General features: G+C 45.9%; 3 protein-coding genes across 3 annotated transcripts; all 3 read right to left on the bottom strand.

The window, feature by feature from the left end:
- Positions 1–19641: 19641 nt before the first annotated feature.
- smx5 lies at positions 19642–43600 on the bottom strand. Its single transcript, XM_070862188.1, has 5 exons — positions 43507–43600; positions 42161–42228; positions 34503–34533; positions 33838–33897; positions 19642–20842 (listed from the first exon to the last, which is right to left on the bottom strand). The coding sequence occupies exons 1-5, from the start codon at positions 43507–43509 to the stop codon at positions 20717–20719; spliced, it is 288 nt and encodes a 95-aa protein (XP_070718289.1). The 5' UTR covers positions 43510–43600; the 3' UTR covers positions 19642–20716.
- Positions 43601–52587: 8987 nt separating this feature from the next.
- On the bottom strand, positions 52588–56664 carry LOC139229728 (heat shock 70 kDa protein 1). The gene has a single exon (XM_070861275.1). The coding sequence runs from the start codon at positions 56563–56565 to the stop codon at positions 54646–54648; it is 1920 nt and encodes a 639-aa protein (XP_070717376.1). The 5' UTR covers positions 56566–56664; the 3' UTR covers positions 52588–54645.
- Positions 56665–62970: 6306 nt separating this feature from the next.
- LOC139229727 (heat shock 70 kDa protein 1-like) lies at positions 62971–65266 on the bottom strand. Its single transcript, XM_070861274.1, has one exon. It carries the CDS (start codon positions 65184–65186, stop codon positions 63264–63266), a length of 1923 nt encoding a protein of 640 aa, XP_070717375.1. The 5' UTR covers positions 65187–65266; the 3' UTR covers positions 62971–63263.
- Positions 65267–67058: the final 1792 nt, after the last annotated feature.

Below are 67058 nucleotides of genomic sequence, written 5' to 3'. Positions count from 1 at the left end.
ACCGCAGAGAGTTGTTGATACCAGCTCGTTGGCTATATTCATGAGGGAGTTGGATATGGCCCTTACAGCTCAAGGGATCAAGGGGTATAGAGAGAAAGCAAGAAAGGGGTACTGAGGTGAATGATCAGCCATGATCTTATTGAATGCTGGTGCAAGCTCGAAGGCCGAATGGCCTACTCCTGCACCTATTTTCTATGTTTCTATGTTTGCCAGAACTGGAGAATTTTAGATGAGAGGAGGCTGAGGGGAGACTTCATTGATGTGTATAAAATTATGAGGGTCCTAGACAGGAAGGACCTATTTCCCTTAGCAGAGAGGTCAATAACCAGGTGACATAGAATTAAAATAATTGATGGAAGGATTAGAGGGGAATTGAGGAGAACTTTTTTCTCCCACAAGGTGATGGGGATCTGGAACTCACTGCCTGAAAGGGTGGTAGAGGCAGAAACCCTCACCACATTTAGAAAGTACTTGGATATGCACTTTGGGATGAGGTTGGGTTGCTCTTTTTCAACCGGCTCAGACACAATGGGCCAAATGGCCTCCTTTAGTGCCGTAAATTTCTATGATTTAATCCTTGTATAATGCGACTACCAGGATGATAGAAGACGAAAAAGATTGATTTATTCTTTTCATCTAGCAATTCCTACGTTCTAAAAAAAACATGTCCAAAGAAGCTTCACAAGAGGATGTTTTTATTTTACGGGGGAGTTAGGAGGTGACCAGAAGCTTGAGATAAAGGGTTCTGATGAAAGATCATCAACCTGAAACGTTAACTCTATTTCTCTCTCCACAGATGTTGCCTGACCTGTTCAGCATTTCCATTTCGTATCTTTTTTTTTTAGATATCCAGCATCCGCAGTATTTTACTTTTGAAAGTTGGGTTATCTTCGCTCCAAAGCTTGGATATAGAATCATAGGGGCCAAAATTGGTGAAGGCCAAGGCCCGCCCAAGTGCTGCCCAAAGGACCGCTGATGGCCGCCAAGAGACCGGGCGGTACTTTGTCAGGAGGTTTCCTGTAAAGGAGGTGGCAGTACCGCCCAGCGGCAAGATAACGGCTTATGTCGTCAATCTGGGCGGCACCGGGCGGGAACTTTCAAATTCGGCGGCAAATGAGCTTGCCGCCCACATGCCGCCAAGGTTGGAGTCAGGCCCAGGGAGGGTGAAAGAGCTGTAAGTAAAAATCATTACAAAAAAAACCCACACGGAACACCTTCAGGGGACCCCATCCAGGTAAGTCGCTGTTAAATAAAAAAAAGTTTCAGATGTTCACTAACCTTTTTTTGAAGGTCTTCTAACTTACCGTCGGGGTTAGACCAGTCTCCACGGAGGGGTCCTTCCCCCTGCTGGCGCGGACACCCGCCGACTCGGTTTTAAATTGGCTCCCTCGTATTTTGAGGCTGTGGCCCCTAGTTCTAGTCTCCCCGACCAGTGGAAACAACCTCTCTGCCTCTATCTTGTCTATCCCTTTCATTATTTTAAATGTTTCTATAAGATCACCCCCTCATCCTTCTGAACTCCAACGAGTAAAGACCCAGTCTACTCAATCTATCATCATAAGGTAACCCTCTCATCTCCCCTCTCATCTCTCCTCCAGATCTTTTGGACTCTCAACTGCCCTCTGAAATGGCCCTAGCAAGCCACTCAATTGTACAAGGCAGCTTCTCCTCCTTCCTATGATAGTAGCAAAGCAAAGCAAATGTTAATATCTAAGTCAGATATCCAGGCCACAGCTTCCGGTGTAACAGCGTGGATATCCTGCGACTTTCCCTCTGAGGGCAATGCTTAATAATGTGCCCCAGGGTCTGATTAGGAGCTCCACAGTCGCATGATGGGGCTGCTTTAATCTTCCATCTGTGAAGAAGGTCGCTGCATCTACCATGGCCAGTTCTGAGGTGGTTGAAGGTTGTCCATTGTTTGTGAGAAAGGTTTGGTCCTTCAGGTTGTACTGTGGGGTCCTCTATAAGGAATCCATTCCGTATGTCACAGTTCCATTCCAAACATAAGGCAGCTCACCACCATTCTCTCAAAGGCAATTCGGGAGGGGCAATAAATGCTGGCCTTGCCAGAGATGCCACATCTCAGGTGTGTTTTGATATTAGGCATTTTCAGATGAGATGGGCCCAAGTCTTGAGTTGGAGAAGACCTTTGGCTCTGCAGCGTCCGGCTCACCTGGTTAAATAGCAGGGACTGATGGAAACTCTTCATTCCCTTCCCAACACACACACACAGCCAGTGAAAGAGAGAGAAAAGGTCCCAGCCCCAGCCATGGCTGACACTCACCCTGCCAGGAGAACCAGGAGAAAGACCAGGGCCCCGTTGCCGCTGGCCAAGAGACCCGGCGAACCAGGCGAGGGAGAAGCCCAAGAGGGTGCCCACCACTGTCGCCATGGAGAGGAGGAGGAGGCAACATGAAACTAGAAAACCCATCAAGAAGGAGGCTAAGAGTGCCGCCACCGCCCGTAAGCCCAGGAGGAGGAAGTAAGCTAGGACTGGAGGGAAAGGGAAACACCAGCGTGCGAAGCCGAGAAAGTTGGCCAAACACCCGGATGAAGAAACCCCTCGCTCAGGAGGAGAACTCCCTCTATGAGAAAGAAAGCCATGTTTGCTCGGAGCAACAGGACAGCTCCTGAGTGCAAGCGCCTTACCCCGAGTGATTTATTATTAAAGATTGGGGGGAGGGGAGGCGGGGGGTGGGGGCGGGGGCGGGAGAGACAAAAACTCTTTTCAAAGCCACAGAATAATTAATCAAAGAGTCAAACTAGTTTTTAAAAAGATTTAGATTAGAATTTGTCATCATAAAAAGCCTGAAGGGGAGGAGATGGGTCAATATTTTTGTGGAGGTCCTTCAGAAATATCTTTAATATACTGCCCTAATCATGAGCATTTCCAGGACTTTATAATTCTAAAAGCTTGCTAGCTGGTGTTTGCAACAGTGGATATTTACACTTTATAGGAGAAGCTATGTGGCAGAAAAAAATCAAAGAGCAGGTTATTATTTAAATGGAGAAAGATTGCAAAGTGCTGCAGTCCAGCGGGACCTGGGGGTACTTGTGCATGAAACACAAAAGTTAGTATGCAGATACAGCAAGTGATCAGGAAGACCAATGGAATCTTGACCTTTATTGCAAAGGGGATGGAGTATAAAAGCAGGGAAGTCTTGCTACAGTTACACAGGGTATTGGTAAGACCCCCAGCTGGAATACTGCGTACAGTTTTGGTTTCCATATTTACGAAAGGATATACTTGCTTTGGAGGCAGTTCAGTGAAGGTTCACTAGGTTGATTCTGGAGATGAGGGGGCTGACATGAGGAAAGGTTGAATAGGTTGGGCCTCTAATCATTGGAATTCAGAAGAATGAGAGGTGATCTTATCAATACGTATAAGGTTATGAGGGGACTTGACAAGGTGGATGCAGAAAGAATGTTTCCACTGATTGGGGAAACTAGAACTGGGGGGCATAATCTTAGAATAAGGGGCCACCCATTTAAAACTGAGATGAGGAGAAATTTATTTTCTCAGAGGGTTTTAAATCTGTGGAATTCACTGCCTCAGAAAGCTGTGGAAGCTGGGACATTGAATAAATTTAAGACAGAGATAGACAATTTCTTAACCAATAACGGAATAAGGGATTATGGGGAGCAGGCAGGGAAGTGGACCTGAGTCCATGATCGGATCAGCCATGATCGTATTAAATGGCGGAGCAGGCTCGAGGGGCCGTATGGCCTATTCCTGCTCCTATTTCTTATGTCCTTATGTTCTAAGCTCATTAATTAAGAACATTACAAATTTTTAAAATGTATTTTATTTTATTGCTTTTTTAATAAGATTGTGCAAAAAGTTTTTAAAACAAAGGCCACATAGATGAGGCATCTTGCCCAAGAAACATCAAACGGTTCCTATAGAGAATCCTTGGCTACACTTCAAGAAGCAAAGCATTTAATAAGCTCCACAATGTATTAACAATAATTATCATATCCCTATTATCACCAAACCATATTCCATTCCTGATGAATGATTTACTCCTGCATTATCACATTGTAGTTACTTACAAATGCCACTCAACTTTTTTTTTAAATCTGAAGTGTGTGAATTTATTTCTGGTGAATTTTGATAAGAGTCACATTTAGCTTTGAAAATGGGCATGACTTTATGTATGAGACTGGCTCTGATTTAGTGCGTTGGTGAATCCGTGTCCGTGCTCAGCCAGTCTACAAGACGAAAATAAGTCTAAATAGCCCTTCATTGTAATGTATTTCTTTCTCATCAAAATAAAGAACATTTCTCTTTTCAAAATTGAACTAGTTGCAATAAAGCTTGTCAAGCTGCTCTATAATCACAGAGCACAGAAAGTGGCAATTCAGCTCATCGTGTTATGCTGACTCTTTGAAAGAGCTTTCAGTGTCTGCAGTGTGTACCATCTACAAGACACACTGCAGCAACTCTCCAATGCTGTTTCAACAGCAGCTCCCAAACCCACCTCTACCACCTCGAAAGTCAGAGGCAGCAGGCGCATGGGAACACCACCAGCTCCAATTTCCCCTCCAAGCCACACACCATCCTGGCTCAGGAATATATCACCATTGCTTCATCATCTCTGGGTCAAAATCCCTCCCTAACAGCATTGTGGGCGCACTTTCACCACAAGGACTGCAGCGGTTCAAGAAGGTGCTCACCACCACCTTCTCCAGGGCAATTAGGGATGGGTAATAAATGCTGGCCTTGCCAGCGATGCTCTCATCCTATGAATGAATTTTAAAAATCCAAGTTAGACACGCTCTTTCCTCAAATCCCTGTATTTTTCCCCCTTTTCAAGTATATGTCCAATTCTCTTTTGAATTTGAAGAACCAGAGTGTGACGAAATGCTTACAATTTTGGATTGTGTAGATTACCTGGGAGATCAAAGAGAAATTCTTGTTAGTCATCATCATCATCATAGGCGGTCCCTTGAACGAGGAAGACTTGCTTCCACGAGTTCACAGGTGTTTGAATGAAGGACCCAATGTTCCAGTCCTGAACTCCAGTTGAGGGGGTGGAAGATGCCTCTGTGTGGATTTTTTTAACGTGTGGTGACCGTTGCACACCAGCCACCACACGGGCTCGACAGAGCTCGGCCTTTATCCAGCGGCAAGGGTTAACCAGGACGACTGGAGACCTGCTCTGCTGCACAGACCTAGCACGCGCACACATATCGCAGTGGAGGCTGGCCCGGGCTGCCCCAGGGCCCTCGGCTCTTCTGGGACCCGTACCCTCATCTGTCGCACCTTCGCCACGATCTCTCGCCGCTCCTTGTTAACTCTTGTTCGTGTAAACTCGCTGAATTGATTAAAAAAAGAGCCCTCTCAAAATAAAAACGGAAAATGCTGGCAGCATCTGCGGAGAGAGAAAAGGAGATAACGTTTCAGGTTGTTGCCATTGACCTGAAATATTAACTCTCTTTCTCCGCAGCTGTTACATGACCAGCTGAGTTTTTCCAGCATTGTCTGTTTTTATTTCAGATTTCAGATTTCCAGCATTCGCAGTATTTTTTTACCCTCTCTTGTTCACTTAATCTTTGAGCAGTGGAATAATCAACACCAATTGGTTATAAACTATATTCAGGTTTATTGAAAGTAAACATTAAACAGCAGCATGAAGTTAATACAGCAGATTTCACTTGTTCACAACAGGTTGAGCTTACATGCCCTTGGATACACAAAAGCTGTGGCTCAGTGTGGAACACACTCGTCTCTGAGTCAGAAGATTATGGGCAGGGACTCGAGGACAAAAATCTAGGCTGACACTCCCAGTGCAATGCTGAGGGAGTGCTGCACAGTTGGAGGTGCCGTCTTTTGAATGAGACGTTAAACCGAGGCCTCGTCTGCTCTCTCGGGTGGACGTAAAAGATCCCATGGCACTATTTCGAAGAAGAGCAGGGGAGTTTTCCCCAGTGTCCTGGGGGCCAATATTTATCCCTCAACATAACAAAATACAGATTATCTAGTCATTATCACATTGCTGTGTGTGGGAGCTTGCTGAGCGCAAGTGGGGCTGCTGCGTTTCCCACATTACAACACTGACTACACTCCAAAAGTGATTAATTGGCTGTAAAGCGCTTTGAGACATTCGACGGCCGTGAAAGGCCCTATTTAAATGCAAGTTTTTCTTTCTCGAACCCTTTTAGTGTTACCAATCCTGGAAACAACTGAAACATCAACCCTATCTCTGAAGTTCTTTCTAATAGCCAGGGAGCCTGTGAATACGCCGATCAGCTAAACTAAAGATACAGCAACAATTGGCCAGCTTCTGTGCCCAGACACCAGCAATGGCGTTTGATGCTCCCAGACCTTTGACAATTTGGAAAAAATCTAAACACGATCCAATAATCAGAACAATTAGGGTGATTCCTTATAGAAACATAGAAACATAGAAAATAGGTGCAGGAGTAGGCCATTCAGCCCTTTGAGCCTGCACCGCCATTCAATGAGTTCATGGCTGAACATGCAGCTTCAGTAACCCATTCCTGCCTTCTCACCGTACCCTTTGATTCCCCTAGTAGTAAGGACTACATCTAACTCCTTTTTGAATATATTTAGTAAATTGGCCTCAACAACTTTCTGTGGTAGAGAATTCCACAGGTTCACCACTCTCTGGGTGAAGAAGTTTCTCCTCATCTCGGTCCTAAATGGCTTACCCCTTATCCTTAGACTGTGACCCCTGGTTCTGGACTTCCCCATCATTGGGAACATTCTTCCTGCCTCTAACCTGTCTAAACCCGTCAGAATTTTAAACGTTTCTATGAGATCCCCTCTCATTCTTCTGAACTCATGAAAGCAAGCCCAGTTGATCCAGTCTTTCTTGATATGTCAGTCCCGCCATCCCGGGAATCAGTCAGGTGAACCTTCGCTGCACTCTCTCAATAGCAAGAATGTCCTTCCTCAAGTTAGGAGACCAAAACTGTACACAATACTCCAGGTGTGGCCTCACCAAGGCCCTGTACAACTGTAGCAACACCTCCCTGCCCCTGTACTCAAATCCCCTCGCTATGAAGGCCAACATGCCATTTGCTTTCTTAACCGCTGCTGTACCTGCATGCCAACCTTCAATGACTGATGTAGCATGACACCCAGGTCTCGTTGCACTTCCCCTTTTCCTAATCTGTCACCATTCAAATAATAATCTGTCTCTCTGTTTTTACCACCAAAGTGGATAACCTCACATTTATCCACATTATACTTCATCTGCCATGCATTTGCCCACTCACCTAACCTATCCAAGTCACTCTGCAGCCTCATAGCATCCTCCTCGCAGCTCACACTGCCACCCAACTTAGTGTCATCCGCAAATTTGGAGATACTACATTTAATCCCCTCGTCTAAATCATTAATGTACAATGTAAACAGCTGGGGCCCCAGCACAGAACCTTGCGGTACCCCACTAGTCACTGCCTGCCATTCTGAAAAGTCCCCATTTACTCAAACTCTTTGCTTCCTGTCTGACAACCAGTTCTCAATCAATGTCAGCACACTACCCCCAATCCCATGTGCTTTAACTTTGCACATTAATCTCTTGTGTGGGACCTTGTCGAAAGCCTTCTGAAAGTCCAAATATACCACATCAACTGGTTCTCCCTTGTCCACTCTACTGGAAACATCCTCAAAAAATTCCAGAAGATTTGTCAAGCATGATTTCCCTTTCACAAATCCATGCTGACTTGGACCTATCATGTCACCTCTTTCCAAATGCGCTGCTAAGACATCCTTAATAATTGATTCCATCATTTTACCCACTACTGATGTCAGGCTGACCGGTCTATAATTCCCTGTTTTCTCTCTCCCTCCTTTTTTAAAAAGTGGGGTTACATTGGCTACCCTCCACTCCATAGGAACTGATCCAGAGTCTATGGAATGTTGGAAAATGACTGTCAATGCATCCGCTATTTCCAAGGCCACCTCCTTAAGTACTCTGGGATGCAGTCCATCAGGCCCTGGAGATTTATCGGCCTTCAATCCCATCAATTTCCCCAACACAATTTCCCGACTAATAAGGATTTCCCTCAGTTCCTCCTTCTTACTAGACCATCTGACCCCTTTTATATACGGACGGTTGTTTGTGTCCTCCTTAGTGAATACCAAACCAAAGTACTTGTTCAATTGGTCTGCCATTTCTTTGTTCCCCGTTATGACTTCCCCTGATTCTAACTGCAGGGGACCTACGTTTGTCTTTACTAACCTTTTTCTCTTTACATATCTATAGAAGCTTTTGCAGTCCGTCTTAATGTTCCCTGCAATCTTCCTCTCGCACTCTATTTTCCCTGCCCTAATCAAACCCTTTGTCCTCCTCTGCTGAGTTCTATATTTCTCCCAGTCCCCAGGTTCACTGCTATTTCTGGCCAATTTGTATGCCACTTCCTTGGCTTTAATACTATCCCTGATTTCCCTTGATAGCCATGGTTGAGCCACTTTCCCTTTTTTATTTTTACGCCAGACAGGGATGTACAATTGTTGTAGTTCATCCATGCGGCCTCTAAGTGTCTGCCATTGCCTATCCACTGTCAACCCCTTAAGTATCATTCGCCAATCTATCCTAGCCAATTCACACCTCATATCTTCAAAGTTACCCTTCTTTAAGTTCTGGACCATGGTCTCTGAATTAACTGTTTCATTCTCCATCCTAATGCAGAATTCCACCATATTATGGTCACTCTTCCCCAAGGGGCCTCGCACAACGAGATTGCTAATTAATCCTCTCTCATTACACAACACCCAGTCTAAGATGGCCTCCCCCCTAGTTGGTTCCTCGACATATTGGTCTAGAAAACCATCCCTTATGCACTCCAGGAAATCCTCCTCCACCCTATTGCTTCCAGTTTGGTTAGCCCAATCTATATGCATATTAAATTCATCCATGATAACTGCTGCACCTTTATTGCATGCACCCCTAATTTCCTGTTTGATGCCCTCCCCAACATCACTACTACTGTTTGGAGGTCTGTACACAACTTCCACTGACATTTTTTGCCATTTGGTGTTCTGCAGCTCTACCCATATAGATTCCACATCATCCAAGCTAATGTCCTTCCTAACTATTGCATTAATCTCCTCTTTAACCAGCAATGCTACCCCACCTCCTTTTTCTTTTATTCTATCCTTCCTGAATGTTGAATACCCATGGATGTTGAGTTCCCAGCCCTGATCATCCTGGAGCCACGTCTCTGTAATCCCAATCACATCATATCCGTTAATATCTATTTGCACAGTTAATTCACCCACCTTATTGCGGATACTCCTTGCATTAAGACACAAAGCCTTCAGGCTTGTTTTTTTAACACCCTTTGTCCTTTTAGAATTATGATGTAGTGTGGCCCTTTTTATTTCTATTTTGTTTGTAACTAACCGGATAGTTACCGGTCCTAACAGCAGGCAGACCTGACCCTCCAACACCGTCTCCACACCCCGTCCCATCCCATCCCTATGGCCTTCTCAGCCTCACATCAGGAATGTAAATTCTCTCCATCTAGATGAACCCAGGCCAATGGGAAACAAAATTAAAGTGACTACCCGCATCTCATAAAGAGATAACAAAAATGATATATTTTTTAAATTATTCATTCACGTGGATGCCGCTGGCAAGGCCGGCATTTATTGCCCATCCCTAATTGCCCTCGAGAAGGTGGTGGTGAGCCGCCTTCTTGAACCGCTGCAGTCCGTGTGGTGAAGGTACTCCCACAGTGCTGAGTTTGTCTTAGTGGGTTCATACAACGGAGTGGCTCGCTAGGCCAATTCAGAGGGCAGTTAAGATTCAACCACATTGCTGTGGGTCTGGAGTCACATGTAGGCCAGACAGGGTAAAGATGGCAGATTTCCTTCCCCTAAAGGACATCTGTGTTGGGTTTTTATGACAATCCAGTAGTTTAATATCACCATTATCGATAGTAGCTTTTTGATTCCAGATTATTTAATTAACTGAATTTAAATTCGCCCTACTGGCATGGTGGGATTTGAACTCACGTCTCTGGATTACGAGTCCAGTAACATAACTACCATGCTACAGTACCCAATAAGACTTTATATATAGACTTTATGATTTGCCTTGTGACAGAACCCCTATTGGTTCGTCATCCATTCCATTCCTGATAAAGGTGACAGTGACAGTCTTAGCCACTAAAGTCATTGGTGGCCTATGTTATCCTGTCACTCATTTCATTCGCCCACCCATCTCCCCTGTGCTCGTTGACCTACCGTGGTACCTAAGCAACGCCTCGATTTTAAAATTCTCATCCTTATTTTTAAATCCCTCCTTGGCCTCGCCTCTCCCTATCTCCTCCTGCCCTATAATCCCAAAAGACTTCAGTGCTCCGCCTATTCTGGTCTTTTGAACATCCCCGGTTTTAATCGTTCCACCACTGGCGGTCGTGCCTTCTGTTGCCTTGGTCCTCGGCTCTGGAACTCCCTCCCTAAACCTCCCCACTTCTCTTTCCTCCTTTCAGACGCTCCTTAAAACCTACCTCTTCGACCAAGGTTTTGGTCGTTTTTTTTATTGGTTCCAGGATGTGGTCACTGGCGAGGCCAATATTTAACATCTCCTTCTGTGGCTCGGTGTCAATTTTTTTTCGATAACACTCCGGTGAAGCGCCTCGGGACATTTTATTATACTAAAGGTGCTGCATAAATACACTTTGTTGTTGTCTTGCTATCTATGTATCTGTTGGATTCTAACAAGTCGAGCCCTTTTGTTAATTGTCTTTTTAGCCATTGAAGTTGATGAGGTGGTTATTGCTAACTGTTGTATGTTGGGTGTTAAATGAACAATCACATTATAAATAAACCCCAGCGTTTTCCAAACCCAATCTACAAGTTTACCGGTGAACATCTACAACAATTAATCCCCATTAATCTTTGAAATGCCTTTAATTAGTTTTTGAAAGGGAGAGTCTACATCTTGTGATGGTGCCCCTAACCAGTCCCCTTTACTCTGTGCCTCTTCAAGGCGCTGCCCACTGTTCTGTGCAGGGATTGCCTTATTCCCTGGAGGTGATCTCGCAGTCTGCTTTTCCATCCCGATTTGCCCGCCTCCTCTTGCCCAGGAGGCGTTGCCCCTCCAGCCTGTCCTGCCTGCCCATTTATACCATGTGCATCGTCCGTGGGTGCTGTTGCCTCGCCCTTTCCTTGCACGCCATCCTCCTCCCGCTCGGAACATGTGCCGCTCTGATCTGATGCTTCGCTTCCGTCCTTCAGTGCTGCTTCCCTCGCATCGTCATCCCGGGCACCTTCGTCCTTTGCCGGCCTGAAATCGTCCGGGTATTCTAGTTTTGCAAACCCCGCCGAGGAAATGTGCTCCCAGGCATCTTCCGCGCCGTCCTCGGCGGTGCTGGTTTTATTTATGTAGTTGCTTTCGGCTCTCCGGCTGGCGCTTTCTTTCAGGTTGCTGAGGACGAGTCTCTCAGTCTCTTCCAGGTACATCTGCTGGTACTCCCACCAGTAGTAAGGCTTTCCGCAGCAGCGAGAGACGTGGCAGCAGCTGACGCAAACGGCGATCGCTACGAGTGCCAGTAACAGAGCCAACCCAATTACCTGGGGGGAAATAAAACAACCCACTGAAACCAGCCAGCCCGAACAACCGAGAAAAGCAGTCCCGCTGAACTAAGGGAATTCCGCTAACCTGTAACATGGTGATGTCAGCATCCTGTTAAACATAGAAATAGAAACGTAGAAACATAGGTGCAGGAGTAGGCCAATCGGCCCTTCCAGCCTGCACCGCCATTCAATAAGATCATGGCTGATGATGCAACTTCAGTACCCCATTCCTGCCTTCTCTCCATACCCCTTGATCCCTTTAGCCGTAAGGTCCACATCTAACTCCCTTTTGAATAGATCCAACGAACTGGCCTCAACAACTTTCTGTGGTAGAGAATTCCACAGGTTCACAATTCTCTGAATGAAGAAGTTTCTCCTCATCTCGGTCCTAAATGGCTTACCCTTATCCGTAGACTGTGACTCCTGGTTCTGGTCTTTCCCAACATCAGGAACATTCTTCCTGAATCTAACCTGTCCAATCCCGTCAGAATTTTATATGTTTCTATGAGATCCCCTCTTATTCTTCTAAATTCCAGTGAATATAAGCCTAGTCAATCCATTCTTTCTTCATATGTCAGTCCTGCCATCCTGGGAATTGAAACTGATTGTAACTTATGAAAAGAGACTGGGAGGCGGAACTGAACCAAGAGGTAACATATTTGACCTGGAAAGGGAGCTAGGGAGTGTTGAAGAGGTAAGTTGTAACACTGTTCATATTAGAACATAAGAAATAGGAGCAGGCATAGACCATTCTGCCCCTCGACCTGCTCCGCCATTCAATAAGATAATGGCTGATCTTCTACCTCAATTCCACCTTTCCTATCTATCCCCATATCCCTTGATTCCCTTAATATCCAAAAATCTATTGATTCTGTCTTGAATATACTCTATTACCCCCTACACTGGGGAAGAGAATTCCAAAGATTCACAACCCTTTGAGTGTAACGTAGCCAAGTTTGCTGATGATACAAAGATGGGAGGAAAAGCAATATGTGAGGAAGGCACAAAAAATCTGCAAAAGGACATAGACAGGCTAAGTGAGTGGACAAAAATTTGGCAGATGGAGTATAATGTTGGAAAGTGTGAGGTCATGCACTTTGGCAGAAAAAATCAAAGAGCAAGTTATTATTTAAATGGAGAAAGATTGCAAAGTGCTGCAGTACAGCGGGACTTGGGGGTACTTGTGCACTAAACACAAAAGGTTAGTAAGTAGGTACAGCAAGTGATCAGGAAGGCTAATGGAATCTTGGCCTTTATTGCAAAGGGGATGGAGTATAAAAGCAGGGAAGTCTTGCTACAGTTATACAGGGTATTAGTGAGGCCACACCTGGAATACTGTGTGCAGTTTTGGTTTCTATATTTACGAAAGGATATACTTGCTTTGGAGGCAGTTCAGAGAAGGTTCACTAGGTTGATTCCGGAGATGAGGGGGTTGACTTATGAGGAAAGATCGAGTAGGTTGGGCCTCTACTCATTGGAATTCAGAAGATTGCGAGGTGATCTTACCGAAACGTATAAGATTATGAGGCAGCTTGACAAGGTGGATGCAGAGAGAATGTTTCCACTGAAGGGGGTGACTAGAACTAGGGGACAAAATCTTAGAATAAGGGGGCGCCCATTTAAAACTGAGATGAGAAATTTATTTTCTCAGAGGGTTGTAAATCTGTGAAATTCGCTGCCTCAGAGAGCTGTGGAAGCTGGGACATTGAATAAATTTAAGACGGAGATAGACAGTTTCTTAACCGATAAGGGAAGAAGGGGTTAGGGGGAGAGAGCAGGAAAGTGGACCTGAGTCCATGATCAGATCAGCCAAGATCGTATTAAATGGTGGAGCAGGCTCGAGGGGCCGTATGGCCTACTCCTGCTCCTATTTCTTATGTTCTTATGAAGAAAGTTCTCCTCATCTCAGTCCTAAATGGTCGACCACTTTTTCTGAGACTGTGATCCCGCCCCCATTCTAGACTGCACTGCCAGGGGAAAAATCCTCTCAGCATCTACCCTGTCAAGTTCCTTAAGAATATTATATGTTTCAATGAGATCACATCACATTCTTCTAAACTCTAGAGAATATAGGCCCAATCTACTCAATCTCTCCTCATAGGGCAATCCCCCCATCCCAGGAATCAGTCTAGTGAACCTTCGTTGCACTCCCTCTATAGCAAGTATATCCTTCCTTAGGTAAAGAGACCAAAACTGTACACAATACTCCAAGTGCAGTCTCACCAGGGCTCTATATAATTGCAGCAAGACTTCCTTACTCTTGTACTCAAATCCCTTTGCGATAAAGGCTAACATACCAATTGCTTTCCTAATTGCTTGCTGTATTTGCATGTTAACGTTCTGTGATTCGTGTACAAGGACACCCAGGTCCCTCTGAATAGCAACACTTCCCAATTTCTCAACATTTAAAAAATATTCTCCTTATCTGTTTTTCCTACCAAAGTGAGTAACTTCACACTTCTCCACATTATATTCCATCATTATCACCAGCATGGTTTCTGAACAGCTATGCATCCTGAAGGTAAATAAATCTGAGGCCAGATAAGATGCCTTAAACTGCAGACACAAATCTTCCAGCAATTGTTGAATATTGGAGAGGTGGCTGTGGACTGGAAAAAGGCAGATGTTACTTCAATTGTTAAAAATAAAATTAGCAAATGTGACCCAGGACAATACAGACCAGTGAGCGTGAGCCCCATTTTTCATAGAGTTATGCCAGGATGATAGGAGGCAAGTTAAATGCACCTTGGCTCTTATTCAATCAAGCAATTCCTAGGTTGCTATGAATTTATTTTCACCAGAGAAAGGGAGAGGGGGCAGGATCAAGATCTTTAAAATACTAAGCGGCAGAGATAATGTGGCTGCAGAGGGCTTTTTAACTGGCATAGGCAGGGAACTTTGTGCCTTATTGTTCCCAAGCTAGGAATACACACAGGTCTTCTTTATTGCATCCACACTGTGCTAAAAACAAGTTTAAAGGCAGAATTTTTGCAAGGACTCCCACCACCAGGGATCCTTTCCTCGACAGTACCTGGGAAAAATGGCAGGTGCACCCTCAGCGGTCTTTCCTGGAATAATATCAATGGAAGGAAAATCACTGGAAGTGCGCCCAACGTTTCACAACATGTTGCTCCCTGCCTTGGAAATCTCCTCCCTCCAACTCTTAACTCATTCTTTCCCAAGACCTGATAACCCTCCCCCCTACCCCACTAACCCGCCCTATTGGCTGGTCATGGGAGGAGGTTAAAGTTAGGGCCTGCCAATCAGCCTGCAAATCCTTCCATCACCTCGCACTGTTCTCCAAAGGAAAAGAGTATGAAGACACCAAAACAATGATAACTCATTGATAACGAGAATCAGAAGAGGAGATGAAGAGATTTTTTTTAATGCAGCGAGTTGTCCTGATCAGGAATGGGTTGCCAGAAAGGGTGATGGAAGTAGATTCAATAGTAACATTCAAAAGGAAATTGGATAAATACTTGAATGGGGGGAGGGAGGAGAAATTGCAGAGCTATGGGGAAAGAGCAGGGGCTTAGTGGGATTAATTGGACAGCTGTTTCACAGAACCAGCACAAGCACGCTGGGCCAAATAGCCTCCTCCCATGCCGTATCATCCTATCAACTCAATTCAATCAAACAATGTGCAGCTAAAAGGATGGGACGCAAAATCAAAAGGGGCTGCACTGGGGTGAGCAAATGGGTCATTGTGTCAGCTGTGGAGTCAGAAGGTTGCGGGTTCAACTCCCACTTGAGCACGTAAATCTAGGCTGACGCTCCAATGCAGTGCTGAGGGAGTGCTGCACTGTCGGAAGTGCCGTCTTTCAGACGACACGTGAAACCGAGTCTGCTCTCTCGGGTGGATGTAAAAGATCCCATGGCACTATTTTGAAGAAGAGCAGGGGAGTTCTCCCCGATGTCCTAGCCAATATTTATCCCTCAATCAACTCAACCAAAAAACAGGTTATCTGATCATTATCACATTGCTGTTTGTGGGAGCTTGCTTGTATGCAAATTGGCTGCTGCGTTTCCTACATTACAACAGTGACTACACCTCAAAAGTACTGCATTGGCTGTAAAACACTTTAAGACAACTGGTGGTCGTGAAAGGGAGCTATATAAATCCAACTCTTTGTTTTTTTATATTGTTACAAGAAAGCTTTTAAACTTAGATTCATTTAAGATGCTACAGATGAACATGAGGGAGAAAGGAGTGGGGTATGGTGATAGGGTCAGATGAAGTAAAGTGGGAGTAAAGGGGGGGGTGCTCCTGTGGAGCATAAACATCAGCGTGGGCCAGTTGGGCGGAATGGCCTGCTTCCTGTGCTGTAAAATTCCACGGAGTCCACCCAAAATCTGGTCCAAAAGCAACTCACCCGGGATTCAAACTTCAGGACGCGGATCAGCTCGGAATCGTCCTTGGGTGGGTCTGGGCTCCGGCTGGTCCCCGAATTGGCGCCCTTCACACCTTGGCTGGGAGGGAGCCTGACAAAGTAATGGATGCAGGCGTAGCAATCTCCGTCCAGCAGGATGACGATAATCCACATCCAGCCGTGGTAGAAGATTTTGAGCAAGGCGATGAGCTTCCAGGAACCTGAGCGATGCCGGCGTGGGTCCGGGCTCAGGGGCTGGTGCTGCTGGGCGCACTTGGTGCTGCCCCACCCAGGGCATCTGCAGGACATCAGGCATTCCCTGTGCAAGAAGACGCTCAGCAGGCTGAGCACCACCGCCGGCACCACCAGAAAGGATACGCCGTACACCACGTTGTAAACATCAAGCCAGGGGCACTGGAAGCCGATTTCTGCCATTTCCTGCAAGCCCCAGAAGATGGTCGCCACAACTAGGGAGCCGATCACCTTGAAGATGGGTCTCCCGACCAGAGACAGCTTGTCCTGTTCGGATAGTTGCAGCAGATGGAAGGACATCGTGGCCTCGACTGCCCACTTCTCCGGGCTGTGATTGCAGAACGCATCCGGCATCTCCATTTGAATGGCAACCAGAAGTGACTGACAGCATTTGTGTTTGCATTGCAACGCGTTCCTTCTCCTCCTTTTGCAAGCCCTGACCCTAGAAGCCCACTCGGAACAACCTTCAAGATCTTGATTTCCTCTCGGCCAAACCAAAGGGAAGGGGATGGGGGTGGAATTTCATTAATTTATGTCCCAAAAATCAAAATAATTTGGATGGGAGGGTGAAGGAGTTATTAATGCAGAGCTGCGCCAGCACAGAGGGTGCACCAGGAACAGGAGGAGGTCATTCAGCCCCTCGACACCATTCAATTAGATCAGTGCTAATCGGTGTCTTAATTCCATCTCCCTGCCTCGGTTCTGCAACCCTTAATACCCTTGACCGTATAACTCCCGTCAGGTACCAATCTGACTCTTGAGCGCACTTGAACCAAATAAAAAGAAAGTAAATGTTTGCATTATGTGAGGCAGTGTATTTGAGGAGGGTTAACAAGGCAAGGGAATACACAATAAATGGTATGATATTGAGAAGTGCAGAGGGACCTTGAGGTTCATGTCCACAGCTCCCTGAAGGCAGCAGGACAGGTAGATAAGGTGGTTAAGAAGGCATACCTTTATTACCCAAGGCATAGAACATAAGAGCAGGGAGGTTATGCTTGAACTGTATAAAACACTAGTTGGGTCACAGCTACAGTACTGCGTGCAGTTCTGGTTACCACATTACAGGAGATATGTGATTGCACTAGAGAGGGTACAGAGGTGATATATGAGGATATTGTCAGGACTGGAGAATTTCATCTATGAGGAAAGATTGGAGATGCTGGGTTGTTTTCTTTGGAACAGAGTAGGCTGAGGGGAGATTTAATTGAGGTGTGTAAAATTGAGAGGCCTAGATAGAGTGGATAGGAAGGACCGATTTCCCCTAGCAGAGGTCAATAACCAGGTGGCATAGATTTCAAGTAATTGGATTAGAGGGGAGTTGAAAAATTGTGGTGGGGGCCTGGAACTCACTGCCTGTTAGGGTAGTAGAGGCAGAAACCCTCATAGCATTTAAAAAGTACTTGGATATGCACCTGAAGTGTCGTCATCTACAGGGCTACAGACCAAAAGCTGAAAAGTGGGATTAGGCTGGATAGCTCATTTTTATCCTGCGCGGACATGATGGGCCGAATGGCCTCCTTCTGTGCCGTAAATTTCTATGATTCTACAGTACCTTTCACAACCTTAGGACGTCCCAACGCGCTTTACAGCCAATGAAGTACTTTTCAAGTGTAGTCACTGTTTTAATGTAGGAAATGATAACAGATTCCACCTCTTGAACTTTATTCCCCCACTCCACCGCCCCCCTCATCTGTAATGGTTTGAGAACTTGAAATGGACAGCCAGATAGTTGCTGTAATCCACAGAATTTAAAAAATGATTGAATAGGAGTTAACTAAAGATAATGCCTCTAAGGTTCAGAGAGGTGCAGCCTCCCCCAGCAGCTGTGATGCCTTCAGCGTTCCACGTGGTATAGTCAGTCCTCAGTTCCAGGCACCATGAACAGATTCGCATGGGTCATGCTGACTCTCTGTACATCGAAACTTCTACCCCGGGTTACAGCAGGTCACAGGAATGCATTTCGTCACGCAATTAAACAGATTTCAATTCACAATAACACGCATCATTACTCAAGGGCAAGATTCTAAACCGTGCAAAAGTTTTGCAGCAAAAGTCAACACCGTGAGCTCGCTGCACAATAAGTCATTTGCAAGTTAATTTTTGACAAACTGTGCACACACAGAAACCTGATATGAAGTCAACTTTCACTGCATTTTAGCGTCGAGAAATCCAAAAATTAAAGTGCCGTGGTGCTCGATCACTACACATTGACGGTTATAAGAATCCAAGAAATAGGAAAAGGCCAGTCGGCCCTTTGAGTCTGCTCTGCCATTCAAGATCATGGCTTATCATCTTCCTCAACTCCACCTGCATTGTCCCCATATCCCTTGGAATCCAAAAATCTAATGATCTCGGTCTTGAATTATATTCTAGACTTGAGTATCCTCTGGGGTAGAGAATTCCAAAGATTCACCACCCTCTGAGTGAAGAAATTTCTCCTCATCTCAGTCCTAAATAGCCGACCTCTTATTCTGAGACTGACCCCTCGTTCTCAACTCCTCAGCCAGAGGAAACATCCTCCCTGCATCTACCCTGTCAAGCCCTGTAAGAATTTTGTATGTTTCAATGAAATCACCTCTCATTCTTCTAAACTCTCGAGAATATAGGCCTAGTCTACTCACTCTCTCCCCCCGTATTTTGGAGACTGCAGTAGATGCATCTTCCTTTCACGTTACAAGCTGCAATGGGTAAATGGGTTTTGCAGTTCAAATGCTTCATTTGTTATACTTCTGGCCAACCCTTTTACTGTAGGCCCCCCACAGTTCCTGAGGCAAAATGCACTGGGTAAAGGAGAAGCAGGGTGAAGACCAGAAGTCATATGTGTAATGTTATAATTCACATTTGCAGCACATTAAACAGTGGTCCATGTGAGGTTATAGGATTTCCATTTTGTCACTGGGTTTCACTAACTCGTGTAAAGATGCATATATGATGAGCGGGTGGAGCAGAAACACCATGTTGCGCTGGCTAGTCTGTGGCAAGTAACTCTTGCAAGCAAAATGGATAAGGGTGGGTCACTCAAGTTTTATAGACAACCAGCCATGCGAGTTGTTAAAAGGTGTGTCAGACGTGGCTCATTGGGAAAAGGTTGTGGGTACAAGTCTCACTCCAGAGACTTGAGCACAAAAATCTAGTTGGGGCAGGGTGGGGGGGAAAGGAATATTTTTTTTTACATAGGATACACGGCACAGAAATAGGCCAGTCCATTCCGGTGTTGAAGAGAATGTGGATCTGGTGAACACACAAGTGGAAGCGAGCACTCCACACTCACCCAGTGCAGTACTGAGGGAGTGCAGCACGGTCAGAGGTGCCGTCTTACGGGATGAGAAGTTAAACCGAGGCCCCGTCTGTCCTCTCAGGTGGGTGCAAAAGATCCCACGGCACTATTGTGAAGAGGAGCAAGAGAGATCTGCCCGGTGTCTTTCAATGAACACATACACCAGAAAAAAATCTAGTCCATTATCTTCTGAACTTTTTTTTATTATTAATTCTAGAGTGATGTTACATCACAACACTTCAGAACACATTGGACGCCCAGCTGTACGGTACAGAAACTTCATTTCCAATGAAAAATGCCAGTTTTGTAATTTAAAACAAAAACTGCAAGCTGTATAGTTCCAGTCAGGCACAAACTGAGTCTACTTGTGTTCGACTCATCTCCAATGCACCAAATAAACAGCAAACAAAAAACAGGAAAAAGAAAGTTAGCAAGGTGCACTTTCCAATGCTTACAGAAAATTAGTCATATAATACCAGAACTGCTTGCCTGAGATGTTGAACCCTATCTAAATGCAACTAAACAACACGTGATTTCACTCTTCGGCCTGGCTGCCCCCATTCATGTTTGAATCTTAGTTCCACACTACGAGTTCCAGCTACCAAACTGGTCTCAGCACAAGCAACATGCTTGCATATACTTTAGTTTAAGGAAATGGAAAATAATTAACCACACTATAAATCGTCCAACTCAGTTGTCAGGCATGATTTTGGTAAACACAAAAACATGTTTTTTTCTAACGTAATGCAAGTTTAAATGGGTCAAGAATTAATCTTTTTCCACAAGATTGCGAAAAAATATTTCCAAATGATTTTATGATCAAGGCAGTTGGTTTGAAATTACATGTTGGATCGATGCACTGCTGTGGTGCAATCTGGGATCGATACAGAATGCTGGATACCACTGACATCCAAATTCAGCTACATCTCTGTGGGGCGAGGGATTGGGGGGGGGGGGGAAGGGAGAGGCTCTGGTATCCATCCATGTGGCAGTGTAAAGTGGTTGAGACAGAGCCGAGACATCTGCTTTTTCAGTTACAGCTGTCTTGTTGGGGGGTGGGGAAGGGAGATGTGAAAAAATGAACCAATTTATAGGCGATGCCATATAAAAAGCAATGTGTTGAAATGAGAATTCCGATTTATTTGGCGGGGGGGGGGGGGGGGATTGCATTGGCAGCTGCGAGTCAGTGTAAAGTCCCAAACTCGTAAGTCTTTCGCCCCCTCCGTTTCCCGCTCGTGTCCGCGCTGCGGTTTAATCTCATTGCTTCTGCTGCATGGCTTCTTTCCTCGCCGCGTCCTGCAGCAACTGCGTGTCCACCTCATCAGCCGGGAGCTGTACGTAACGCACCACCGAGCCGCGGATAAAGCAGTTCTTCACGGAGAGCTGGGTGGGAGAATATCTGACATTAATACTCGCGTTGCACAACAAGCGTCTCACAATCAAGGCAAAAAGATTTTTTTTTTAATAAAAGAAGCAACAAGTATTTTAATAGGAAGACACTGAGGGGAGTTCTCACTCCCACTTATGTGTTCACCAGACCCTCATTCTCTTCAACACTGGTATGGACTGGTTGGGCCGAATGGCCTGTTTCTGTGCCGTATATCCAATGTAAAAAAATATCTCTTCTTCCCCACCCCCAACCATTTACTGGAAATGACAGGTTGGCCAGCACAGAGCGGAAAACCCTTGGCCATATCCCGAAGCACTGAACAATAACTGATATTAATGTCACCCCCTCCTTACTCGGTCTGGCCTGCAAGTGACTGCAGTCCCACACTGTGTGGTTGGCTCTTGATGCCCTTTAGCAAGTTGAACAATGGCTATGAAGCAGAGGAGATGGCAATAAAGGCGGCTTTGGCAGAAATCTTCCACATCCCGAGAATACGTTTTATGGTTAGACACTGAGCTGCTGGGATCTCGGGTACCCATTGTTTGTGGGATTTTGAACTTGGGTTGCGTGCCCTTAGCAGGCGCTGTGACTGAGGGAGCTCGTAAAGTCACTGAAAATACACCAACATGCATTTAAAGGGGAATCTGGATAAGGTACACGAGGGAGAAAGGAATAGAAGGATGTATTGATGGGGTGAGATGAAGAGGGGTGGGAGGAGGCTCGTGTGGAGCATAAACACCGGCACGGACCTGTTGAACTGAATGGCCTGTTTCTGTGCTGTTAATTCTATGTAACACTTCTATGTAATCACACTTCTATGTAAGGTAGTCACACTTTTTCCTCATGAGCCATGTCCAACTTGCACAAGAGCAATCCAACTAAGTTTAAGTGGACAGGGGTATCTATGAATATCACTAGTCGATCTCCTGTGGCAATGCTCTGGGGGAGTAAAGACCGCATGCAGTAATTACAGGTCAGGCAGAGTTGGAAGGGAGAGAAACACACGTTGACAAAGTAGGGGTTGGAGGAGATGGGAGTTCCAGGAAGCTATCTTCCTCTATTCGGTGTCAGCCGTGGCTCAGTGGGTAGCACTCTCGCCTCTGAGTCAGAAGGTTGTGGGTTCAAGTCCCACTCCAGGGGCTTGAGCACAAAAATTTAGGATGACATTCGAGTGCAGTGCTGAGGGAGCACTGCACTGTTGGAGGTGCCGTCTTTCGGATGAGACATTAAACTGAGGCCCCGTCTGCCCTCTCAGGTGGATGTAAAAGATCCCATGGCACTATTTCGAAGAAGAACAGGGGAGTTATCCCCGGTGTCCTGGCCAATATTTATCCCTCAATCAACATAAGAAAAACAGATTATCTGGTCTATCACACTGTTGTTTGTGGAAGCTTGCTTGTGCACAAATTGGCTGCCCGTTTCCCACATTACAACAGTGACTACACTCTAATAGTCATCCGTGATAGGCAGTCCCTCGAGAAAGACTTGCTTCCACTCCTGAAGTGAGTTCTTTGGTGGCTGAACAGTCCAATACGAGAGCCACAGACTCTGTCACAGGTGGGTCAGATAGTCGTTGAGGGAAGGAGTGGGTGGGACCGGTTTGCCGCACGCTTTTTCCAATGCCTACGCTGGATTTTGGCATGCTCTCGGCGTCGAGACTCGAGGTGCTCAGCATCCGCCCGGATGCACTTCCTCCATTTAGGGCGGTCTTGGGCCAGGGACTCCCAGGTGTCAGTGGGGATGTTGCACTTTATCAGGGAGGCTTTGAGGGTGTCCTTGTGATGTTTCTGCTGCTCACCTTTGGCTCAATAGTACTTGATTGGCTGTAAAGCACTGAGACATCCGGTGGTCGTGAAAGGCGCTTTATCAATGCAAATCTTTCTTTTTTCTTTCTTGTGTTGGCTCTGGATTTTCATTTCAGGGAGAGGAGTGTTGCACTAAGCCGAGGTTACCACTCCAAGCTGAGGGAGGAGGGGATAGAACAATGGCCTTCTCCAGTACTGTATTAATGGACAAGTCAGATACATTCTTTCTACAGGTCACTGGGTACAAGCCAGTGGGAGAGGGACGGGGGAAAGAGAGGAGAGACCCCAGAGGCAGGATGGGGCAGTTAAGATATCTCGAGAAAGTGGGAGTACTATTTCCAGGAAACTGATCTCACAGAAGGGTCAGAATACTTCACTTTTGACGAGTGCAAGAATTAACTTCAGTTAAAAAAAATTGCTACTTACAACCCCCCCATCACTCCTCCCACCCACGCGACGATATTTTTCTAATCAACAAATTTAGCTTTCATTCACCTATTGCAATCCTGAGAGAATCTCAATACATTCCTGTGATGCCCAATGCCTCTCTCCCCGCTCCCCCTTCATTGGCGGCAGTATTTTCAGCCACCTAGGCCCCAGTATGGAAGTCTCTCTCTCTCTGCCCCAGAACCTCCATCACCGCCTTTCTTAAAACCAAGATTTTGGACATCCCTCCCATTATCTCCTCCTTTGGGTCTTTCGTCTATCTTTTCTTACACCTTTGAAGCCTTTTTATGTTAAAGATGCGATATAGATATACGTTGTTGTTCTTTCCTCACACCCATTTGATTTTTTTTCCCCCCTCAAAATATTTATTCACTTCCATTTTAAAAGCTACTAAAGATTCTGCTTGCACCACTGTTGGAGAAACTGGGGTTGTTCTCCTTGGAGCGAAGGAGGTTGAGGGGAGATTTGATAGAGGTGTACAAGATTATGACCAGTTTAGATAAGGTAGACAAAGAAACACCGTTCCCAGTAGCTGACAAAATCAGACCTAAAACTCTCATCATTTTGAACGAAAGCAACAGAATGTATTGAAAAGTGTCTTGAGTGCAATTTAGCAATGTTATTCCTTGCATTTTATGTAATTTGAATTATGTAGAACTTACAGCTCAGAAACTGGCCATCCAGCCCAATTGATCTGTGCCGATGTTTGTGCTCCACACAAGCCCCCTCCCACCCTATTTCAACCCCCGCCCTACAACCATAGCCTTCTATTCCTTTCTCCCTCATGTATTTATCTAGCAGCCCTTTAAATATATCTGTATTATTTGCCTCAACTACTCCTTGTGGTAACAACTTCCACACTAACTACTCTGAGTAAGAAGGTTTCTCCTAAATTCTTTGTTGGATTTATTAGTGACTATCTTATATTTAGAGATAGAGAGATAGACCAAATTGTTTGCATATTCCAAACTGCTCCCACTAATAACGGCAGAGTCACAGAGTCATTACGGCACAGAAGGAGGCCATTCGGCCCATCGAGTCCATGCCAGTTCTCTGTAAATCAATCCAGTCAGTCCCATTCCCCCCGCTCTATCCCCGTAGCCCTGCAAGTTTAATTCCCTCAAGTGACGATACAATTTCCTTTTGAAACCATTGATCATCTCCGCTTCCACCACCCTCGTAGGCAGCGAACTCCAGGTCATCACCACTCGCTGCATAAAAAGGTCTTCCTCACATTCCCCTGAATCTCTTGCCCAAAACCTTAAATCTGTGTCCCCTAGTCCTTGTATCATCAGCTACTGGGAACAGGGTTTCTTTGTCTACCTTATCTAAACCAGTCATAATCTTGTACACCTCTATCAAATCTCCCCTCAACCTCCTTTGCTCCAAGGAGAACAACCCCAGTTGCTCCAACCCAACATTGTAGCTAAAATCTCCCATTCCTGGAACCATCATGGTAAACCTCCTCTGCACCCTCTCAAGGACCTTCACATCCTTCCTAAAATGTGGTGACCAGAACTGGATGCCATACTCTAGTTGTGGCCTAACCAGAGCTTGTGTGGTGACTGGTGTGCAATGGTCACCACACGTCAAAAAAATCCAAGCACAGGCATCTTCCACCCTTAAAAGATTTAGTTCGGACCTGGAATTTTAGGTGCATCATTGAAACACCTGTGAACTTTTTTGACGTGGAAGCAAGTCATCCTCGATTCAAAGGGCTGCCTATGATGATGAGCCAAAGCTTTATAAAGGTTCAGCATAACTTCTCTGCTTTTGTACTCAATACCTCAAAGCTCAGGATCCCATATGCTTTGCTAACTACTCAAAGGTAGTAATCTCAGGATTGCTACCAGTGCCACGTGCTAGTCAGAGTAGGAATCGCAGGATGGCTCAGATGAATACGTGGCTTGAGGAATGGTGCAAGGAGGAGGATTCAAATTCCTGGGACATTGGAACCGGTTCTGGGGCAGGTGGGACTAGTACAAACCGGACGGTCTGCACCTGGGCAGGACCGGAACCGATGCCCTAGGCGGAGTGTTTGCTAGTGCTGTTGGGGAGGGGTTAAACTAAAATGGCAGGGGGATGGGAATCTATGCAGGGAGACAGAGGGAAGTAAAAAGGTGGCAGAAGCAAAAGGAAGGAAGGAGAAAAGCAAGAGTGGAGGGCAGAAAAATCAAAGGCAAAAATCAAAAAGGGCCACATCACAACATAATTCAAAAAGAACAAAAAGTGTTAAAAAAACAAGCCTGAAGGCTCCGAGTCTCAATGCGAGAGCATTCGTAATAAGGTGGATGAATTGACTGCGCAGATAGCTGTTAAGAGGTATGATGTAATTGGGATTACGGAGACATGGCTCCAGAGAACCAAGGCTGGGAACTCAACATCCAGGGGTATTCAATATTCAGGAAGGACGGACAGGAAGGAAAAGGAGGTGGGGTAGCGTTACTGGTTAAAGAGGAGATTAACGCAATAGTGAGGAAGGATATTAGCGTGGATGATGTGGAATCTATATTAGAGCTGCGAAACACCAAAGGGCAGAAAACGTTAGTGGGAGTTGCGTACAGACCACCAAACAGTAGTAGGGAGGTTGAGGATGGCATCAAACAGGAAATTCGGGACTCGTGCAATAAGGGTACAGCAGTTATCATGGGTGACTTTAATCTACGCAAGATTGGGCTAACCAAACTGCTAGCAATACTGTGGAGGAGGATTTCTTGGAGTGCATAAGGGATGGTTTTCCAGACCAATATGTCGAGGAACCAATTAGAGAGCAGGCCATCCTAGACTGGGTCTTATGTAACGAGCGAGAATTAATTAGCAATCTGGTCTTGTGGGGGCCCTTGGGGAAGAGTGACCATCATATGGTAGAATTCTTCATTAAGATGGAGAGTGACACAATTAATCAGATCCTAGGGTCCTGAATTTAAAGAAAGGAAACTTCGACGGTATGAGACATGAATTGGCTAGGATAGACTGGAGAATGATACTTAAAGGGTTGACGGTGGATAGGCAATGGCAGACATTTAAAGATCACGTGGATGAACTACAACAATTGTACATCCCTGTGTGGCGTAAGAATAAAATAGGGAAGATGGCTCAACCGTGGTTAAATTAGGGAAAGTGTTAAATCCAAGGAAGAGGCATATAAATTGGCCAGAAAAAGCAGCAAACCTGAGGACTGGGAGAAATTTAGAATTCAGCAGAGGAGGACGAAGGGTTTAATTAGGAGGGGGAAAATAGAGTCTGAGAGTAAGTTTGCAGGGAACATAAAACTGACTGCAAAAGCTTCTATAGATATGTGAAGAGAAAAAGATTAGTGAAGACTAATGTCTTGCAGTCAGAATCAGGTGAATTCATAATGGGGAACAAGGAAATGGCAGACAAATTGAACAAATACGTTGGTTCTGTCTTCACTTGAGGATGTTTCCAGTAGAATGGTCAAGGGAGAACCAGTTGATGTGGTGTATTTGGACTTTCAGAAGGCTTTCAACAAGATCCCACACAAGAGATTAAAGTGCAAAGTTAAAGCACATGGGATTGGTGGTAGTGTGCTGACGTGGATTGAGAACTGGTTGGCAGACAGGAAGCAAAGAGTAGGAGTAAATGGGTACTTTTCAGAATGGCGGGCAGTGAGTAGTGGGGTACCGCAAGGTTCTGTGCTGGGGCCCCAGCTGTTTACATTGTACATTAATGATTTAGACGAGGGGATTAAATGTAGTATCTCCAAATTTTCAGAGGACACTAAGTTGGGTGGCAGTGTGAGCTGCGAGGAGGATGCTATGAGGCTTGACTTGGATAGGTTAGGTGAGTGGGCAAATGCATGGCAGATGAAGTATAATATGGATAAATGTGAGATTATCCACTTTGGTTGTAAAAACAGAGAGACAGACTATTATCTGAATGGTGACAGATTAGGAAAAGGGGAGGTGCAGCGAGATCTGAGTGTCATGGTACATCAGTCATTGAAGGTTGGCATGCAGGTACAGCAGACGGTTAAGAAGGCAAATGGCATGTTGGCCTTCATAGCGAGGGGATTTGAGTACAAGGGCAGGGAGGTGTTAATACAGGTGTACTTGGTGAGGCCACACCTGGAGTATTGTGTACAGTTTTGGTCTCCTAACTTGAGGAAGGACATTCTTGCTATTGAGGGAGTGCAGCGAATGTTCACCAGACTGATTCCCGGGATGGCGGGACTGACATATCAAAGACTGGATCAACTGGGCTTGTATTCACTGGAGTTCAGAAGAATGAGAGGGGATCTCATAGAAATGTTTAAAATTCTGACGGGTTTAGACAAGTTAGATGCAGGAAGAATGTTCCCAATGTTGGGGAAGTCCAGAACCAGGGGTCACAGTCTAAGGATAAGGGGTAAGCCATTTAGGACCGAGATGAGGAGAAACTTCTTCACCCAGAGAGTGGTGAACCTGTGGAATTCTCTACCACAGAAAGTTGTTGAGGCCAATTCACTAAATATATTCAAAACGGAGTTAGATGTAGTCCTTACTACTAGGGGGATCAAGGGGTATGGCGAGAAAGCAGGAATGGGGTACTGAAGTTGCATGTTCAGCCATGGACTCATTGAATGGCGGTGCAGGCTCGAAGGGCCGAATGGCCTGCTCCTGCACCTATTTTCTATGTTTCTATGACACGAATAACCTCCCGAAAATACTAGGAGACTGATTCCCAGGATGGCAGGACTGACATATGAGAAGAGACTGGATCGACTTGGCCTGTATTCACTGGAGTTTAGAAGGATGAGAGGGGATCTCATAGAAACATATAAAATTCTTACTGGACTGAACAGGTTAGATGCAGGAAGAATGTTCATGATGTTTGGGAAGTCCAGAAGCAGGGGTCACAGTCTAAGGATAAGGGGGTAAGCCATTTAGGACTGAGATGAGGAGAAACTTCTTCACTCAGAGTGTTGTTAACCTGTGGAATTCTCTACCGCAGAGAGTTGTTGATACCAGTTCGTTAGATATATTCAAGAGGGAGTTAGATATGGCTCTTACGGCTAAAAGGATCAAGGGGTATGGAGAGAAAACAGGAAAGAGGTACTGAGGTCAATGATCAGCCATGATCTTATTGAATGGTGGTGCAGGCTTGAAGGGCCGAATGGCCTACTCCTGCACCTATTTTCTATGTTTCTAGCGAGAAGGGGGAACTGAGGGAAATCTTTAGCAGTCAGGAAATGGTGTTAGGGAAATTGAAGGGACTGAAGGCCGAAAAATCCCCAGGGCCTGATAGTCTGCATCCCAGAGTACTTAAGGAAGTGGCCCTCGAAATAGTGGATGCATTGATAGTCATTTTCCAACATTCCATGGTCTCTGGATCAGTTCCTATGGATTGGAGGGTAGCTAATGCAATCCCACTTTTTAAAAAAGGAGGGAGAGAGAATTATAACCAGTTAGCCTGACATCGGTGGTGGGGGAAATGCTGGAATTAATTATTAAAGATGTAATAGCAGCGCATTTGGAAAGTAGTGATAGGATCGGTCCAAGTCAGCATAGATTTATGAAAGGGAAATCATCTTGACAAATCTTCGAGAGTTTTTTGAAGATATAACTAGTAGATTGGACGAGATAGAACCAGTGGTTGTGGTGTATTTGGACTTTCAAAAGGCTTTTGACAAGGTCCCACGCAAAATTAAGGCACATGGTTTTGGGGGTAATGTATTGACGGATAAGAGAACTGGTTGGCAGACAGGAAGCAAAGAGTGGGAATAAACGGGTCCTTTTCAGAATGGCAGACAGTGACTAGTGGGGTAACGCAGGGTTCAGTTCTGGGACCCAAGCTATTTACAATATATATTAATGATTTAGACGAAGGAATTGAAGGTAGTATCTCCAAATTTGGAGATGACACTAAGCTGGGTGGCGGTGTGAGCTGTGAGGAGGATGCTAAGAGGCTGAAGGGTGACTTGGACAGGTTAGGTGAGTGGGCAAATGCATGGCAGATGCAGTATAATGTGGATAAATGTGAGGTTATCCACTTTGGTGGCAAAAACAGGAAGGCAGATTATCTGAATGGTGACAGATTAGTAAAAGGGGAGGTGCAAAGAGACCTGGGTGTCATGGTACATCAGTCATTGAAGGTAGGCATGCAGGTACAGCAGGCAGTAAAGAAAGCAAATAGCATGTTGGCCTTCATAGCAAGGGGATTTGAGTATAGGAGCAGGGAGGTCTTACTGCAGTTGTGCAGGGCCTTGGTGAGACCACACCTTGAGAATTGTGTGCAGTTTTGGTCTCCTAATCTGAGGAAGGACGAGCTTGCTATTGAGGGAGTGCAGCGAAGGTTCACCAGACTGATTCCCGGGATGGCAGGACTGACATATGAGGAAAGACTGGATCGGCTAGGCTTATACTCACTGGAATTTAGAAGAATGAGAGGGGATCTCATAGAAACTTATAAAATTCTGACAGGACTGGATAGGTTAGATGTAGGTAGAATGTTCCCGATGTTGGTGAAGTCCAGAACCAGGGGTCACAGTCTAAGGATAAGGCGTAAGCCATATAGGATCGAGATGAAGAAAAACTTTTTTCACCCAGAGAGTTGTGAACCTGTGAAATTCTCTGCCACAGAAAGTTGTTGAGTCCACTTCGTTGGACATATTCAAAAGGGAGTTAGATGTGGCCCTTACGGCTAAAGAGATCAGGGGGTATGAAGAGAAGGCAGCAGTGGGGTACTGAGGTTGCATGATCAGCCATGATCATATTGAATGGCGGTGCAGGCTTGAAGGGCCGAATGGCCTGCTCCTGCACCTATTTTCTATGGTTCTATGTTTACTCTCTCAATATGTCTTGCCACCTCCAATGATCTTTGCACACGAACCCCCAGATCCCTCTATCCCTGCACACTCTTTAGAACTGTGCCATTAAGTCTATCTTGTCTCTCCCTACCCCTTCTGCCAAAATACATCACCTCACACATCTCTGTATTAAATTCCATCTGCACTTGTCTGCCCATTCTGCCAGCCTATTTATCTCCGGTTGCAGTCAATTGGTATCATCCTCACTGTTTGGCACACCTCCAAGTTTGGTACCATCAGCAAATTGAAATTTTACTCTCTATTCCAATATTCAAAAAAAGCAGTGGTCCTAGCACTGACCCCTGGGAAACTGTCCACCATCTTCCAGTCTGAAAAAGCAACCATTCACCACGACTCGCTGTTCGCTGTCCTTAAGCCAATTTCTTATCCAAGCTGACACTGACCCTCCTATTATGTTACTTAATCAAAAATTCAATTGGATCAGTCAAACGTGATCTGCCTTTTACAAATCCATGCTGGCTCTCCTTAATTAACTTAAGCATCTCCAAGTGCCTGTTAATTTTTTTTCCTTGATTATTGTTTCCAAAACCTTACTCGCCACTGATGTTAAACTGCCTCCAGTCGTCTGCAGGTCTCCAGTCGTCTTGGATAACCCTTGCCACTGGATAAAGACCTAGCTCTGTCAAGCCCGTGTGGTGGCTGATGTGAAAAAAAATCCACGCACAGGCATCTTCCACCCTTCAGGATGCAGTTTGGGACCTGAACATTAGGTCCCTCATTGAAACACCTGTGAACTTTTTGACGTGGAGGCAAGTCATCCTCGATTCGAGGGACTGCCTATGATGATGATGAGTTACTAGGAATGTCCTTGCATCCTTTCTTGAACAAGAGTGTCACATTTGCCACTTTTCAATCCTCTGTCACCTCCCCCCGCATCTAGGAAAGATTGGAAGATTATGACAAGCCACTCCACTATCTCCACTCCCACTTCTCTTGGCAACATGGGATGCAAGCCATCCGGACCAGGCGACTTATCCACTCGAAGTACATCCAGCCTTTTCAGTACATCCTGCCAATCAATTTTCACCCCATCCATTACCTCGACCATCTCCGCTTCTACCGAGATTTTGTCAGCATTCTCTCCCTTCGTAAACACCGATACAAAGCACTCATTAATTATTCTAGCCTTGCCCTACCTCTCTAAGCATATATCACCTTATTTGTCCCTGTAAAGAGCTGTAAACATCAGTTTACTTCACTCCAAAACTCAATGTTCCCCACATTTGTCTGCAGCTAACCCTCTGAGGAACGCAGCAGTGATTTTACATTGTATATTATTCTCTCCCAAACATAGAAACATAGAAAATAGGTGTAGGATTAAGCCATTCGACCCTTCGAGCTTGCACCACCATTCGATAAAATCATGGCTGATCATTCCCTCAGTACCTCTTTCCTGCTTTCTCTCCATATCCCTTGATCCCTTTAGCCATAATGGCCATATCTAACTCCCTCTTGAATATATCCAATGAACTGGCATCAACAACTCTCTGCGGCAGGGAATTCTACAGGTTAACAACTCTCTGAGTGAAGAAGTTTCTCCTCATCTCAGTCCTAAATGGATTACCCCTTACCCTAAGACTGTCCCCCCGGGTTCTGGACTTCCCCAACATCGGGAACAATCTACCCGCATATAACGTGTCCCGTCCCGTCAGAATCTTGTATGTTTCTATGAGATCCCCGCTCAACCTTCTAAACTCCAGTGTATAAAGGCCCAGTTGATCCAGTCTCTCCTCATATGTCAGTCCAGCCATCCCGGGAAACAATGAGGTCCAGCTCACCCCAACCAAAGGGCAAAAAATGAACAGCCAAGGACTCTTCAGTCAGGAGAAAGAAAGACCCTCAGACCCTCACTGCTCTGTCATTATCTGGCCTCCGAGTGTTGGGAGTGCAAGTTTATTAGAATGCACATAATTTCTACAAGGTGGCCAAGGTTTGTGGGAAATTAGAAGATTGGGAAAATTTTAAACAACAGCAAAGAATGACTAAGAAAGCAATAAAGAAAGGAAAGATAGATTACGAAGGTAAACTTGCGCAAAACATAAAAACAGATAGTAAAAGCTTTTACAGATATATAAAACGGAAAAGAGTGACTAAAGTAAATGTTGGTCCCTTAGATGAGAAGGGGGATTTAATAATGGGAAATGTGGAAATGGCTGAGACCTTAAATAATTATTTTGCTTCGGTCTTCACAGTGGAAGACACAAAAACCATGCCAAAAATTGCTGGTCACAGGAATGTGGGAAGGGAGGACCTTGAGATAATCACTATCACTAGGGACAGGCTAATGGGACTCAAGGTAGACAAGTCCCCTGGTCCTGATGAAATGCATCCTAGGGTATTAAAAGAGATGGCGGATGCATTCATTATAATCTACCAAAATTCTCTGGACTCTGGGGAGGTACCAGCGGATTGGAAAGCAGCTAACGTAACGCCTCTGTTTAAAAAAGGGGGCAGACAAAAGGCAGGTAACTATAGGCCGGTTAGTTTAACATCTGTAGTGGGGAAAATGCTTGAAACTATCATTAAGGAAGAAATAGCAGGTCATCTAGATAGGAATAGTGCAATCAAGCAGACACAACATGGATTCATGAAGGGGAAATCACGTTTAACTAATTTACTGGAATTCTTTGAGGATATAACGAGCATGGTGGATGGAGGTGTACCGATGGATGTGATGTATTTAGATTTCCAAAAGGCATTCGATAAGGTGCCACACAAAAGGTTACTGCAGAAGATAGAGGTTTGCGGAGTCAGAGGAAATGTATTAGCATGGATAGAGAATTGGCTGGCTAACAGAAAGCAGAGAGTCGGGATAAATGGGTCCTTTTCGGGTTGGAAATCGGTGGTTAGTAGTGTGCCACAGCGATCGGTGCTGGGACCACAACTGCTTACAATATACATAGATGACCTGGAAGAGGGGACAGAGTGTAGTGTAACAAAATTTGCAGATGACACAAAGATTAGTGGGAAAGCGGGTTGTGTAGAGGACACAGAGAGGCTGCAAAGAGATTTAGATAGGTTAAGCGAATGGGCTAAGGTTTGGCAGACGGAATACAATGTCGGAAAGTGTGAGGTCATCCACCTTGGAAAAAAAACAGTAAAAGGGAATATTATTTGAATGGGGAGAAATTACAACATGCTGCGGTGCAGAGGGACCTGGGGGTCCTGGTGCATGAATTCCAAAAAGTCAGTTTGCAGGTGCAGCAGGTAATCAGGAAGGCGAATGGAATGTTGGCCTTCATTGCGAGAGGGATGGAGTACAAAAGCTGGGAGGTCCTGCTGCAACTGTATAGGGTATTGGTGAGGCCGCACCTGGAGTACTGCGTGCAGTTTTGGTCACCTTACTTGAGGAAGAATATACTAGCTTTGGAGGGGGTACAGAGACGATTCACTAGGCTGATTCTGGAGATGAGGGGGTTACCTTATGATGATAGATTGAGTAGACTGGGTCTTTACTCGTTGGAGTTCAGAAGGATGAGGGGTGATCTTATAGAAACATTTAAAATAATGAAAGGGCTAGACAAGATAGAGGCAGAGAGGTTGTTTCCACTGGTCGGGGAGACTCGAACTAGGGGGCACTGCCTCAAAATACGGGGGAGCCAATTTAAAACCGAGTTGAGAAGGAATTTCTTCTCCCAGAGGGTTGTGAATCTGTGGAATTCTCTGCCCAAGGAAGCAGTTGAGGCTAGCTCATTGAATGTATTCAAGTCACGGATAGATAGATTTTTAACCAATAACAGAATTAAGGGTTAAGGGGGGCGGGCGGGTAAGAGGAGCTGAGTCCACGGCCAGATCAGCCATGATCTTGTTGAATGGCAGAGCAGGCTCGAGGGGCTAGATGGCCTACTCCTGTTCCTAATTCTTATGTTATGTTCTAAAACGCTCAATGAATGTTCCCATCACTCACCATGTGTGGATATTTCTCTGGATCGGTGACACTGATATCTGTCAGTTTGATGTTCAGGTACTGAAAGGATAAGAAGGCAGAAAGGTCATCCTATAAGCCACTGCTTCTCTCTCACAGATATTCAAAGTATTTACAGTACAGAAACAGGCCCTTCGGCCCAACTCGTCTGGAAAATTCTCTGGTCCGTCACCGGTCAGGTCCCAATGGTCTGTAGAGGTACTACTGTACTAACTTCACTCCCCCACCCCACTCGTATCGATTGCTCAATCCTCCGGGAGGCTCAGTTCATCAACAGCACATTCACAGCACCCATGAAAGATATCTGCAACCTGGATAATCGTGCCCTCCCGAGCAAAGAGGGCAATGTGAGGAACCGGTGACAAATAAGTGGGGGCAGGCGATGGGGAGGAGTTCAACTGAAGCACAGTAATCTGGCGAGGGGCTAAGCAAGAGCTTCAAACATTTTCCGACACGGAGGTCCCGTGGGGAGCGCAGGCTAAATCTGGGTTGAATGAAGCAATGACAAGCTCGAGGGAAATAAACAGTCACAAGCTCATTGCTTGTCCCGATTTATCCCTTGAAAGTTGTTCTGTGCAGCTTTGACATTCAACTATAATGAAGTTACATTTCGGTCTTAACTCACCACCGAAATACACAACTCTCACCTGATCGACGGAGTGCAGGGTGCCGCAGATACTGAAAAGAAAGGGAGGTGAAAAAGTTACATTAAAATCTAGTTCTTAACTTTGCATTAGAAATCATGACATAACACAAGAATCAGGAGTAGGCCATACAGCTCCTCGAGCCTGCTCTGCCATTCAATAAGATCATGGCTGATCTTCGACCTCAACCCCACTTTCCCGCTCTATCTTCATATCCTTCAGTTCCCCTAGAGTCCAAAAATCTATTGCTCTAGCCTCAAATATACTCACCGACCGAGCATCCACAGCCTGTGGGACAGGGAATGCCACAGATTCCCAACCCTCAGAGATGAAATTCCTCCCCATCTCTGTCATAAATGGCCGACCCTTTATTCTGAGACTATGCCCCCTAGCTCCAGACTCTTCAGCCAGAGGAAACAACCACTCAGCATCTACCCAGTCAATCCCCCTCAAAATCGTGTATGTTTCAATGAGATCACCTCTCATTCTTCTAAACTCCAGAGAGTATAGGCCCAATCTACTCAAATCAGGTCACACCATCTTTTTACTTTCTAACATACAGCATACTGAGGATATAACGAGCATGGTGGATAGAGGTGTACCGATGGATGCGGTGTATTTAGATTTCCAAAAGACATTCGATAAGGTGCCACACAAAAGGTTACTGCAGAAGATAAAGGTACGTGGAGTCAGAGGAAATGTATTAGCATGGATAGAGAATTGGCTGGCTAACAGAAAGCAGAGAGTCGGGATAAATGGGTCCTTTTCGGGTTGGAAATCGGTGGTTAGTGGTGTGCCACAGGGATCGGTGCTGGGACCACAACTGTTTACAATATACATAGATGACCTGGAAGAGGGGACAGAGTGTAGTGTAACAAAATTTGCAGATGACACAAAGATTAGTGGGAAAGCGGGCTGTGTAGAGGACACAGAGAGGCTGCAAAGAGATTTAGATAGGTTAAGCGAATGGGCTAAGGTTTGGCAGATGGAATTCAATGTCGGAAAATGTGAGGTGATCCACCTTGGGAAAAAAAAAAACAGTAAAAGGGAATATTATTTGAATGGGGAGAAATTACAACATACTGTGGTGCAGAGGGACCTGGGGGTCCTGGTGCATGAAACTCTTAGAGTCTACCTGCAAAACATAAAACATGTATCCGTGCCACCCGACCTGGATGACACACCAGACATTTACAAGGCCCTTTTTTTTCTTTTTTGTTTTTTGTTTTTTTGGGGGGGTTTTTTTGGGCACTAAAATAAAATTTTTTCCTTTTTCCAGTGCCCCCTATAAAAGGAGAGGGGGACACTAAAAGCACCGGCAATTAAAACAAATTAAACTTAAAAACGTAAAATCAAATTAAAATTTGGTTGCCGGGCGTGATGATGCACTCCAGTCCCTCCGGTGCCCACCTCTCGCGGAAGGCCGCGAGCGTACCGGTGGACACCGCGTGCTCCATCTCCAAGGACACCCTGGACCGGATGCAAGAGCGGAAGAGGGGCAGGCAGTCAGGTTGAACGACCCCCTCGACCGCCCGCTGCCTGGACCGGCTGATGGCACCCTTGGCCGTGCCCAGGAGCAGTCCTACGAGGAGGCCCTCGGACCTACCCGCTCCCCTCCGCACAGGGTGCCCAAAGATCAGGAGAGTGGGACTGAAGTGCAGCCAGAATTTCAGGAGCAGCCTCCTGGTGCATGAATCCCAAAAAGTTAGTTTGCAGGTGCAGCAGGTAATCAGGAAGGCGAATGGAATGTTGGCCTTCATTGCGAGAGGGATGGAGTACAAAAGCAGGGAGGTCCTCCTGCAACTGTACAGGGTATTGCTGAGGCCGCACCTGGAGTACTGCGTGCAGTTTTGGTCACCTTACTTAAGGAAGGATATACAAGCTTTGGAGGGGGTACAGACACGATTCACTAGACTGATTCCAGAGATGAGGGGGTTACCTTATGATGATAGATTGAGTAGACTGGGTCTTTACTCGTTGGAGTTCAGAAGGATGAGGGGTGATCTTACAGAAACATTTAAAATAATGAAAGGGATAGACAAGACAGAGGCAGAGAGGTTGTTTCCACTGGTCGGGGAGAACTAGGGGGCTCAGCTTCAAAATACGGGGGAGCCAATTTAAAACCGAGTTGAGAAGGAATTTCTTCTCCCAGAGGGTTGTGCATCTATGGAATTCTCTGCCCAAGGAAGCAGTTGAGGCTAGCTCATTGAATGTATTCAAATCACAGATAGATAGATTTTTAACCAATAAGGGAATTAAGGGTTATGGGGAGCGGGCGGGTAAGTGGAGCTGAGTCCACGGCCAGATCAGCCATGATCTTATTGAATGGCGGAGCAGGCTCGAGGGGTTAGATGGCCTACTCCTGTTCCTAATTCTTATGTTCTTATGTTCTTATACTTAGCATCCCTCCCACAAAGCCCACTCAAAGTATTAACAGCACAGAAACAGGCCAGTCAGTCCAACAAATTTATGCCGGTGTTTATGCTCCACACGAGCCACCTCCCGCCCCTCTTCGTCTCACCCCATCAACATATCTCTCTATTCATTTCTCCCCCAAGTACTTATCTAGCTTCCCCTTGAATCCATCTATACTATTCACCTAAACCGCTCCCTATAGTAGTGAGTTCCACATTCTCACTACTCTCGGTAAAGACATTTCTGATTCCCAATGGATTTATTAGTGACAATCTTGTATTTATGGCCTTTAGTTCTGGTCTCGCCCGCATGCGGAAACATCTTCTCTACGTCTTACAAAGTACTAACAACTTAGAAACCCATGAAGAATGAGTTACAGGAAAAAAACCTTACTAAGTCTGGGCTCAATTGCAATTTTGGTAGCCGGAGAATGGCTTGAACATAAGAACATAAGAAATAGGAGTAGGAGTAGGCCATACGGCCCCTCGAGCCTGCTTCGCCATTCAATGAGATCACGGCTTATATGATCTTGGCCTCAACTCCACTTTCCTGCCAGTTCCCCATAACCCTTGACTCCACTATAGTTCAAGAATCTGTCTTGAACCTCAAAGGTCACCTCATCTTTATTGAAACTGCATTAGCTCATTTGAGGGGCGAGTTAAGAATTGATGAAAACATGGCGACAAACCACTTCTGAATATTAAAAAGGTAGCTAAGTAAACACTGACTCAAGATTATTAGTCAGGACAGTTATACGAACAATACTTGCAGTGAATAGAACACCTTCTTTGGCCCGTTGCAGTTCTTCGATATTATGAAAGTTACAGATTCACTAAACTATTGTGCAGAGCAGAAAGTGAACAGGTGGAAAGCTCCAAATTCCTCTCCAATGTTACCTTTTCATTAAAAAAAACTAATTTGCCTTTGGTGACAGAGAGTCAATACATTTTGCCCTCTTAGATGCTATTCCCATATCTCAGGAGATTATATTTGAGCTACAGAACTGCAAAATCTAAATAAATAGAAGCATAGAGTACAAAAGCAAGGGAGTTGTGATGAACCTTAATAAAACACTGGTTCGGCCTCAACTGAAGTATTGTGTCCAATTCTGGGCAACGCACTTTAGGAAGGATGTGAAGGCCTTAGAGAGGGTGCAGAAAAGATTTACAAGAATTGCTCCAGGATGAGGGACTTCAGTTACATGGATAGACTGGGGAAGCTGGGGTTGTTCTCCTTAGAGCAGAGAAAGTGAAGAGGAGATTTCATAGAGGAGTCCAAAATCATGAGGGGGTCTAGACAGAGTAGAGAGAGAGAAACTGTTCCCATTGGCCTAAGGGTTGAGAACCAGAAGACACAGAATTAAGGTGATTGGCAGAACCACCAAAGGCGATACGAGGACAAACGTTTTTACGTAGCGAGTGTTTATGGTCTGCAATGCACTGCCTGAAAGGGTGGTGCAGGAAGATTCAATTGTGGCTTTCAAAAGGGAATTGGATAAGTAACTGAAAGAAAATAAATTGTAGGGCTACGGGGAAAGAGCGGGGAATTTGAACTAGCTGAAGTGCTCTTGCAGAGCCGGCATGGGCTCGACGGGCTGAATGGCCTCCTTCTGTGCTGTAACCATTCGATGATTCTATTCTCATGGAAGGGGCGAGTATAGTGGATCCAATAGTTTTTTTTTTCCATTCTCTACTTGGGTAATCTCAGGGACTTTGCACCAGACCTTGAACTTATAGCAAAGTCAGCCCACAGATCGAGAGTTTACATGTAGAGGTTCAGCAATGAGCAATAAGCAGCTATTGCAAAGGTAACATTAGAGAGTCATTTGGAGCTTTCCTGCATTTTCTGCTCTGCAATGTGCTCAAACGTCTTGTGAGTTTGTAACCTTCAGAATATTGGGGGCCACAGAAGATGTTCAATCCATTTCAAGTTGAAGGTATTGTCCGTATACCTGCCAGACCAGTATTTTTGATGCAGTGTTAAACTAAAGGGTGATAAGTTAAAAAAACTATTTGCTGCCGTGTTTTGGGAGAAGGCGCAAAACTCATCCATTAATCCATCATCACTTTCTAGTCACTAGGCTGACCAGATCACTACAAAGCTGAGCTGGAACTAGTTTATCAGATCCACACTGCTAGCCACAGTACATTTAATTCAAGTCACGGGTACAATAGTGAGGCCTCTTGTTATAAATATAAAGTCAGTCAAAAAGATGCAGAGATTTCAAACTAGGGAGATAATACAAGTGAGATTGTGATCACTGAATCTAGCTTGTAGCGCACAGCTTTGTAAAAAATGAGGAAAAAATAGTGAAGCATAATACTTGATATTGAATAAACTCCTCTTCGCCCCAATAATTTTCAGCAACATTAATCTCTCTCCCACCTAGTGGACAATATTGTGAGATGTTAAACTTCATCCCTTTCTTGTAAAGACCCATCCTCCAGTGTACCAAGGCAAACCCACTTACACCAGCTGCAGTCCCATCCAGAAGGAATCTCACGGACCGAACGCATTTCCAGCCACAAAGTTCAATAAAAGCACACTCGGATTGGGAAAATCCCAACATCTGCTGCGTACTCGGGCAAATGCAATTTTCCTGGCTCAATCATAGGGACTAGGAGGAGGCCATTCATCCCCTCGAGCCTGCTCTGTCATTAAATTCATCACCATCATAGGCAGTCCCCCGAATCGAGGATGACTTGTTTCCACGTCAAAAAGTTCACAGGTGTTTCAATGATGGACCTAAAATTCCAGGTCCGAACTAAATCGTGACGGGTGGAAGATGCCTGTGTTTGGGTTTTTTTAACGTTTGGGGACCATTGCACACCAGCCACCACACGGGCTTGACAGAGCTAGGTCTTGATCCAGTAGAAAGGATTAACCAAGACGACTGGAGACTTGCTCTGCTGCATGGACCTAGTGCGCACACATATCGCAGTGTGGACTGGCCCGTGCTGCCCCTGGGCCCTCGCCACTTCTGGGCCCCGATCACATCCCACTACAATCTCTCACCGCTCCTTCGCCCTAGCCTCGCCGCTCCTGCAGTGTCAGCCCACACTCCAATCACCGACCTGGATCTTGGCGACGTCACTTTTCACTGCCGTTGCTCTCCTGCTCCAACACGTACTGCTCCCTCGAGTGGTATGCTGCCACGCTGCTCCTTCCGCTCCCCAGCCTGCTCAAATGGTGCTCGAAGGCCGCAGGCCGTGCAGAGTGCTGGGCTAGGCCGCCATGTGGCCATTAAATTAGATTATGGCTGACCTGCATCTTAACACCATCTAAGGGTCATGCTGATAGATTTAGATGAGGAAAGATGGGAGAAGGCTCAAGTGGAGCATAAACACCAGCGAGGACTGGTTGGGCCGTATATCTTATGTAATCCTATGTAAAACCCACCTTGGTTCCGAAACCCTTCATATCCTTGTCTAACTAAAATCTATCAGTCTCCAATTTGAAATTTTCAATTGATCCCCTGCCTCCACAGCTTTTTGGGGAAAGATTTCCAGATTTCAACTACCCTGTGTGTGAAGAAGTGCTCCCTGACATCACCCCTGAATGGCCTAGGCCTCATTTTAAGGCTATGCCCCTTGTCCTGGACTCTCCCCCCTGCCCCCATCAAGAGGAAATAGTTCCTCTATGTACCCTATGGAATCATTTAATCATCTTAAAAACTGCAACCAGATCACCCTTTAGTCCTTGATACGGTAATCAGCCTGAAGGATCTATTGGTTTCTTTACGGAAATGTGCAACAAGGCTTTGACTTGATTAACAGACTTGAGCACAGAAATTTAGATTGACACTCCAATGTAGTGCTGAGGGAGTGCTGCACTGCCGGAGGTGCTGTCTTTAGGATGTGACGTTAAACCGAGGCCCTGTCTGCCCTCTCAGGTGAACGTAAAAGATCCTATGGCACTATTTCAAAGAGAAGCAAGGGAGCTATCCCCAGTGTCCTGGCGAATACAGGTCGAACCTCCCTTATCCGGAGCACTCGAGACCTGGCCTGTTCTGGATAACGGATTTTTCTGGACGAGGGGTGGTCACGTTAAATTGGATGGTACAGGTACTGAGCAAGGAGATATCGGGGCTGGCTGGTTTAGGGCTGCGAGTGCAGCAGGGAGATCATTTGGGGGCGGGGGGGGGGAAAGCAGTGGATCGCGGGGTCAGGTCAGCGATTGCGGGAGTCGGCAGCAAGGAAGGATTTCAATTTATTCAGACTGATTCCCAGGATGGCAGGACTGACATATGAGGAGAGACTGGATCAACTGGGCCTGTATTCACGGGAGTTTAGAAGGATGAGAGGGGATCTCATAGAAACATATAAAATTCTGAGGGGACTGGACAGGTTAGATGCAGGAAGAATGTTCCCGATGTTGGGGAAGTCCAGAACCAGGGGGCATAGTCTAAGGATAAGGGGTAAGCCATTTAGGACTGAGATGAGGAGAAACTTCTTCACTTCTTAACCTGTGGAATTCCCTACCGCAGAGAGTTGTTGATGCCAGTTCATTGGATATATTCAAGAGGGAGTTAGATATGGCCCTTACGGCTAAAGGGGTCAAGGGGTATGGAGAGAAAGCAGGAAAGGGGTACTGAGGTGATGATCAGCAATAATCTTATTGACTGGTGGTGCAGGCTCAAAGGGCTGAATGGCCTACTCCTGCACCTATTTTCTATGTTTCTATTCATGTCGGAGGTCTGCGTATGCGCCACCCGGTGGCCGGGAATGGTTCTGGACGAGGTGTGGTTCTGGATAATGGATATTGAACCTGTATTTATCCATCAATCAGCATCAATAAAAACAGATTAACTGGTCATTATCACATTGCTGTTAGTGGAAGTTTACTATGTGCAAACTGGCTGCCGCTTTTCCTACATTACAACAGTGACTACACTTCAAAAATACTTCATATCTGTAAAGCGCTTTGGATCGTCCAGTGGTTGTGAAAAGCGTTATATAAATGCAAGATCTTTAAGTCAGAGATCAGAAATTAGGACTCAACAGGGAAGAGCAAAATTTATAATTAAGAATACTCTCCATCAAATAGGAAGTTTATTTTCCTAAAAGTACTTGGACGTGAAGAGGTGGAAAAGTAAAGAAGGGCGCTTTACACTGAAAGGACAGTTTTATTCTTCATAGAGAGAGACTCATTGAAGAAAAGGTGGTTAAAAACATCATAAATGGCAGTGCTCATCGTGCACTACCATCACTTGCTGTCAGCAACAGACCAAAACAATGTGCACTCACCTGAGATCATTCTTCAACTCCACTACTACATCTTTCCCAACCAGGGATTTGAAAAATGAATAAAATAACTAAAACATAAAAAAAGAGACGAATATATTAAATTGAGCCACGGTATTCTTTTGCCATCAAATCATCTTAACTTTAAAATTAGCAAAGTAAACTTGATCCTGTGAAAATTTGAGAAACTCCTGCTCAATTGGTAGGTCTCTCAACTGAGTCAGAAGATTGTCCCACTACGGATTTATATACATTATACACATTGCTCAATCGCACTCAATCCAGGCTAACGCATCCATTGCCTTACTCGGAGCTCCTTCACAGCAAACGAGCCAAAGGTGAACAGCGGAAACGTTACAAGGACACCCTCAAAGCCTCCCTGATAAAGTATGACATCCCCACTGACACCTGGGAGTCCCTAGCCCTAAGTGGAGGAAGTGCATCCAAGAGGCCCGCTGAGCAACTCGAGTCTCAACGCCGAGAGCATGGAGAAATCAAGCGCAGGCAACGGAACGAGCGTGCGGCATACCAGTCCCACCCACCCCTTCCCTCAACGACTATCTGTCCCACCTGTGACAGAGTCTGTGGCTCTCGTATTGGACTGTTCAGCCACCAAAGAACTCACTTCAGGAGTGGAAGCAAGTCTTCCTCGATTCCGAGGGACTGCCTATGATGATGATGACGTACCGAGGGAAGCGCTGCACTCTCAGAAGAGCCGCCTTTCAAATGGGACGATAAACCGAGGCACCCGTCTACCATTCTCGAATGAACGTAAAAGATCCCGCGGTCACTACATGAATTACAGCAGGAATTTCTCCTGGTGTCCTGACCAACCTTCCTCCCTCAATCAACACCACCAATAAAAACAGATGAACTAGTGGTCACTCACTCGCAGTCTGTGGGACCTTGCTGGGTAAATAATGAATGCACTTGCAGTAATTCATTGACTGTGAAGCACTTTGGAAAGCCCAGAGGATATAACAGGCATTATTTTAGAAATGCAGATTTAGGACATGGAAAGTCACTATTTTGGAATTGCAGGTGATTTATTGGCTGTGAAATGTTATCCAAGGCACTTAAAATTGCGCGCGTAACACAGTTTGGGAAAAGATTATTGAAACATTTAAACAATTGAAAGCAGTGCATTAAATCTCCCATTGCAACCCTGCGGAACAAGGGTGCTTGTACCCCGGGCTTAGGCCTGCAGGAAAGTCCCCGGCTCCACCGCGGCCTGGGGCCTGTGGGGGTCTGGAGAGACCTTTAGCGCGAAGGGATGCAGGAATGGCCCCCTCTGGTTGTGAACCCTCCTCCCCGGCTCTGTTTGACGGTCCGGGGCCCCGGCTGCTCACCATGACGTGTCCGGCTCCCGAGCGCAGCACGATTCAAACCTCAGGCGCCCCCGCTCCACACCGGCCCGATCTCGCGAGAACTCTCAAACCCCGCCCCGCACAGGCGCGAGACTTCGCCGCCCGCCTCCAGTTTGATTGACAGCTGCAGAGCCCGGGCCACGTGCTCCCAGTCTGCAGCAAGTGGTCACCAAGCATCATCATAAGCAGTCCCTCGGAATCGAGGAAGACGTGCTTCCACTCTTAGCATGAGTTCTTAGGTGGCTGTACTGTCTTAATATGAGAACCACAGTCTCTGTCACCGGTGGGACAGATAGGGAAAGGGTGGGCAGGGAGCCTGGTTTGCCGCACGCTCCTTCCGCTGCCTGCCCTTGTTTTCTGCATGCTCTCGACGATGATACTGGAGGAGCTCAGCGCCCTCCCGGATGCACTTCCTCGACTTAGGGCGGTCTATGGCCAAGGTGTCAGTGGGGATGTCGCACTTTATCAGGGAGGCTTTGAGGGTGTCCTTGTAACGTTTCCTCTGCCCGCCTTTGGCTCGTTTGCCGTGGACGAGTTCCGAGTAGAGTGCTTGCTTTGGGAGTCTCGTGTCTGGCATGCGGACTGAGCAAGGCTTGTATTAACAACAGCTACTTGTGTTTATATAGCGCCTTTAACGTGGTACAGGCATCATATTCCCATCATCATCATCATCATAGGCAGTCCCTCGTATCGAGGATGACTTGCTTCCACGCCAAAAAGGGATGAGTTCACAGGTGTTTCAATGAAGGACGCAATATTTCAGATCCCGAACTACATCGTGAAGGGTGGAAGATGCCTGTGCGTGGATTTTATTTAATGGGTGGTGGCCGTTGCACACCAGCCACCACACGGGCTTGACAGAGCTAGGTCTTGGTCCAGTGGCAAGAATTAACCAAAACGACTAGAGACCAGCTCTGCTGCATGAACGGAGTGCGCACACCTATAGCATTACAACAGTGACTACACTTCAAAAAGTACTTCATTGGCTGTAAAGTGCTTTGAAACATCCGGTGGTCCTGAAAGGCATTATATAAATGCTAGTCTTTTCCTAAGTTTGTGAAAGGCACTGTAAAAATGTAAGTCTTTCTTTCTTCTTTGGTTTAAAAAGTCCCAAGGCGCTTCACAAGAGTGTTATATGACAAAAAAAAAACACCGAGTCACATAAGGAGACATTAGGGCAGGTGACCAAAAGCTTTGTCAAAGAGGTAGGTTTTAAGGAGCAATCTGAAGGAGGAAAGAGAGGTAGCAAGGCAGAGAGGTTTAGGGAGGGAGTTCCAGAGCTGAGGGCCTGGGCAACAGAAGGCACGACCACCAATGGTTGAGCGATTATAACTGGGGATGCACAAGAGGGCAGAATTGGAGGAGCACAGATATCTCGGGGGGTTGTGGGGCTGGGGGAGATTACAGAGAGAGGGATGGGCGAGGCCATGGAGGAATTTGAAAACAAAGATGATAATTTTGATATCAATGCATTGCTTAACCGGGAGTTATTGTCGGTCAGTGAGCACAGGGGTGATGGGTGAACAGGACTTGGTGCGGGTAGGGTAGAATGTGGGAGGCGAGCCAGGAATGCGTTGGGATACTCAAGTCTAGAGTTAATAAAGGCATGGATGAGGTCTTCAGCAGCGGGTGAGCTGAGACAGGGGCGGAGGCAGGCAATGTTACGGAGATGGAAATAGGCGGTCTTAGTTATGCTGCGGATATGTGGTCGGAAGCTCATTTTAGGGTCAAATATGATACCAAGGTTACGAAAAGTGTGGTTCAGCCTCAGACAGAAGTGGGATGGAGTCAGTGGCAAGAGAATGGAGTTTGTGGCGGGGACCAAAAACAATGGCTTCAGTCTTCCCAGTATTTAATTGGAGAAAATTTCTGCTCATCCAGAACTGGGTGTCAGACAAGCAGTTTGACAATTTAGAGACCATGGAGGGATCGAGAGAAGTGGTGGCGAGATAGAGCTAGGTGTACATATGGAAACTGACGCTATGTTTTCGGATGATTTCGCCAAGGGGCAACATGTATGTAGATGAGAAATAGGAGGCGGCCAAGGATAGATCCTTGGGGGATACCAGAGGTAACTATGCAGGAGCGGGAAGAGGTCACTGAGTAAGGCTTGCATTAAATGCTGCTGCAGCAATTGGTCATTCAGCAATGCTTGCCTTAAATGCTTCTGCAGTAAGAGGTTATGGTCTGAAATTGTTGAACTCGATGTTGAGTCCAGACGGCTGTAAACTGCCTCATCGAAAGATGAGATGTTGTTCCTCGAGCTTACTGCGGATGCTGGAAATCTGAATAAAAATAGGAACCGCTGGAAATACTCAGGCAGCATCTGTGGAGAGAGAAACGGAGAAACGTTAACTTTGTTTCTCTCTCCACAGATGTTGCCTGACCTGATTTTATTTTTATATTAAATGCTGCTGCAACAAGTGATCACTGAGCATGGTTGTATGAAATGCTGCCAAAAGGCAGGGAAGATCAGTGCCTTTTTTCTTAATTAAACTATAAGTAGGTACTGGGTTGCCCCAATGGTATCAAATGAAAAATCTTAACATAGTGCTCCTTTGTTTCGAAGTAACATAACTAATAAAAAAAACTTAACCACAACTAAAGAAAACTTAAATAATAATGTCATTGCTAATATCCACTACGCTCTTCAGTCCATGCGGTGCTCACCGGTCACAGAAAGCCTCAAGCGTACTGGCAAGTACCGCAAGCTCCTTCTCCAGAGCCAGCAGATTGTGCAAGTGCTGTCAACAATCAGGGGAGATCAGTGTAGGTTTGCAGCAATGGTGCAATGGCAGTTTTAGAATTGGGTGCACTGTAGATCACATTGAAGATTTCTCCTGCCCCCTCCCCACCCTGCTGCCCCCATGCAAGAGAAATATTTATGATGCACACACACTGTACTACTTAATATCGCGTAAAAATAAACCGACAGCAATGCAATTAAAACACCTAAAACCTGCTCCCCTGATGGATTTATCCACTGAGTTCTAAGCATTTCCTACATTAGGACAGTGACTATACTTTAACATAGCTTAATTGGCTGTAAGTCACTTTGGGATGTCCTGAAGTCGCGCAAGGCTCTATACAAATGCACGTCTTTCTTTCAGTGTAGACCAGAAGGGCCAGCCAATCCATCAGGCAGACCTAGCCAGCACCATGTGAAACATCTTGGGACGTTGTACTACGTTAAATGCGTTATATAAATACTAGTTGTTGTTGAATATACGCAATGACTGAGCAGCCTCTGGGGTAGAGAATTCTAAAGATTCACAGCCCTCTGAGTGAAGAAATTTCTCATCTCAGTCCGAAATGGCTGACCCCTAATGCTGAGACTGTGCCCCCTAGTTCTAGACTCTCCATCCAGGGGAAACAGCCTCTCAGCATCTACCCTGTCAAGCCCTCAAAGAATTTTATACATTTCAATTAGATCACCTTTCATTCTTCTAATTTCCAAGATACTCAATCTCTCCTCACAGGACAATCCTCTAATCCCAGGAATCAATCGAGTGAATGTCATTCAGTTGATTGCTATTCCCGAGGCATTGTACACCCCATTTTATACACAAATTTGGTTAAATTTCTAAGAAGTGTAGATATAATGAAAGCTGCCTTGATCAGCGAGCAGTTGTCTCGGGAGAGAGACTGAATTGGGATTATGGGTTTACAATTCAGAAATTTTCTGGAAAATTTATTTAAAATCTGCACATAAAACACAGTAGGATCTAGCATTGCAAATATAACATATAGGGGCCGAAATTCATCACCTCACCGCCCGCTGCCATCGACTGCCGCCCACTCCTGCTGAAATTCCATGTCAAGATCCGCCCAGTGCCACTTTGGAGGTGGTGTGGAGCGGGCGGGAGGAGAGAGCCGCCGGGAACCACCCGTTGACGTCAGCGGACGGCCGAGTGGCACAACTGACCTCCCAGATTCCTGCGGGTGGGAGTCAGCGGGACTCAGCGGCAGAACAGGGGTGGACCGCTAGCTGCAGGCTGGTCTGTCCCCGACGGTAAGTCTGAAAAACCTGAAAAAAAGGTAAGTGAACATTTTTTTTTTAAATGTCAACAGCGGCTTACCTGCATGGTGTCCCCTGAAGGTCTTCGGGTAGTTTTTTTATTTTTTATTGGTGATTTTTTTTTCAGGTATTCAACTCTTCATGGGCCCGACTCCATCCTCGGCTGCACTTGGGTGGCAAGCGCCTCTGCCCCCGAGAGTGAGACCTCCCGCCCGCTGTCACCCAGACTGGCGGCGTACGTCATCTATTTGCCGCTCGCCGACCTTGAGGGACCTCGGCGATGAATATCCCGCTCAAAGTACCGTCCAGTACCTCGGTGGCCATGGGTGGCACTTTGGGCAGCCCATGGGCGGGCAGAGGCCTTGATGAAAATCGGCCCCATTATATGCAAAATTAATAAGCAAATACTACATGCTCAAACACATTTTTTAAGTTTCCTTTTATTTAAGATTTTAACTTAAAACATAGATTTTGAACCGAGTTCCTAGTTCCTCTGGCACCTACAAGGTGATAAAGATACTCCACAAGGTTATCTTATTTCTGTCCATCTGAAGACGGGAATACCGCATGCTGAGAATACAATTGCTCAAAAAAGTTTTAGTCTATAATTTTTCTATGCTGACATTGAGGGCAATTTTAACCTAAGCCGGCTGTCGGGAAACTGACAGGACCGGGTACAACATTGGCTTTACACCCAGTCTGATTTTATGCCCGCCCGGCTTTACTCCCTTTGAAGTCAACGGAGAGTAATATTGGGCGGGGTATAAAACCAGCGTTCTTCCTGATCCTGTGAGATTCCCGCTTGGTGTATTAGGTTAAAATTACCAACATTGCATGTTAATAAAAAAAACAAAAAATGTCAGCTGTGGCTCAGTGGTAGCACTCTCTCCTCTGAGTCAGAAGGTTGTGGGTTCAAGTCCCACTCCAGGGGACAAAAATCTAGGCTGACACTCCAATGCAGTTCTAAATGAGTGCTGCACTATTGGAGGTGCTACCTTTCGGATGAGATGTTAAATTGAGGCTCCATTTGCTCTCCCAAGTGGATGTAAAAGATCCCATGGCACTATTTCAAAGAAGAGCAGAGGAGTTATCCCTGGTGTTCTGGTAAATATTTAACCCTCAATCAACATAACAAAAACAGATTATCTGGTCATTACCACATTGCTGTTTGTGGGAGCTTGCTAAACGCAAATTGGCTGCCGCGTTTCCTACATTACAACAACAGTGACCACACTGGAAAAGTACTTCATTGGCTGTAAAGCGCTTTGAGACATCCAGTGGTCATGAAAGACGCTATATAAATGCAAGTCTTTCTTTTAAATTCAAGGCACACTCCAGAGACTTGAGCACATTATCCAAGGATCTCATCATCATCATAGGCAGTCCCTCGAACGAGGATGACTTACTTCCACATGGGCTCACAGATGTTTCAATTAAGGACCCAATATTCCAGTCCTAAACTTCGATTGACGGGATGGAAGATGCCTGTGTGTGAATGTTTTTTAACGTGTGGTGACCGTTGCACATTAGCCACCACACAGGTTTGACAGAGCTAGGCCTTTATCCAGTGGCAAGGGTTAACCAGGACGACTGGAGACCTGCTCTGCTGCACGGACCTAGTGCGCACACATATCGCAGTGTGGACTGGCCCGTGCTGCCCCTGGTCCCTCGGCTCTTCTGGGCCCCATACCAGCATTTGCCGCTCCTCCGCCACGATCTCTCGCCGCTCCTCCGCCACAAAAACATTCGCCACACCTCTGCCGCGATCTCGCACCGCTCATCCGCCCCGACCTTCCCACTCCTCCGCTGTACCTGGGCCTCGCCGATGTTCCTGCCCGTGCTCCAAACGGCGACCCAAGTTTTGATGATGTCATCCAGTCGCCCACTTCGAAGCCGTCGCACACTTGTAGCAGCTCTCGCTGGAAGGCGTAGTGATATGCTCTTTTATCCTCCCCATCTGCGGTGGTGTCCTCTTCCAGGTCGGGGTGGCCCATGATGTTCCAGGGCCCGCACTGTTCTTTTATCCTCCCGCCATCCATCACCCCTGTGCTCACTAAATTACATTGGCTCCCAGTTAAGCAACGCCTCGATTTTAAAATTCTCATCCTGGTTTTCAAATCCCTCCATGGCCTCGCCCCTCCCCATCTCTAATCTCCACCAGCCCCCACCCCACCCCCTGCACTCCTCTAATTCTGCCCTTGAGCACTCCCCAATATAAGATCATTCATTTCCTTTCAACTACCTCCTTCCTTGCTCTCCTAATGGCACTGACTCATACTGGAGTACAGGTATTTGATTCCTTGTAGTAATTTACCCAATTGATGATTCTTCTTGTGTGAACCTAGATGGTGAGTATTAGCACATTATTCAATTTTGTAGGAGAGTCCAGACCAATCTAATTCAGTGGAGTCACTGGGTAGTAATTAAGGGATGGTGAGGACAATTATACTGTCCTTACTAGTGCTGCCCTAGCTCAATCATAGAATGATACAGCACAGAATGAGGCCATTCGGCCCATCGTGCCTGAGCCAGCTCTTTGAAAGAGTTATCCAATTAATCACACTCCCCTGCTGTTTCCCCTTACCCTGCAATTTTTGCCCCTTCAAGTATTTATCCAATTTCCTTTTGAAAGTTATTATTGAATCTGCCTTTCAGGCAGTGCATTCCAGATCATAATTCCTCAAGTTTCCCCTTATTCTTTTGCTAATTACCTTCAACCTGTTTCCACTGGTTTCTGACTCTTCTGCCACTGGAAACAGATTATCCTTATTAGTCTACAGCTCAGAAACAGGCCAACTTGTCTATGCTGGTGTTCATGTATGACGCAAGCCTCCTCTCACCCCTCTTTGCAGCACAATAGCTGCAGGAAAAATGCAGGGAGCAGCGCCAGCCCTTACACATAGCCTTCTTCGACCTTACAAAGGCCTTTGACACTGTCAACCGCGAGGGTCTATGGAGCGTTGTCCTCCATTTCGGATGCTCCCAAAAGTTCATCAACATCCTCCACCTGCTCCACGACAACATGCAGGCCGTGATCCTTACCAACGGATCCATTACAGACCCAATCCACGTCTGGACTGGGGTCAAACAGGGTTGCGTCATTGCCCCAAACCTCTTCTCAATCGTCCTCACTGCCATGCTCCACCTCACAATCAACAAGCTCCCTGCTGGATTGGAACTAAACTAAACAGAACCAGTGGGAAGCTGTTAAATCTTCGCCATCTGCAGGACAGGTCCAACACCACCCCAACCTCTCGTCATGCTACAGTATGCGGACGACGCCTGCATCTGTGCACATTCAGAGGCTGAACTCCAGGACATAGTCAACATATTTACTGAGGCATACGAAAGCATGGTCCTTACGCTAAACATCTGTAAGATAAAGGTCCTCCACCAAACAGGTCATCCACCACCACCTCGCCGCACAGCACTGCCCCTCAGTCATCAAGATCCACGGTCCAGCCGTGGACAACATGGACCATTTAATCCCATACCTCGGGAGCCTTTTATCAACAAAAGCAGACATTGATGAGGAGATTCAACACCGCCGTCAGATGCCTGAGGAAAAAAGTGTTCGAAGACCAGGGCCTCAAATCTGCCACCAAGCTCATGGTCTACAGGGCTGTAGTAGTACCCACCCTCCTGTATGGCTCAGAGACATGGACCATGTACAGTAGACACCTCAAATCACTGGAGAAATACCACCAACAATGCCTCTGCAAGATCCTACAAATCCCCTTGGAGGACAGACACACCAACGTTAGCGTCCTCATCCAGGCCAACATCCCCAGCATTGAAGCACTGACCACACTTGATCAGCTCCGCTAGACAGGCCACATTGTCTGCATGCCAGACACGAGACTCCCAAAGCAAACGCTCTACTTGGAACTCCTTCATAGCAAATGAGCCAAAGGTGGCCAGAGGAAACGTTACAAGGACACCCTCAAAGCCTCCCTGATAAAGTGCAACATCCCCACCGACACCTGTGAGTCCCTGGCCAAAGACTGTCCCAAGTGGAGGAAGTGCATCCGGGAGGGCCCTGAGTGCCTTGAGTCTCATCGCCGAGTGCATGCAGAAAACAAGCGCAGGCAGCGGAAAGAACGTGTGGCAAACCTGTCCCACCCTCCCTTACCCTCAACGACTATCTGTCCCACCTGTGGCTCCTGTATTGGATTGTTCAGCCACCTAAGGACTCACTCTAAGAGTAGAAGTAAATCTTCCTCAATTCTGAGGGACTTCCTATGATCCTTATTAGTCTACAGCTCAGAAGCAGGCCATTCGGCCCAACTTGTCTATTCTGGCGTTCATGTACGATGCGAGCCTCCTCTCACCCCTCTTCATCTAACCCTATCCACATATCCTTCTATTCCTTTCTCCCTCGTACTATCTAGCTTCACCTTAAATCCTTCTCTGCTATTTGTCTCATACAACAATAACTTGTATTTATAAAGCACCTTTACCATTGTAAAACGTCCCAAGGAGCTTCACAGGAATGTTGTAAGACATGAAATTTGACACCAAGCCACATAAGTAGAAATTTGGGCTTTTGAGGTAGGTTTAAAGGAGCATCTTAAAGGAGGTAGAGAGGCGGAGTGGTTTAGGGAGGGAATTGCTAAGCTTGTGGTCTAGGCAACTGAAGGCACGGTCACCAATGGTTGATTGCACATGAGTGCCATACTGAGAGAGTGCTGCAGTGTCTGAGGTATCATCTATAAGATGAGCCATTAAACTGAGGCTCCCGGGATTCCCAGCATTGTTATTTGCACGAGTTACCTAAGTCAATATTTGCTGGGAACTTTCTACCTAAAAGCTTAAAAACCTCTGATTTAAACCCATAACTGAGACTTGGAACATATTGCTCAACTAATTAAAGGTTTAATGTGATGCACAGTATATACACAATACTAGGTAAACATTAGGTGCAATATTTAGAATCAGCAACATTGAGGCATGTGGCAACCTCATTTGAAGGTATAGAACAGTTTTAAGAGTGAAACATTAATCATAGAATCTTACAACACATAAAGAGGCCATTCAGTCCATTGTGCCTGTGCTGGCTCTTTCAAAGAGGAATCTAATTAGTCCCGCTCCACTGCTCTTTCCTCATAGCCCAGCAATTTTATCCCCTTCAAGTATTTATCCAATTCCCTTTTGAAAGTTACTATTTAATCTGCTTCCACCGCCATTTCAGGCAATGCATTCCAGAGCATAATAACTTGCTGTATAAAAAAAAAAATGTCCTCATCTCACCTCTGGCTTTGTTGCCTATTATTTTAAATCTGTATCCGCTGGTTACTGACCCTCCTGCCAGTGGAAACATTTTTATCCCTATTTACTCTATCAAAACCCTTCATGACTTTGAATGCCTCTATTAAATCTCTACTTAGCCTTTTCTGCTCAAAGGAGAAGGTTATAGGTTATATATTTAAAATGAGTACCATTCGTACAATTTTGCCAACCCTGTGGGTGATCCATGACTGAACATTTGTAGCACCACTTTCATGTCCAGAATCAACATGAAATTAAAGCGTGTGAAATTAACTTTCCATGTTTTATGCTGGAACTCAATGTCCAGTGAAGTAATTAAACTTTTTTCAGTTTATAGTTTTAAAACAATTTTAAAAGGAGATGAAGCTTGAGGACATTGTTATTTCCCATCTCTTTTGAAAGCACAAGAGCAAATCACCATTTTTGCAGTATATTTTTGGATCTCCTTCCTCTAAGTGGATTGGATGACGGTTACAGGAACAGCAAGTGTGCATCTTTCAGTGGATCTCTTCATTCCAGCTCAGACTTACCAGCGATTGCAATTTTATATATCTACCAGTAGATCTCCTATGGCATTTCTCACGGTGCGTGAGGGGATACAAGAGACCATGTAGCAACAATGCCCCCTAATGCCTGCAGCCTGCTGCTGCAACGTGACCAGGACTGCTTGCATAGTGAAGTCCTATTATAATTGACTATGTAGGCAATGTTACAGGCTGACCTGGGCAGTGTTACCATAAATCGTGATAACAGTAAATGAATGGATAGATGCGCATACATAAGATTTTGAATATGATACTAATAACTTTCCCGACAGCCAGTTGATAAACACAAGGTTATTTATATACAAAGGTCGCAATAGGGAGACTTTAGAAAATCCTAGCTTATGCTTAATTTTGATGTTATGTTATCGTTTGAATTTAGAAACAGAGCATTATTGCCAAAGTCAAACCTTAGAAGATAGCAACAGTCAGGAAAAAAAACCTGACAGTCGTTATGAGTCACAACAAATAAGGAGAAATGTTATGATAGCAACGGAGAAAGTCACAACACGTGACTTAATGATCCCAATTGGTTCAACAGACTGTTTTAGAACAAGGAGGAATTATCTGAAAATTGGTTCTGGCTTGGAGCACTCCTGTCTTTCACCTCTGATGTTGTGTATTTTGTAACAAAGGGTTCTTGGATTTAATCACTTTTCCCAATAATTTCACCCACATTAAGCTTGCAGAACCTGCCAATCGTCAATAATTCCAACTTCTCTCAGTGACTATAAAAATGAAAAATCTCTTTCAATATTCTTTATTGTAAAGAAAAACTATTCTAAGTGCACCTCTAGGTAACCCTATAATGAGTTCTACATGGAACAAGAGTTGAATAGGCAATTTATAATCCATCCAAACATTGGGATTCTCAGGATGTCACACTTTGCCAAGTGTATATAATATTTGCACTGAACCATAGAATATGTTCTGTCGTTGTGCATAAAACTGAGAAGGCACCAGCAATGAATTGTCCCAATGCTGTCCAGTTCAGTTAATAATTAAATTAACATGCAAAACGTACAGGAAACAAGAATGCAGAAAAACTCACCGCTAACAAGTTTAATTGTTACCATTCACACATCCGATTGCAAATGTAGGCAATCATTCGTCTAACCCTTCAAACATTATCTTAACACCAATTCAACGAGGATTTACAAACGCACTGAACTTCTCTAAAATGCCACTGTCATTTGGGGGGGGGGGGGAAGTGGGCGGGGAACCAATTTAAAATGATAGTACTACTGATGACTTCGATAACAGAGTGTTTCGACTTTCAGAAGATTAAAAGGTTCAATCCACTTCCTCAATTGTTGGTCCACCAGAAGCATCCTTTCCAGCTTGGGTTTTGTACGATCCTTCCGGCATACCTCCCTGGTACAGCTTGCTCAAAATGGGGTTGCATACTTTTTCCAGCTCTTTCAATTTCTGCTCAATTTCTTCCTTCACTGCCCCCGGATTCGCCTCCAGCCATGATATGGCCTGGTTACACTTTTCAATTACCCTGTTCTGGTCTTCCTCGCTGACCTTGCCTTTAGTTTTATCTTCCTCCACCGAGCTCTTCATGTTGAAGGCGTAGGATTCCAGGGAGTTCTTGGCTGCGATCTTATCACGCTGCTGGTTGTCTTGGCATTTGTACGTTTCTGCTTCCTGTACCATTCTCTCAATTTCTTCCTTGCTCAGCCGGCCCTTGTCATTGGTAATGGTGATCTTGCTCTCTTTGCCTGTGCTCTTGTCCACAGCAGACACGTTCAAGATGCCATTGGCATCAATGTCGAAGGTGACCTCAATCTGTGGCACGCCACGTGGGGCAGGGGGAATCGCACTGAGATCGAATTTGCCCAGAAGATTGTTGTCCTTGGTCATGGCTCTCTCGCCTTCATACACCTGGATCAAGACACCAGGCTGGCTGTCAGAATAAGTGGTGAAGATCTGGGTCTGCTTGGTGGGAATGGTGGTGTTCCGCTTGATGAGTGTGGTCATGACCCCTCCTGCTGTCTCAAGACCCAGCGACAGTGGAGCGACATCCAGTAACAGGAGATCTTGGACATTCTCAGACTTGTCCCCCATTAGAATAGCCGCTTGTACAGCTGCCCCATAGGCCACGGCCTCATCAGGGTTGATGCTCTTGTTCAGCTCCCTGCCATTGAAGAAATCTTGCAGCAGTTTCTGGATCTTGGGGATTCGGGTGGAACCCCCAACCAGGACTATATCATGAACATGAGCTTTATCCAACTTGGCATCTCTTAGAGCTTTCTCCACTGGCTCCAGAGTGCCTCTGAACAGGTCAGTATTAAGCTCCTCAAACCGAGCCCTGGTGATGGAGGTGTAGAAATCTATGCCTTCAAACATAGAATCAATCTCAACACTGGCTTGGGTGCTGGAAGACAGGGTTCTCTTTCCTCTCTCACAGGCTGTCCTCAGCCTCCTGACCGCCCTCTTGTTCTGACTGATATCCTTCCTGTATTTACGCCTGAACTCATCAATGAAGTGATTGACCATGCGATTATCAAAGTCCTCTCCTCCCAAGTGGGTGTCACCAGCCGTCGATTTCACTTCAAAGATACCATCATCAATGGTGAGAATAGAGACGTCGAAGGTACCACCACCCAAGTCAAAGATGAGAACATTGCGTTCGCCTCTGCCCTTCTTGTCTAGGCCGTAGGCAATGGCAGCTGCCGTCGGCTCATTGATGATGCGCAGGACATTCAGACCAGCGATCACACCAGCGTCTTTGGTTGCCTGACGTTGGGAGTCATTGAAGTAAGCGGGCACGGTGACAACAGCATTGGTGACAGTGTAGCCCAGGTAAGCCTCAGCGATCTCCTTCATCTTGGTCAGCACCATGGAAGAGATTTCCTCGGGGTAAAAGGTTTTATCCTCACCCTTGTACTCAACCTTCACCTTGGGCTTTCCCGCATCGCTCACCACCTCGAAGGGCCAGTGCTTCATGTCGGACTGGACCACTGGGTCGTCAAACTTCCTCCCGATGAGCCTCTTGGCATCAAAGACGGTGTTGGGTGGGTTGAGAGCCACCTGGTTCTTGGCAGCGTCCCCGATGAGCCGCTCGGTGTCGTTGAAGGCCACGTAGCTGGGGGTGGTGCGGTTGCCCTGGTCGTTGGCGATAATCTCCACCTTGCCGTGCTGGAAGACCCCCACGCAGGAGTAGGTGGTGCCCAGGTCGATGCCAATGGCTGTTCCCTTGGCTGCCATTCTTTTTTCACCGAGTTGAAATTGATCTACTAGGGCTGTGGAATCCGGACCGTACCAGCGCGACTCCGCCTGGTCGTTGTATCCTCTTCTGCCGCTCCTTCTGGCCTCAATCCCTATTTATAGCCCGGGGCACGTTCCAGAAGAGGCCCGCTTGATTGACGTCCCCGCCGCCCAATGGCCGTCCAAATCCTCGTCGCCTTGGTAGCGCCTTGACCATTAAGAGGTCGCTCAATGCACTCGATTGTGACGTCGACGCCTCCAGAACGTTTCTGCCACGTGCTGGAAGTGGCGCCAAACGAAATTCAAATTTGAAATCAATTTCAACCGACGGGATTGCCACAGTTGAGGCCCTCCTAGAAATGGTCTACTGTTTTTTTTCGTTGGCGATGATTTATCATGTTTAAGTGATTATTGCGATATGTTGACGTTTGTCTGGCCATGGGAATTGTTGCCATGGGAACCACTGCATTTTCTTTACACATTTGTGTCCCCAAAAGAGTACTTCAGTTCCCATAGTCTTAAGAAACAAAAAGTTCTCAAGTCAATAAATGTTATCATTTGCAGTTGACACTGGAAAAAAAATAGACCGTCAATGCTGCCAGAAAGAGATAAAATTCCAATTGGTTCACTAATGTCCTTTAGAGTGAGAGGCACCTGCCACCCTAACCCAGTCTGGGCCTAAACGTGACTACAGTCCCACACCTGACTCTTCATAGCCTCTGAAGTGGCACAGCAAGTCACTCAATTGTAAACACGATTGCTACAAAATAAGAGACACCCAACTTCTGAAAGGAACTAGCATGGACAATAAATGTAGCATGCCCAGCATTACCTACATTCCCCAAAATTAATTAGCAATGGGAATCAAATACCCTGTGCTTCTTCCTGCATGGAGACAAAGCATTGAATCTAGCAAATCTCTGTCAAGAAAAGCCTGCTCTTGTAATTGAAACAAATTTCTCCAGTGTGCATAGAATTACATAGGGCTAGAACCTCCACTTTTGTGCTTTTCGCCCCAAAATGGGCATTATTTTCGGAGTGGGTGGTAATTGGTCACCAAGAGAGGGTGAGAAAGGATAGGTCCCATTGCAGGAGCTCTCTGTTTTCCATCGATTGGTCTCAAACAAGGAATGTCCCGACGAAGACACCTATTCAATTCCAATCGGTCACAATATGGTCAAGATGTTTGTAGAGATGTTCACATCGACTCCAATGACCTGCAGAGTACATCCGAACTCCGCCGGGATTGAAGCACAGCAGCCTTTTGAATGAAGCGACTTGTGATTTTAAAAATGGCAGCCACATGCTGGCTTTAGTTCAGAACAGTTCCACTTTTTCTGGGCGGTTTTTTGGACGAGCAATATTGTGGGTGATATGTGTGCGAGCTGGTGAAAGTGACGGTGGTGATCTCCTGGGCATTAGTTTTGCCAAATGTGCTCTTTACGACAAAAAAAAAATGGGTGGGCGGTATTATTGAATCTTGGCGTTAAGCACATGGGAAAAGTAACGCTAGGTGATAAGTTTCCTAAAAATGCCCGTCAGTTTCCATTTTGTGCCAAAATGTGCGATATATGGGCGTTATATGTCATTTCAGTGGTAAAACTGGACATTAAGTGAACATTAAATATGCAAAAAAAGTAAAGGTCATAGTGTTTACAAAACAGAAATGGGCAATTTGCCCCAAATAGTTCATGCCGGTGTTTATACTCCACACGAGCCTCCACCCCACCCCTCTTCATCTCACCGTATCAGCAAATCCTTCCTTTCCTTCCTCCCTCATGTGCTTATCTATCTTTCCCTTAAATGCATCTATGATATTTGTCTCAACTGCTCCAGCTGGAAGCGAGTTCCACATTCTAACCACTCTCTGGGTAAAGATTTAGAATTTAATTACGGTTTAGAAGCTAGTTTTCTCAGTCCATAGAAGGATCACTATGAGATTATTATTCCAGCGGGAAATCCAGCTTCTCTGTAACAGAATTCATGTTACAGCCTGAAACTTGCGGAATTTGCTTCATTGAGCAGGGTTATTATGACACCCTCTATAAATGTTTTTCCTTTGTGCACTTTGATCTTATAATTCAGAAGGTGTGGGTGGTAGTAAGGTAATGTATCCCCTTGTGGGTAGCTTGCTTTCAAAAGAGGAGGTAGAAAAAAGAAGTAATCTCAGGCATGTGAATCTTCTGCCCTCCATGGAGATTTTTTGAAAAGACTTTCTCTTCTTTGTACTCCCTCTTTTTGTTATCCTAATTCTGCATCAAACAAAAAGCAAAATCCTCAGGAAAAAGGTATGATTTAGCAACCCTACACATCTGAGACACAGAGTGGGACTCATTTTCGAGGCGTTTCTCCAGAATAGTGAAAGTGACGTTTTCCAATATTCCTCCCTGGCTTCTTAAAGCCGTGTAAAAAAAATACTTTTCTATACGATTATACATACTGCTAAAAAAATTAAGTAATTTTCAATAAATTTTGAGAGGTACTATTAAGTACAGATGGGAGCAGAAAGTTACCAAGGAACATAAACAGATTAAGTGAGTGGGCAAAACTGTGGCAGATGGTGAGGTCATCCACTTTAGATCAGGGAAAGATAGATCACGGTATCTGGTGAGAAAGTAGGAACTGTGGAGGAACCAAGAGATATGGGTGTCCGTGTATACAAATCACTAAAAGCTAGTGGGACAAGTACAAAAAGCAATCAAAAAGGGTGAAGGAATGTTGGCCTTTATCTCAAGGGGGCTAGAATGCAAAACAGAGGAAGTTATGCTTCATTTGTATAAAGCCTTGGTCAGACCCCATCTTAAGTATTGAGTTCAGTTCTGGGTGCCTCACCTCAGAAAATATATACTGGCCATGAGGGGGTACTACGCAGATTCACCAGAACGATACTGGAACTGAAAGGATTAAATTATGAGAACTTGGTTTGCATTCCGTTGAGGTCTTTAAAATGATTCAATAGTATAGATGCAGAAAAAACTATTTCTTCGAGTGGGAGAATCTAGAACAAGGGAACATAAACTTAAAATTAGAGCCATGCCATGCAGGAATGAAATCAGGAAGCAGTTCTTCACATAACAGATAGTATAGGTTCTTCAGGTAGAAGGACAAATGGATCACTTAAAACAGACCTCCAATTTAAAACCCCAGTGCACTGATCTGTCTTAAATTTGTATAAAAAGATAAAACAGAAATACTTTATAATCATCAGGCAGTCCCTCGAAGCGAGGATGACTTGCTTCCATGCCAAAAAGAGGTGAGTTCACAGGTGTTTCAATGAATGACCTAATATTCCAGATCCCGAATTACATCGTGAAGGATGGAAGATGCCTGTGCTTGGATTTTTTTTAATGTGTGGTGGCCGTTGCACACCAGCCACCACATGAGTTTGACAGAGCTAGGTCTTGGTCCAGTGGCAAGGATTACCCAAAGCTAACTGGAGACCAGCTCTGCTGCACAGACCGAGCGCGCGCACACGTCGCTGTGTGGCCTGGCCCACGCTGCCCCTGGGCCCCCGCCTCTTCTGGTACGCAGATTTACGTCTCTCCTGGGCCTCGGTCACTTCCCTCTACGGACTCTTGCCGCTCCTTCGTCCCTCCTGCTGTGCCTGTCCGCACTGCAATCAGCGACCTGGCTTCGCAGCCTCCGCCCTTCTGCAGCAACACACGCTGCTCCCTACAGTGGTATGCCACCGCACACTGCTCCCTCCAATGGCCCCGGCCTGCTGATGGTCTTGCAGACCAGGACCGTGCCAATTTCCGGGCCAGAACACCGCACCTGCTCCCTTCAATGGCCCCGGCCTGCTGATGGTCTTGCAGATCAGGACCGTGCCAATTTCCGGGCCAGAACACCGCACCTGCTCCCTCCAATGGCCCCGGCCTGCTGATGGTCTTGCAGACCAGGACCGTGCCGATTTCTGGGCCGGGCCACTGCACGCTGCTCCCCCCCAAAAAAACTTTAGAACAACACAGGGTGAAGCCCACATCCATCACAGTGACCGACTCTGAACCTTTGGCTCAGATATATTTCTAGCAATGACCCCAGCCTTTGCAATTGCAGGGAATTAATTTTGCATTGCCTACTGATTCCGCAACCAACCATGTTGTGTTTCTTCCCGTTTCACTTCCTGCAAGGTCTCCATTCTTTTCTCCCAGTTTCTCTATCTCTGCGGCATCTGCTCTGATGACTCCCCTTTCCATCGCAGATCTGATGACTCCCCTTTCCAATATCTTCCTTTTTCAGGTGTCAGCCTAGTCTCAGCAGTACACCGCTTGCCTGAGTCAGGTTCATGTCCCACTCCAGAGCCTTCTGTGCAGTACTGAGGCAGGGTAGTACTGTTGGAGATACCATCTTTCAAATGAGGCCTTCTACACTGTACCGGTGAAGCTCATTGCAAATTCAAGGAACATTACCTCACCTTTCCCATGGGCATTCTGCAGCTCTCTTCCAACATTGACTTTAAAACTTCTGACATTAACTATAGCCTCCACTTTCTTAATGGCTGGAGATGCTGGTGATGTGGGTTCAGCCTGCCAGTGTCCTGGTGTCAGTTGTGGCTCAGTGGGTAACACATTCACCTCTGAGTTGGAAGGTTGTGGGTTCATAGTCCCACTCCAGAACTTGAGCACATAAATCTAAGCTGACACTCCAGTGCAGTGTTGAGGGAGTGCTGCACTGTCAGAGGTGCTGTCTTTCAGATGAGATGTTAAACCAAGGCCATGTCTGCTCTCTCAGGTGGACATAAAAGATCCCATGACACTATTTTGAAGACGAGCAGGGGAGTTATCCCCGGTGTCCTAGCCAATATTTATCCCTTGATCAACATAACAAAAAACAAATTATCTGGTCATTATCACATTGCTGTTTGTGGGAGTTTGCTGTGCAAAAGTTGGCTGCCGCGTTTCCCACATTACAACAGTGGCTACACTCCAGAAAAAGTACTTAATTGGCTGTAAAGCGCTTTGAGACGTCCAGTGGTTGTGAAAGGTGCTGTCGAAATGCAAGTCTTTTTTTCTTTCTTTATGGGCAGGGAAGGCATGTTAAGTGTTTGAGGCAATGACTCTTTTCAGAATAGCCCTTTTCTTTAATATTGGCTTTCCTCAAATGGATAATGAAATATTGAATCTAAAAATGTATTTGAAACAGAGTTCAAAAATGCAAAAGGATGCCTTTAATAGGAGAACAGGCCCCGACCTGCGAGAGAACACCAGCGGCAGGTAGGGGCCATGAAAGGAGCGGAGGTGCGGCGGCTCAGGAGCAGCGTGGAGCCCCCGAGGGCAGTGGGGAGGCATGCCACTTCAGGGAGAAGCACGAGCTGGTGCAGGAGGGCAAAGAGTGACGTCATCAAGGTCCAGGTTGGTGATTGGAGCATGGGCAGATACAGCAGGAGTGGCGAGAGACTGTGGAGGGATACGACCGGGGCCAGGAGAGGCGTGAGTTCGGGCCCAGGGGCAGCACGGGCCAGCCCACACCGCGATAGGTGTGTGCACTAGGTCCATGCAGCAGAGCTACTCTCCAGTCGTCTTGGTTAATTCTTGCCACTGGACCAAAACCAAGCTGTCAAGCCCGTGTGGTGGCTGGTGTGCAACGGCCACCACACGTTAAAAAAATCCACGCACAGTCATCTTCCACCCTTCAGGATGTAGCTCAGGACCTGGAATATTAGGTCCTTCATTGAAACACCTCTGAACTCATCCCTTTTTGGGCGTGGAAGCAAATCATCCTAATTTCGAGGGACTGCCTATGATGATGATAACAAATATCAAAAAAGGTCAATTAGTTTAATAAGCAAAATATTTCCGACAAACCCATTTTTGTATATATTAATGAGACTGTTTCCTTTTTATAAGGAATTTTTTTTTGCAATTGTTTGGGGGAATGATACAAAATATGAAAGTTCTGCTTGTGAAACATGCCAATTGCAATCTTTAATACAGTTTCTGATAAAAGCAAAATATTTCATTCAACTTTGTTTTAAAGTATGGATGACACTTTAGCAAGATTACATTTCTCATTTGTGAGTTTCAATTTAAATTCCACAATGTTTATTTCCACCGTAAATATGTTTTGAAATAAATTAGAGGTGTTACAATAAGGTCCACATCCATAAACAAGTTCAATAGTACTAATAAAAGAACACTTCATTCAAATTAAGGATAATGTTAGTGCGTGACTTTTGCGATTTAAAAAGGTGGCACCAGGTTTAGTGTCACAAAGAATCAGTTCTGCAAATGTCCCCTTTAGGAGGGCACCAGTAAAAACAATCTAACCATGTCAAATCAAGCTCAGGAAGGTGTTGGGGCTCAACCGCAAGTGTGTAAACAGAGTGTGAGGCTGGTCAGTTCAGGAAAGTAATGGGGAAGGTGCAAGAAAGACTTAGTATTAAAAATGAAACACCAAACACATGGATTTTAATACATAACTTTATTGGCCCCTTGAATATACACACACACTCGGGCAATCAGATGTAACCAGAAAAGTAAGATAGCTGTTCAACATGATACAAAAAAACATGCAAAGTTCACTCAAACAAAACCATTTCCCCCAAACCAATTGGGATACTTCACAGCCAAGTACCCAACTAATGCAATATATCATCTGTCCAATCGGCAACTAAAGTATTTTGTCATGACAACGCGCATAAAAGTTACTTACACTAGGGGGGAGGGAGGGAGGGGAGAAATGAAAGTTCGGGATGGCATTCAATCAACCTCCTCAATCGTTGGGCCACCAAAGGAATCTCCTTTACCAGCCTGGGCTCCAAAGCCAGCAGGCATATTTCCCTGGTAGAGTTTGGTGATGATGGGATTGCAGACAGTCTCCAGCTCCTTCAGCTGGTCCTCAAAGTCTTTCTTCTCTGCCGCCTGATTCACCTCCAGCCACGATATGGCCTGGTTACACTTTTCTATCACCTTGTTCTTGTCTTCCTCGCTGACCTTGCCTTTCGTATTCTCTTCCTCCACCGAGCTCTTCATGTTGAAGGCGTAGGACTCCAGGGAGTTCTTGGCTGCGATCTTATCACGCTGCTGGTCATCTTGGGCTTTGTACGTTTCTGCTTCCTGTACCATTCTCTCGATTTCTTCCTTGCTCAGCCGGCCCTTGTCATTGGTGATGGTGATCTTGCTCTCTTTTCCTGTGCTCTTGTCCACAGCAGACACGTTCAAGATGCCATTGGCATCAATGTCGAAGGTGACCTCAATCTGTGGCACGCCACGTGGGGCAGGGGGAATCGCACTGAGATCGAATTTGCCCAGACGATTGTTATCCTTGGTCATGGCTCTCTCCCCTTCATACACCTGGATCAAGACACCAGGCTGGCTGTCAGAATAAGTGGTGAAGATCTGGGTCTGCTTGGTGGGAATAGTGGTGTTCCGCTTGATGAGTGTGGTCATGACCCCTCCTGCTGTCTCAAGACCCAGCGACAGTGGAGCGACATCCAGTAGCAGGAGATCTTGGACATTCTCAGACTTGTCCCCCATCAGAATAGCCGCTTGTACAGCTGCCCCATAGGCCACGGCCTCATCAGGGTTGATGCTCTTGTTCAGCTCCCTGCCATTGAAGAAACCTTGTAGCAGTTTCTGGATCTTGGGGATTCGGGTGGAGCCCCCAACCAGGACTATATCACGAACAAGAGCTTTATCCAACTTGGCGTCTCTCAGAGCTTTCTCCACTGGCTCCAGAGTGCCTCTGAACAGGTCAGAATTCAGCTCCTCGAACCGAGCCCTGGTGATGGAGGTGTAGAAGTCCAAGCTGTCACACAGAGAGTCAATCTCGATGCTGGCTTGGGTGCTGGAAGACAGGGTTCTCTTTGCTCTCTCACAGGCTGTCCTCAGCCTCCTGACCGCCCTCTTGTTCTGACTGATGTCCTTCTTGTATTTACGCTTGAACTCCTCAATGAAGTGATTGACCATGCGATTATCAAAGTCCTCTCCTCCCAAGTGGGTGTCACCAGCCGTCGATTTCACTTCAAAGATACCATCATCAATGGTGAGAATAGAGACATCGAAGGTCCCACCACCCAAGTCAAAGATGAGAACGTTGTGTTCACCTTGGCCCTTCTTGTCTAGGCCATAGGCAATGGCAGCTGCCGTCGGCTCATTGATGATGCGTAGGACATTCAGACCAGCGATCACACCAGCGTCTTTGGTTGCCTGGCGTTGGGAGTCATTGAAGTAAGCGGGCACGGTGACAACAGCATTGGTGACAGTGTGGCCCAGGTAAGCCTCGACGATCTCCTTCATCTTGGTCAGCACCATGGAAGAGATTTCCTCGGGGTAAAAGGTTTTATCCTCACCCTTGTACTCAACCTTCACCTTGGGCTTTCCCGCATCGCTCACCACCTCGAAGGGCCAGTGCTTCATGTCGGACTGGACCACTTGGTCATCGAACTTCCTCCCGATGAGCCTCTTGGCATCAAAGACAGTGTTGGGTGGGTTGAGAGCCACCTGGTTCTTGGCAGCGTCCCCGATGAGCCTCTCGGTGTCGTTGAAGGCCACGTAGCTGGGGGTGGTGCGGTTGCCCTGGTCATTGGCGATGATCTCGACCTTGCCGTGCTGGAAGACCCCCACGCAGGAGTAGGTGGTGCCCAGGTCGATGCCAATGGCTGCCGACATGATTTTGTACATATATTTTTTTAACGTGGCCGTGTGTGACAACTGCCCCAGTCACCAAAGATGCCGCTGCTTCAGTCCCCAGTCTTCGCCACCCAGCGGATCATTTATAGCCTGCCAGAGTTCTCCCGCGGAACGCCCGTCAGTTGCAGCCAATCATCGCGCCAGCCTGGCCAGCTTTAGAATGCTGCGACAGCAAGGCAGCCAATAGGGGAGCGCGCTACACAGTTGCTGTGCCGACCGAGCAGTAGCAACATTCTGACGCAGAGAGCGCGGGAATTTTCTGGCGGCGGCGCTCGACTGCTCGAATCAGCTAGATGTCTCCCGGTTTATTTATCCGTCGCTTAAATTCGCTGACTTTTCCGGAAATCTGTAATAAAAACAAAAAATGCTGGAAATGCTCAGCAGGCCAGGTAACATCTGTGCTGCTTGACCTGCTGAGAGTATTGCCAATATTACTTTGTCTCTTTTAGGATTTTGTCTTTTGATCCATCCTGAATCGGATGGTTCAGCTTCGGGTATTTTTTGTCCGAAAAATATCGAGACTTTTATTTTAAACGCAGAAGACGAAGCGATTGCAGTAGCTTCGAGTCCGGATTTGTGACGGGAGCAACTTTGAATCGATCTGCGGAAGGGTGGCTGTGCAAGTGGACGGGATCTTTAAAGTCCGTGCAAAAACAAATCCTCCAGTCCCCAGAGCTTTAATAGAGAATCTCCAGAACCTGTACAAAAAAAAAGAACGCACTGCACTTATGTTTAAAACAAAATATTATCCTCCCTCCCCATAACGTTATCTTTGATCCCATTTGAGAGCATTCTACTGGGAGCTTTTGGATTAAACTATATTGTTGCCCCCTCAGGCTATTAGAAAAGTTTCCCCATTTTTTAAAATATATAAATGTAGTTTGCAAACATTATACCACCTGGGACCATCTCAGGTGAGTGTAACGTTTCCATCCCGAGCACTACATGAAAATCCCTTTGTACAAAAAGACACTTAATAAAGGTTACTAAATGAAAATAATTATTTTTGCTACAGGGTTCCCATATATGTTTATAGATAGAAGATTGAGAAATTTGACAGAGGTGTTCAAAATCATAACGGGTCGAGACAGAATAGATAGAGAGAAACTGTTCCCATTGGCGGAATAGTCGAGAACCAGAGGACACAGATTTAAGGTGATTGCCAGAAGATGCAAAGGTAACAAGAGGAAAAACATTTTTTACACAGTGAGTGGTTAGGATCTGGAATGCACTGCCCGAAAGGGCAGTAGAGGCAGATTCAATTGTGGCTTTCAAAAGGGATTGCTAAGTACCTGAAGGGAAAAAAATTGCAGGGTTATCGGGAAAGGACGGGGAATGGGACTAGCTGAAGTGCTCTTGCAGAGAGCCGGCATGGGCTCAATGGGCCGAATGGCTTCCTGTGCTGTAACTGTTCTATGATTCTACAATAATAATTCACTGTTACTCTCAACTATCCTAGTAAGAAGCTCCCGGGTTGTATCCTCCCACTTTCCAGAAGGGTTTGGAGTGATACAAGAGTTCTCTTCCTCCTCTCCTGGAGACTCTGGTTGATGCAGGCAGGCACACAGCAGCTGCAGCTTCTTCCTCCACAGGCTCACAGCTCCAAGTGGCTAGGCCACTCCTACTCAACAGCTCTACAACTATTTTGGTAGAATGTAAAATCAAATGCCCCCATTTTGGCAAGGGCACTGGAACCAACAAATTAACATTTTAAACTTTAACTGTGACTTAAATCAAATTAAAATTTGGTTGCCGGGGGTGATGATGCACTCCAGTCCCTCCGGTACCCACCTCTCGCGGAAGGCCGCGAGCGGACTGGATTGAGATTTTATTGCCCTTTTTTTGGCGATGTTTTTCCGTTCA

Source organism: Pristiophorus japonicus, chromosome 19 (genome assembly GCF_044704955.1).
Source record: "Pristiophorus japonicus isolate sPriJap1 chromosome 19, sPriJap1.hap1, whole genome shotgun sequence".
NCBI classification, from domain to species: domain Eukaryota; kingdom Metazoa; phylum Chordata; class Chondrichthyes; family Pristiophoridae; genus Pristiophorus; species Pristiophorus japonicus.
This window is presented reverse-complemented; position numbering and strand designations above follow the sequence as displayed.

What these genes read in the sequence shown, in the direction of transcription:
- smx5 (XM_070862188.1), bottom strand. An exon ending in GAGTTGAAGAATGATCTCAG is followed by an intron (nt 34,534 to 42,160) that starts GTGAGTGCACAT and finishes CTTTCTTTTCAG; the next exon opens with TATCTGCGGCACCCTGCACT. An exon ending in CAGAGAAATATCCACACATG is followed by an intron (nt 20,843 to 33,837) that starts GTGAGTGATGGG and finishes TCTCCCACCCAG; the next exon opens with CTCTCCGTGAAGAACTGCTT.
- LOC139229728 (XM_070861275.1), bottom strand. Translation starts at nt 56,565, where the DNA reads ATGGCAGCCAAGGGAACAGCCATTGGCATCGACCTGGGCACCACCTAC.
- LOC139229727 (XM_070861274.1), bottom strand. Translation starts at nt 65,186, where the DNA reads ATGTACAAAATCATGTCGGCAGCCATTGGCATCGACCTGGGCACCACC.